This window comes from Synchiropus splendidus, chromosome 1 (assembly GCF_027744825.2).
Source record: "Synchiropus splendidus isolate RoL2022-P1 chromosome 1, RoL_Sspl_1.0, whole genome shotgun sequence".
NCBI classification, from domain to species: domain Eukaryota; kingdom Metazoa; phylum Chordata; class Actinopteri; order Syngnathiformes; family Callionymidae; genus Synchiropus; species Synchiropus splendidus.
The window spans coordinates 43,647,442-43,705,889 of NC_071334.1; the positions used below are offsets into that span (position 1 = coordinate 43,647,442).

The following is a 58,448-nucleotide window of genomic DNA, read 5'->3' on the forward strand; positions in this document are numbered from 1 at the left end:
GGCTCCACCTCCCTCGTTTCCTGACTTTGCCCTCAAATTGAGGGGCTGCAGAGAGGAAAGGTGTCTGAAGTCTAGATAGAGAAGGAAAGGTCATGTGCGACGGTGGAAATATGCCTCTGCCTTGTTATTGATGACGCTTAAGTCACATCAATTTTTTCTCTCTTTTTCTTCCTGAGTCCACTGGTATTTCATCCGGGGCACCACACCACCTGTGTAGACCTGACTGAGCCAGATACACAAGTTCATATGTAGAACTTTCGTTATAGATGATGGAACTGACAGAGACAATGACAATATTCATTGATCATTTCTGACCGGATCTGGACTTAAATGATTGGAATCTTCTCGATTGTCAGTAATCTCTCTCACTGTGTTCAACGTGTTGTGAGAGCAGCGTGGATCAATCCAGACGCTCCGTATTACGCAGCTTGTTTCCACTATTTCCTTGTAAAATAAACAAGACTCTTTAATGTTTAGTTTTGGCTGTGAAACGCCACATTCTGTTACAGTTATGGCTCAGCTCTGTCACCAGTTCACATCTGAGGTGAGGACGACTTGTAGTGCTAAGAAATGACAGAGAAATAAGGAGGTCAAGGCAATAGTGGTAAATAAGTTGTTGCGCGGCTGATGACTACTTTTTTGACGTCCTTCGTCGTGGGTCACAAACCAGCTATTTTGGATTTAACTCAGGGCATCCGGGACAGAACCTGCAGTGTGAAAAGCCCCATAAAGCCTTGTGACATTGGAACAATAAAGTGAAGCGCTCAATGCGCTGTTCGACTGTGTGTATCCTTCCTTTCCTCCGGTGCAGTGGTGCTTCAGATCACTCTCCACCGAGTACAATGGAACAAACAGCAACTAGAAGAGCCGCTACTGTACGTGAATTATTGTCTGGTTTCAGTAAAATCAGCTGTCTGAAACATCCCTTCAAGCTTGAGGTTATAATACAGAGGAGTTTACAAACTGGATTAAGAAAAAGTCAGGCAGAGAATCCTTGTCTCAGAATTATAGGACTCCAGAAGGAGCCAATACAAGAGGCTCTCCCAGGTCACTCCTTCTCTGCATGTGGCCGTCTGAGGAAAGTTTAAAAGCAGGTTCTGGCTCTGATGCTCCTCCCCCCGGCCAAGACTCCTGCGATCTTCTCCTCACACATCACACCAATGCAGATTCTCACCCCAAAAGGACAGTTGTGTCAAGACTGACCTACCCCAAAAAGGAAGGAACGAAACAAACAAATGAAGGAAAAGACCACTGAGCGGCTAAAGATGGGAGCGTGGACCTCCTTCATTCTGGCCATTCATCTGCTTCTCAGTCTGTGCTCACATGTGGAAGGCCAGACTCTAGGTGAGTGATCAGGATTTAATTGACTAATTTAATGCAAATGAAAAAGCAAAGTATGAAACTCATGAATAATTAAATGTCTACTGTTCCTCCTCTAAGCTTTTATTACCTGTCGAAAAGATTGAATGGCTGCACCGCTGGGTATTTTAGCACATGTTTTATGATTTCATTGCATAATGGATGAAGCAGACGCTGAAAGGGAATACCAAGTGAAAAGAACACAGTGGATTACACATGTTGCCTGATACTCCCCGTGGTGCAAATAAAAATGTTAAATCACCTCGTCCACTGCAAACCTAGCCAGGCCGCAGCACTTTTAACTCTCCAGCACAAGAAATGAGAGTTCCTACTTCATCGTCAGATGTGAAGTCGCTTTGGAGGTTTTTTCTTTTTTCATTTCAGAGAAATCTCCATAACTTTTGCCTGAAGGCCACGGCCAGTTCTCACACATGGGAGTGATCAGTGATGATCCAGGCTTTATAGTCGCCTTCACACACACTCACACACACACACACACACACACACGACATGTAAGAAACACTGGTGTTTACAGCTCCCCGCTCAGCCTGCTGCCGAGTGATGAGAAACTTTTCATTCACTTCAATAATCCTCGAGAGCCTTTGTGAATATGAGTCTGAAGGATTGTTTACACAGGTCCTGATGTATGGACTGGTGTGGTAACCCTTTTGTCTGAGAATCATAAGCTCACATTTTCTCACCTTTTCGGACTTAAAAACCTGTCCATTTTCTTATGCAAAGCTACATTTTGGTTGCGCTATACCACTTCCTAGATTTTAGTTTCCCCGGCTGGTTTTTCTGTTTCCACACATAAAGTCAATCGAACATAGGCATGACGTGAAACGGATGAATACATTCATGCTTTGGTTGTCAGTGTCGAGCTGAAGGCAATCGTAGAAAACCCCAGAAACCTCTGGTGTTTTTTTCTGAAAGATTACAGGAGCTCTTTGCTTAATGCATGAATACTTGGAGAATGTAATACCAATGTAATGTGCTCATAAATAAAACTGCAGAATGAGTTTTCAATGTTATCTCTCTACGGTGAAGAAAATATCGAGCTATAGCATGTAGCACATCGCGGTGTGCTAATTTAGCATCGAGCATGAACAAATGTGACGTGATACAACTCAGCATCCAGGCACGAGTGTCTACCTTCCACTGATTCACAATAGAAATTCTTCAAACTTTTTCGGATGAACTATTGGATAAGGGAATAGTTCGGACGCAAATGTGGGAGTTTGAGAGGGAATATATGGGAGGGATGTGTAAAATGAGATGAGCGACTACGCCAACAGACGCCAACCCAACCTCCTGGAGGAACTTTATTTGATGCTTCATTTCATTATCGTTGAAACCAAAAGACATAAACATTGATCGGAAGGTAGATTCCCGAACCCGTCAGTTCTTGAACGTACCAAAGACTGTGTTGTGAATCAACTGACATACGAATGAACTTACTCAGAACTCCACCAATTCTGCACATTTTTTTCTTCTAACCACATGATCTCTATTGGTCATTAAATAATGAAATAGTTGCCCACTGACACTTGTTGTTCACCAGTCTCACACGCATTACCAAAAAGGCTCTAAACTCTAGAGTGCCACAGCAGACGTTACAGTGACCCATGTTTGTGGCAGATTTATGTGCTGGTGTCAGAGGTTAACAAATGCCGTGTAAGTTTATGGCCCTCAGCTAAACTAGTTTTATGAAGCTTGAAATCGGGGGTTAATCGCCAGACGAAATGGGGCACTTTCTCAGGATCTTTGTTGTAAAATGACTTTAACCCCAACGAACAGTCTGTCTAGAAGACTTATGAACAGCTTGGCTTTGAACAAGTGTGTGTGTGTCGAGCCCTTACACATGGGTGGCTCTTTATTTGTTCTCTTAAATGGGCCGCTACGTCTGCAATGAGTCAGAAAAACACTCCATTTCAAGCCTTTCTTGATGATGGAGCGAACATTAGGACACCACACATCACTTATATGAAGTCATTTGGCAGACTTTTTTTTTTTTAAAGGAGGTCCTTGAGTGGAAATTTGCTTTGCTTTTGCTTGAGGGAATGATTGCAAAGCATACAAAGAATGCCGAAATCTTCACTTGTTTATTTGTGATGAATACATGAATGCATCTCGTACAAACCTAAATCATCAACAAACAATTTTAGGTGTTGAAGGTGAATGACAAGGATAATGAAAAATAGAAGATCATTATCTTGAAGTTTGACCTGCGCTGTCGATAAACATGACTCAGCGTTTCCGTTTACCATCAATATTATTTTCAGATAGTATTTATATCTGAAATGCCTGTTATCTCAATTCATCACAGTTTAATTGTGTATGAATATTTGCCACAAGAAGCCACATTTTTCAATCTGAATGAATTAGGTACTGAATCCAATGATGGACCCATACATACAGTTAAACGACAAAATACTGTTTAGCATCAGTGTGACAATAGCACAATAAATCACGATGGTGTCTATATTCAAGTTTTTATATCACCTTATTTAAACTAAAGCTCTTTTAATGTCTTGAAAATATTTGTATAAGAATTTCAATGTTATAAGAATTTCAAGTCCATTCAGAGTAGTGGAAACCCTGGCCATTGTGTAGTGAAAAACCTCCCTGAACCAAAGCAAACAGATGCTTTTGTTTGCTTTGTTGTTTGTTGTTGTTGTTATCATCCTAGCTGCCATGTGTCTTGTGCATCAGTGTGATCAGTGGACCAGGAACTCCTGCACTTACAAAGGTTCCCTGTTGACTGGAGAGCAAACTGTTCCATTAAATTAAATTAAATTAAAATTTTAATGTGTTTTTTGTTGTAATTAAGTAATCGTAACTAACTTGTTAAAGTCCAACCACTAGTTAAAAGATTTCACTTTTATTTTTATCTATCATTTTGACTTTCAGAGTTTGATGCTACTTAATACTTCATTCAGGCCTTAGAGTTATTTGACTTTCTGAACGTATGTCTCCATTTTGATCAACTATGTGTCTGTGTTTAAACTTGTAAAAGTGTATCTTCTTACAGTCAGTTGTCCGCCTCATGTTTTTTCATTTTTCCCTTGCCTGATTTTCTCAATTCCTGTTTTGCTCCCAAACTGTGGTTGCTGCTCAGTAATTGTGGCTTCGAGCGGAATTCATTTTAAATGTAAATAAGCCGAGAATCCGGTGACTATCATCTTCAATATGCAGCTAAAAGCCACACATGTGTTCGCGAATCGGGGTCAGTTCTTGACTTTTGTCAGTGTTTTCCAAGAGTCCAATAAATCAAGCGAGATTAAAAGAGTCCGCACTGCATCATCTGCCTCTTGAGAAAACGTAACAAATGAGTGTTTGCTTCATCCGCCTCTGAGTTACGGCAGGTGAAACGCACCAGCTTCATAAATGCTCAGAGGAGGTCATAGTTTCCAACCCTGGCTGACAACAATGCAATCCTGAGAAACATTTGGGAGTCATTTCACTTCCTCCCGCAACTGAGGACCCACGTGGAGGCTTCGGGTCCTCTCATGTCTTCTCATTAAACCAGACCACAAGTCGGCTTTGTCTCACCATCATTACACATGCTCCATATTTCATCCGCCTCAACACACACATCATGGAGTGTTTACTCTGAGATCCCAGCGCTGCTGAGGGTTGTAAATATTCATACTCAACCATCTATTAATCATCGGTGTTATTGCTTGTCCCCCTTTTCTGCGCTGTTAGAAGTCTATGATCTGCTCACCTCGCCCGACTGCCTGCCAGACCTGCTGCAAGGGGGTCTGGCGGAGCAGGGAGTCAACGAGGCTTTCATCCTGGCCTCCTTCAAGCTGCAGCCCAAGACCGGAACCACTGTGTTTGGCCTTTACAACCCCCGAGACAACAGCAAATACTTTGAGTTCACCGTGATGGGGAAGCTAAACAAAGGTACACACACACACACACACACTCCCGCTCACTGAGAAACACACACTGTGTTGTGCATGAAACACAATGGTCGAAGGACTCCTGGATTAAGGCAGCTACCTCAGCCGCCATTATTTGGCTTCCACACGGCAGCGTTGCTGAGAACGTTCATGCCATGATCACTGCTGACTACAGACTCTTTTCATTTTCAACAATGGTGTCTGATTGCTGCCGATTGTGACATACAAGAGGGAGACCGATCCATTATGATCCACTTCTTTATTTTTCCTCTTACAGAGTCTCACAGCAAAAAATAATACCTCCATTCTTTTTCAAGAGCCAAACAAGTCAATATAATTATTTATTTCTGCTGTCAAATTGCTCTCATTATTATTATTGTTGTTTGTTCTTTACAGGAAAACTCAAAAATGAAACGCGGGAGAAAGTTTTAAAAAATGTGTTGTTACGATATATTGCATAGTTTTTATAATTGGTCTTGTTATCATTTCATTGCAAGCATTCATTTTGGTTTTTATTCAGGTTTCTGCAAGTAGTGCTGCAGCAGACAGATGGGTAGTTTCTTAGTATGTGCTGGACCATTAGAGCTAGTCCTTCGTAGCCTAGACACGACGATAGGAACAGAGCGCAGAGCTCTGCCAAGCTGCTCAATTCCACTCATACAAACAGATGTTTCTTTTTTTGTTGCAGTCAGTTTGATATAACATTGAACGCAATGAGCGCGATCAGACAACAGGTGGCAGTAGTGTTAGGCCCCTTCCTAAAACAGAGCAAAATCTATTCTATCGACTGGTAATCATTGTCATCCTTCATATATTAATAATTAATGCAGTTTTCAAGGTCATCGCACAAACGTTGTCACTTCAGTGGTTTTAAAACTGCAGGACACCTCGTATTCTGTGTCAAAGCTTGGACAGGGAGCTAACGTTATCCCTTCTCTCTTCTTATCTCGGTGCTGCGTTTTCCTGCCGTGATAATGGTCGGTAGCTGTACTGCGCTACCAGCGGACTGACAAGAGGATGAGTTCCGTAACCTTCAACAATCTGGTTTTGGCCGACGGCCAGATCCACAAAGTCTTGTTCCACCTGAAGGGGCTGCAGCAGCAGGGGCCAGGCGGGGTGGAGCTGCATCTGGGCTGCAGGCTGGTGGAGACGGTCAGGGATCTTCCCGCTGCCTTCCAGGGTTTACCGGCAGGATACAACACTGTGGAGCTGAAGACCATGCTGAGCAAAGAGCAGGTGACCGGTATCGCCAAACCTTTAGAGGCGCCGTGATGCAGGTTGACATGCGACGCCTTTGTTTTGGTCCTCAAACATTGTCATTCTATTTTCCGGCGATAGATAATAGCCATTCCGAAATTCTGTTTGAATTGTGGGATAGATAAATGAAGATAAGTCTGTGTTCCAACATTAGCATTTTTGTTTTTTCATCAACACGTCTGCACCTCACTTAAACAGCCTGACTCCATCCTGACAGGAAGGCGTCGATGAGCTCAAGCTGGTGGTGGGAGACTCGTTCGAGAACGTTGCTTCCCTTCAAGGATGCCACTTCCAGCAAAGAGACTCAGTCCAAACTTTGGGTAGGGACTGTTGACGGCTGTCAAGAAAGTTCACGAGGAGGAATTTACACAAGGTGACCTTGTTGCATAAGCGTCTCTTTCTTTCAGGGGTCAACACGAAGCAGCTGTCCAACCAAATGCTGGAGTTAACCAAAGTAATAAACGAGCTGAAAGACGTCCTCATTCAGCAGGTAGCCACTTTGAACAGGCCACATGAGCCCCACTTCCTCAACTTTGACCTCGGCGTACAAACGTTTGATGTCCTCTCACAGGTCAAGGAGACCTCGTTCCTAAGGAACACCATCTCCGAGTGTCAGGCCTGCGGTAAGAGCTGAGGTCAGAGTTCCACATTGTGAATGAACGGCAGTTGAGTTGTTGCTGGGTTCCAACAGGTTTGGGTGGAAGTGAGGTGATGAAGCCCACATGTGGCCCTGGAGTCTGTTTCCGTGACGACATGTGCATTGAGACGGCAGACGGGGTGGAATGTGGACCGTGTCCTGATGGCTACACCGGAGATGGCTTCAACTGTGATGATGTGGACGAGGTTGGTTTGGGTTTGGTGATGTTTCCAAGTTGTTGTTGTTTTGTTTTTTTCACACTCATTTTAATGGCTTTGGATCCAGTTGAGGCTCATGTCTCAACACCAGGTTGTACTCCACTTATCAAAGGATGGAAATTAAAATGAAACAACAATAAATTGATTAATTTAGTGAGAGAAATGCAAACTTCAAAGTGCCGAGCGACACATTTGTTAAGGTGTTGATTATCTTAATCGTAGGGGCCGTCCAAAGCAAAATTAAAAACCTAGTATTATGATTATTGTTATTATTAATGAAATGATGAACAGATATGAAACAGGAAAAAAGAGAGAGTATGACCTGGAAAAAAATGATCAACAGGATAAAAAAAATGACTACAGGCTTTCTGTTGTTCCATCTTATAAAGATTCATATATCTGCAGACGCCAAAATGGAAAAATGATAACAAAAAATCAGGAGAAAAAAAAGTGAAATCTTTTTGATAGGTGTAAGGAATGTAATATTAAGAGTCTAGTATAGTATGTAGTACTGTAAGTATAAAAAGGCTTTGACGTTTTGATAAAATAATGTACTACAATTCCTAATAGCTGTTCAAGAAACACTAGAACAGAATGAGAAAGGCAGTGAAAGAATGGGAAACAACCTTTAAACTTGATACAGTCAGAACATAAAACAACATTCCAACAGTCAGTTTCATAGTTTCACACTGGAAAGAACTGCAAGTGGTCTCCAAGCCACACTTTTGCCCAGAGTTGATCCATTTTACAACCTCGTGACTACGGCTTGTTGTAGTCATTTTAGTTGTGTTGGGAATCTTTCAAATGGTGAGGTTCATCTGAATTACCTGGCCGGTTCATTTTGCACGTGGTCAGTGAACATCCCAAAATGAAAGAGCTGAAAATCTGAAGCCCATGAATGGAATGGATGCTGAAGAGCATTTACATTATTAGATTCCTTTAGCCTAGGTGTCCGACTAGGTGCCAAAGAGTGATGATAGGAAACAATTTCCTGCAGAATATTTCAAACAACCCTGACAAAATAACAGATACCAATGAAACTATTGCCTGCTGCCAAAAATGGCTTCATAATGCATCATACATCATACAGATGCTCATCAGTGGGCCGTGATGACGTCAAGTGTCTAGTTTCTTTTTAATGCAAATCACATTTGGACTCATTTGAAATGTCTCTATTTCTCCAGGAACTCCATGTTCCGAGAAGACACCGGACTGAAAGTGCAATTCAAATTAATGCGAACAGACAGGGAGGAAGATTTAGGGCTTTTTCATGAGTACAAGTCTGAATCTGGATGTGGGATTATCGAGGAGAAACACTGAGTTGAAACCACTTAAAGGCAAAATGGGAATCAGATGCTGGTGGGAGAAGAGAAGGTATAAGTTCAGGTTGAAGTGAGGAGCACGCTCCTCTTAAGTGTGAGCAGGAAGGTATGAGTCTGCGTTTGTGTGTGTGTATGTGGGCTTGACTATCCTACTTTGTGGGGACCGACACTATCCTTGAGAGGTCCGAATGACACTGTGGATACATTTGTCTGGACCAGGTTAAGCCTCAATTTGTGGTTGAAGACTTCAAAAAGGCAACCTTTGAATACCCCTGAAACAACGTGTTGTGTGTAGTAATCCGACAATCAACACCCCCCGACATCTGCATATTTATGTTTCAGAGAGGTTTGAAAACGGAACAAGAATAAAGAGGTGACCTCACAATTATACTTGTTAAGAGACGGAACCATCTCCACATTCCAAATCCAGATCGACAGTGTGCTGTGCAAGCTAATTCTGTTCACTCTCCTGTTGGGACCCAAAATAGCTGGCTGACTATAAATAGGTTTAAGACTGGTTCATAGTCCTAGTTAGGGTGAGCCATTTGTTTTGGATGGATAGGTTTAGGGTGAGAGGTTGGGGAAAGGGTTATGTCAATGACAAACCTCACAATGTCCCCACAAGGATTGAAAAACAAACATGCATGTGTGTGCATGTTAATCCTTACTAATGGGGACTAATTCTTTTTGACAAGAATTGTGAGGACCTTATGCATTTGTGAGGACCATTTGGCCAGACCCCACAAATCCAAGTCTCAATTTGAGGACGGAAATTTCAAAACAACTAGGTCATTATTATTAGGTTTACGTTTGGCCCTGGTTAAGGTCAGCCATTTGTTTTGGGTGGTAGGCTTTAGAGTGAGAGGAGCTGGGGAAAGGGTTATGTCAATGAGTGGTCCCCACAAGGAGATACAAACCTGTGTGTGTTTGTTTGTTTGCCTTTTCGTGTTTAGGGTCACCCCTTTTTCGAAGGACGAGCCGCTTCAAGCAAGCTCTTTTCGCATGAGCAAAAGTGTCGTAGGACCTAAAAGCTGCTGGATAGACGGCCTGAGGAGATCCACATGTATTTTGCAGCTTCATCAGCTCTGTCCTCCTTTCTTCACAGTGCCAGTTTAACCCTTGTTTCCCCGGAGTGAAGTGCGTGAACATGGCGCCTGGGTTCCGCTGTGACGCCTGCCCGCTGGGCTACACTGGCCTGCCTGTCGAAGGTGTTGGCATTGTTTACGCTCAGACAAACAAACAGGTAACTTTCCCCTCAAACTGTTGGGGGTTTAAGTTCCACGCAAACTAGGCATGAGAGGCAACCTTTCATTACCCCTGATCTGAATGAACACCCCCAACATCTGCACATTTAAGTGAGGCTAGAAAACGGAACAAAAATAAAGAGGTTGACATCACAATCATACTTGTTATGAGACGGAACCATCTCCACATTCCAAAACCAGATCGACGATGAACTGTATTCACGACAGCAGTGACGCATCAGAGTGTGCTGTGCGAGTTAATTCTGTTCTGCTCATTTTGGGACCTTTTCTGATAAAACTCTCTCTGGTTGCTCGACTACAATTCAGGTGTGTGACGATGTTGATGAATGCAAAGGGCCGGACAACGGTGGCTGCACCCCAAACTCCATCTGTCACAACTCTATGGTAGGTCCCTCCTCAGGCTCTGTCTTTCCATGGATGAATGTCCAGTCACATGTCAGATCCCCACCTAATCCTCCACAGGGATCCTACCACTGTGGCACTTGTAAAACGGGGTTCACGGGAGACCAGGTGAAGGGCTGCAAGCCGGAGATCAGCTGTGGCAACAGTCTGACCAACCCTTGTGACATCAATGCTCAGTGTAGCATCGAAAGAGACGGATCCATCTCCTGCCAGGTACTTCCCTCTTGCAGTGCTACCTTTAACCAACAGTTGATCATATGAGGGTGAAGCAATGGCAGAATATAATGTGTCTCTGGGTCAGTGTGGAATCGGCTGGGCAGGTAACGGATACCTGTGTGGGAAGGACACTGACATTGACGGCTACCCAGATGAGAAACTCAAATGCAAGGACCATACCTGCAAAAAGGTAAAGTACCGTATTTTCCAGACTATAAGACGTTACTTTTTTCTCGCGGTCTGAACCCTGCGGCTTATACAACAGGACAGCATGTCTACTGCGGAAATTTTTTCAGTCTGTTATGTAAAGTTTGCGTCCTGCAGCACATGCACGTTAAAAGCCGTCAACGTCACAAATTAAACATGATATTTAAAACACCAGCACTTGACGGAGCACAGAGAGTTTTCCGTGCTCATGAAGGTGAAACTGCAGGAAGCAACTGTCACTCACGGACACTCGCCGGTCTGCGCGTGACATTCAGAACGCGAAGCATATTGCCCGAGAAATAACCATTCATTTCACCGAGCCAGATGACCAGTCTTTCTTGGGTGTCGTTTTAAGACGGAATTGACCAAATCCGCTGTTTTGTGTGTGTTAAATGCAGCGTTCTTTGGCCACCTGAACCTGAAACTTTTGCAAACGTCCAGAGTGGGAACTTTCATGAAAGAGGTTGAAGACAGCTGCTTGCACTCTCCCTGTCTCTTGGAGCATCCCCGTTTTTTACACTTCTACACAGCGTCATGGTGGCAACAATGTTGAGCCTGGTCACATCAAAAGGATGACATCACAGTGTTTTATTTACCTTTAAAGAGCTCAAATTGCGTTATTTTCGCCCGGGTGTCCGAAGCTCTGCCAACAGAGACGATCTACTGGAGGGTGAAAAAAACGCATTTTGAACACTTTAAATGTAAATAAGATGTGAGGAGTTCATAATTCAAGTTCAGAACATTGTCGAGATCGTTTTATGAGTCAGTCTCGATGCTGGACCCCATTTTCAAAACTAGAACTAGAGGATAGATAAAAGTGACCCTCATGCATTTTCTGCGGCACAGACTGCAAAAGTGCATCCGCGGCTTATAGACCGAAAAAGATCTATTTTCCTTCTTAAATTTTGTGGGTGTGGCTAATATTTCAGTGCGCTCTTTCGTCCGGAAAATACGGTAGGGCCAAGTTTACCACGTGGGATTGGAAAATATGATTTGTTAGCTGTATCTGTCCCTAGGATAACTGCATCTACGTTCCCAACTCTGGCCAAGAGGACGCCGACAGGGACGGGCAAGGAGACGCTTGTGACGATGACGCCGATGGTGATGGAATACCGAACGAGCAGGTGAGACAAACTAGTCTGCGCATGAACAGAATGCACGAGTTTTACCACGAGCTATTTGGTTTTTAAAATGATCTTTTGCTTTCATTGAAGAAAAAAAAAGGATGCTTCAGGTGTACGTGGATTCAAAACATCCTCCTGATTTTTTTGGTGGTCCAATAATAGAAACACATGATTTTGCTGACAGATTTGCTTAGTATCATTACACACTAGACTCATTACTTTCCAGTTCTTTGCAATGGTCTCTTCACTGAATGGAGTATTTTTTTTTTGCAACAAAGAGCAGTGCCACGTGTTGAGAGGTAAAGATTAGCACACAGGCTCCTCTTGAGCAGTCAGATTAGCTCAGAACGAGTCCTCCACATGCACAGAGAGAATGAATCATCGCGTACAGAGCCAATCGTGTTCCAACAGGCTTCCTGAATGAGTAAATCTCTTCTTTGAAAACACTGGCTTCAATTTGGCACTTTATGCACGGCTCCACGGAAGGAACGTGTCGCCAAAAAGAACCGGTGGCCGCAGCTGGAAACTGGTGCAACTGCTGTTACGGATGTGTTGCACTGACACCTCGAAGTTCTGTGAAGCGAGAATTGGATTCAACGAAATGTTACTGTACCCTCCTCTATATTGCGATTTCCACTCCAAATTATTTATTTGGTCTATTTACATTTGAAATATAAATGATATCACTAATAGTCAAATTCAAATGAGCTCCTCGAAACTTCCTGTGGTGTCCCGGAACTCGCTCACTCAACCCAGTTGAACGTGAGGAAGAATTGTTTCAAATATGAAATAATCTGTCGCATTTCCTGAAAATTGTTCTGAAGTCTATTCATAGCTTATTGAGTTATTTTCCACACAGACAGCTAAGAAACACGAGCTCTTTGGCAGAGATAAAAAGGACGTATTCAAGTTCCCTGAAAGAACCACTTTGCTGAGATAACAGACATTTTTGTGTCAATGTCTTTGCTCTAGAGGTTTCTGTTTGTTTCAAAGAGACAATGAGACGAAAGAGCTTCATTTTACAACTCAGTGTAGTCAAAGAGAAGGTTTTTCACAAAAAAAAAAATCTATCCTCCTTCAAAGATCAATACTTCAAAAGAGTTCGCATTTCTTCTATGAGACACGTGAATTTCGAAAGGCCGCTGGCGAAACATAAAGCCCTGCAATGACTCATAATACAAATCCCTTAATTTAAACTGCAGACGTTGAATTTCCATTTCTGATTGTACATAGTTTGTTTTTGTGTTGGATGTTTCACATATTGTGAAGTCATGTTCAATGTTCATATTCACTAGCCACGTCATTATCATGATTTGTTTTCAAAACAATAAAACAACAAATGAATAGTGTCACTGCAACAGGGGAGGGTGGAAAGGCACTGCTCACGATTGCACTAATGGCTACAGCACTTTATTCTGTTCCACTGCTCACCTTGCATTCTGCTCCCCCAAGTAATGGCAGAAGACTATTTTCTCTCTGTCTGTCGTCTTTAAAACCAGAAGACTAATGCAGAGAATCTTGGTCTTTAAATGGACCCTCATTCTCAGAAGCATCAGGAGCCCTGCGCACTGCGCCATCCTTATCTATTCAGGTCAAATTTGTTGTGGGAATGTGACATTTGCTTTCTCCCCCAGGACAACTGCTGGTTGAAGCCCAACGTGGATCAGAAGAACAGCGACAAGGACACTCATGGTGATGCCTGTGATAACTGCCGGATGGTGGAGAACCCGGACCAGAGGGACACTGACGGTGACGGCAAAGGAGACTTGTGCGATGACGACATGGATGGAGATGGTATAGAGAGCAATTACATCACCCGCACTGACGCTCAAGTTATATAACCAGTGAAGGCTGTTGTCACTGTTTTCTCATTCCCTCACATCTCCTGCACATTCTTACACTCGCCCAGACAACACGTACTCCCCGGGCCGGCCGGGGTTTTAGGGATATTTACTTCGAATTTGATGTTGAAATATCACTTAAAGCGTGTTCGGGGTGTTTGAGCATTTTTGACCCGACTGCAGAAACATTTGGCCTGAAAAAGCCCAAGCTTTGATCATCGAGAAATGTGATTACACCTAAAAAGCCCTGAAGGACGGAGCAGCAGAGTTTTTCCTGTGAAGATGCTGCTTGACCTTTATGCTTGCGTGGAGCTCATGCTGCCTCACTGCGGTCAGAATAGGGAGGAAATACCAAGGGAGAGCGATGCCGCTCCGTGCAGTGCAACAGTGCGCCCTAGATGGGGATTTGCTGTAACTGCAGGGTGGACGCTTTAGTCACAACTGTCCCCCCAAAATGAAATCTGTCCTGTCTGTCCTGACTATCCCTGGATGATGGCTGGTCCTATCAGCTCTGAAATATGTCTGGTTTCCCTTGTAACAATGGAAAAAGTGAAGATGACATGATGCTTATTCAAATACCCACGTGGCTCCAGATGAGAAATGAAAGTGTCACAGGCTTTGTCACAGGAATTTTATTTTATTTTAGTTTATTTTATACTCTTAACTGTGTGCTGGGAGGACTGCAAATTCATTTTTACTGGATGTCATGTAGTATTCATGACAATAAAGCTTTAAAAACAAATTTGGCCATCAAGTGTTTTTGCAGTCAAATTAGGCGATTGAGTTAAACAGATGAATATATGACGTATACATATTGGACATATTGGACATATCGGACTCATGTTAGAAGAAACTGTGCACCTAAACTTTTGGCAGAAGTTGTTCTCAACATTGTCTGTCGATGACCGTCGCAGGCCTGAAGAACTTCCTGGACAACTGCCAGCGCGTTCAGAACCGAGACCAGCTGGACCGAGACGGTGACGGGGTGGGAGATGCTTGCGACAGCTGTCCTGACATCGCCAACCCCAATCAGGTCAGTCACTGCCAGATAATGAGCGAAATATTCATGAGGGATAGTCAGTGGCCGACTGTGAAGCACATAAGAAGTCAAACAATTCCATCATAAAGGAAGTGAGACTACATTTTCCCTCACCCCTTCCTCTTGGTTTCAGTCGGATGTTGACAATGATCTGGTTGGTGACTCCTGCGACACAAACCAAGACAGGTGTGGCGACATGTTTCTGTCTTCCTCGCCATTTAAAACCCATTTCCTCCAGCGGATCTTTGTTGACATTCTCTGCCTGTGATGTCCCCTCTGTAGCGATGGAGACGGTCACCAGGATACCAAGGATAACTGCCCTTACGTGATCAACAGCTCTCAGTTGGACACCGACAAAGACGGGCAGGGTGATGAGTGTGATGAGGATGATGACAACGATGGCATTCCGGACATAATACCACCTGGGCCAGACAACTGTCGTCTGGTGCCGAACCCAGACCAGATTGATGACAACAGTGAGTTTCAGAATATAGACTGAATTCTTAACGGACATTGTTTTAGGTTTGGCACACAGCATTCTATTCTCCTCCCCCACTGACTCCTGGACACAGCAAACTGATGTGATTGTGTTTTACTGTTAACATTGACCTTTGTCAGTAAAATGGCCTGTACATGGCTCCACGGCTCTGGCACCAACTCTAAAGGGCTGGGATTTGTGCTTTGGTCTATTTAGATGACGGAGTTGGAGACGTGTGTGAATCAGACTTTGACCAGGACAAAGTGATCGACAGGATCGACAACTGTCCAGAAAACGCTGAAGTGACACTGACTGACTTCAGAGCTTATCAGACGGTGGTCCTGGACCCTGAGGGTGACGCCCAAATTGACCCTAACTGGGTCGTTCTGAACCAGGTGAGGCGGATATCCACACAGTGGTTAATCCACAGCAAAGACATCAATTTGTCTTCTCTGAACAGGGAATGGAAATAGTTCAGACCATGAACAGCGATCCAGGACTTGCAGTTGGTAAGTCACATTTTATCCACCAAACCCTTACAAAATACTAGTGGTCATATTAGCTGCTACCCCGGACCCTCTCACACAAGGGGATGTTTTAAGTACAGTCCAAGTCACAGGCTCAGCCATGGTTCTATTTACTGAGGAGTCTAACTGGAACACCTTTGAAGGGAAGGGAAGAAAGCTGTGGCTTTCAACTGGTGGGTCGGGACACCAAAAGTGAATTGGGAAACATCTATAATAGTATTTTATTTTAATAAACCTTCATTAAACTGTCATGTTGAGTTGTACGTGAGGTTCAAATTGTCTTGGTTTGGGTCATGCCTTCTTATTTGGGATGTTGGGTCCAGTTGAGAACCAACAAACCTTCTTCCTTTGGCATCATTTTTCTATTTTGGAAGTTCGGGGATTAATTTCTGAAAGAGAAATTATATTGGACTGGTTTAAATTAGTATTGAAACATATATTTGTCACACAGTGGAGGGATTTTGTGCCATCTTCATACATTTCAAGCTCTTGTAGGCCACATAAAAGGAGTTTGACACTGGTTATACATCTGTTTTCCAAGTCTTGATTTGCATTCCAGGTTGACTTCCAAGGCCTGTATCTCCTCAGAACCTCTCATTTATCTATAAAAAATGTCATCATATGTGATGCCGCCATGAAACTGAAGTCCATTACCATCCACTGTTCAGGTTATACAGCTTTCAGTGGTGTTGACTTCGAAGGGACGTTCCACGTAAACACAGTGACCGACGACGACTACGCAGGCTTCATTTTTGGCTACCAGGACTCTTCCTCCTTCTACGTGGTGATGTGGAAGCAGACTGAGCAGACCTACTGGCAGGCAACCCCATTCAGAGCAGTGGCCGAGCCCGGCATCCAGCTAAAGGTAGGCGGCTTGGCGATTAAATGGAGTGGAGAAAACTTGAAGGTTCTTCTGTTTTTCTGTGGCACCACCAGGCTGTGAAGTCCAGGTCTGGTCCTGGTGAGCATTTAAGGAACTCCTTGTGGCACACTGGTGACACCCAGGATCAAGTCCGTCTGCTGTGGAAGGACCCAAGGAATGTTGGGTGGAAGGACAAGGTGTCCTACCGCTGGTACCTCCAGCATCGGCCACAAGTTGGATACATCCGGTACACAGCCAACAGCAATGTTGCTTTCTTTGAGTGGGGTGACTATAAACACTAATATATTCGCATCATCTTTGCAGAGCCCGGTTTTACGAGGGGACAGACCTGGTGGCCGACTCCGGAGTGACTATTGACACGACCATGAGAGGAGGACGACTGGGCGTGTTCTGCTTCTCACAAGAAAATATTATCTGGTCCAACCTAAGATATCGTTGCAACGGTAAGTATCCTTTAATAGCAGCCATGTTTGGTCCTGAGTTCCGGTCTGATTCACTGTGTACTGTACTGAGTCAACTAACAACACTCAACGTAGAATGTTGGGTTCCTGTTAGTGACAACCCAAAAAAAGGCTAGTATCTACATGGACAAAGTAATGTGCCATCATCTTATTGCTTCGAAGTCACCACAGTTTCCGGCCATAATATCCTGTCCAGCTGTGGACAGCTTCCTATCTGTTTTGCGCTCAGTTGCTTTACGACATCTTGACGTTGTTTTTCCAGCAAGTGTCCAGATCAGTTCAGAAACAAAGGCTCTAGCATTACAAAAAAGGACAAACTTTCATGCAAAATTCTGCCTTGCACATACATTTTTCGGTTCTGTTTCTACTTCCCCGTTTTTACTGCCAATGGCATCATTCTAGAAACATCTACATCTAGCTATACAGATAAAATGCTTCTCTCTAGTGTACATCGCTGTTACTACATCCATTATATATGTTTTTTTAGGGGTGGGATTCGATTAAAAAAAAGTCTAGTCAATTAATCTCAATTAATCAGAGTTTAATGGTATCAGAATATTTGCCACAAGAAGCCACATTTTTCAATCTGAATGAATTTGGTATATTACTGAATCAAATGATGGACCCATACATACATTTAAACAACAAAATATTGTTTATTTTGCATCAGTTTGACAGTAGCACAATAAATCAGGATGGCGTCTATATTCAAGTTTTTATATCACCTTATTTAAACTAAAGCTCTTTGAATGTCTCGATAATATTTGTATAAGAATTTCAATGTTATAAGAATTTCAAATACATTCAGAGCAGTGGAAACCCTGGCCATTGTGTAGTGAAAAACCTCCCTGAACCAAAGCAAACAGAAGCTTTTGTTTGCTTTTGTTCAGGGATTCCTCCATGTTTGTTGTTGTTGTTATCATCCTAGCTGCCACGTGTCTTGTGCATCAGTGGGATCAGTGGACCAGGAACTCCTGCACTGACAAAGGTTCCCTGTTGTCTGGAGAGCAAACTGTTCCATTAAATTAAGTTGTAATCGTAATAATGTTGTAATTAATTCATCGTAATTAACTTGTTAAAGTCCCACCACTATTTTTTTTTTGTCATAACTGCATATACAACAAACTACCGAGGCGCATGATTTGAAACAATACAGTACAGACACGGACTGTATTAACAGTGGATTTAACACAATTACAGTCAGCTGCTGTTGCGCAGCTTGGTTCGACGTTCATTTCTTTGCTCCCCAAATACCTGTCTATTCTCAAATGTGTCCCCCTGCTCCCTGCAGACACCATCCCAGAGGACTTCCAGGAGTTCAGCAACCAGCACTCCGTTGATCCTCTGTAGAGACAGGAGGCCTGTGATGGATGCTTCTGTGACAGTGTGTGCTTTGTCAGTTGTGTGGAAACAAGTGTATTTCACCCACATTTTTTTCTACCGTGTGTAAAAAAAATATATCTTTCTCCTTTTTTTTATTGTTACAGATTGAATGAATTTGTACTTAACGTTGAGCAAAACCCTGATTTCTGTTAATTTAAACTTGAATTTGAAAACCATTTACATCATTTTTTACTGACAAAATATGTGTTTCCACTGCTCACTTCCTCTCTTTGGAATACACCCCTGAATGCAACTGAAATTTTGATTTCTCTTTCGGACAACGTGTGAAGAAATAACAGCAATGTCACATGATACAGACACAGTTTAGTTTATGAAGATTTCATTTTGCAATTGTCACAAAATAAAACTGGATCTTGTCTGTGGTGAGATTAAAAACATTTCAGTGTCCACAAGGGTCCCATGACTTGCATGCAGCTTAAATGTGAACCAAGGTTTTAATGGAACATTCTTCCGCTTCATCATGTTAATAATGCATTGACCTTTCTTCCTGAGCAGCCGATTGCCTGAAACAAAGGCCACTGTTGAGTTCCAGCAGGAAATACTTGACCATTCAGAACCTCATTATCCTGGATAAGCTACAGAGACTTTGGTCCCGCCTGGTGGTGGGGTCACTGTTAAAGAGGAGGGTCACCACCATCAGTGACATTAGAGATTGGAGAGTTACACTTACAGGAGTTATTTGTCTATTTAGAGATGGTGAAGGTAAGATCTATTTCTGACTTAAATTTCAATCAGTCATTTTAGTTTTAAGTACAAATATTATAGCGGTGAGTCCTGTGAAGACTTGAAAACGATTGCAGTGTGTAACTACATTTTATGTCACAATAAATAATCTGCTTTCATTTTTATTGGAGCAATAATATTTGCTAATTTAATTTAATTTTTAATGTCTTTACACAAATGTCTAAGAGGATACGTTTCTTCACCTCATTCTTGACATCTTTCAGTTTTCATGAAGTAGTAAAAATCTTTCAATTCTCATGGACTGGTAAAAAGAAATACTCGAGTAATTTAGTAACCCATTACACAAACTACCTTACTTAATACTTTGTCAATGTCAGAAAGGCGTTTCTTGTTACTGCAAGTACAACTTGTTGATCGTTACTTCACGAGCATAACTCAGGACTGCAGTTTCCGAGGTGGAGTCCACGTGAGTTACATGTCATGGTTCCCTGTGTGTGAGTGAATGGAAACAACAATGGCGGCAGGCGACAACAGTCCTAGCGTGGGATTTGTCTTGTGACACGATGCGTATTATTTTTCCCTTCTGATGGTAAAAGGTGATGTGCAGGTGCGTGATCTTCACTATGAAGTAAACAAACTACTCCTCAGACGAGAAGACGGTCCAACAACATGAAATACAATCGAGTAGTGCGGAGTATCACTTGATGCAGCAATGGCGCTCGGTCTCGGGCAGTGTTAGCGGTGAATACAAAACCAATGTGATATCAGCTGTGTTGTCACTCATGATGACAGTGATCAGCAAATGTGTACATTCCTCTTCACCCACCTTCGCTCAGGTCAACAAGACATGGTTTGTTGGTTTAAGAAAACGACATTACCACCATGTTAGCAAGGTTGCTAAGTTAGTCGGGCTCCTGTTTTAAGGAGCGCAACACTTCCATCATTCTTGAAATACAAACAAAACAGACTCTTCAGAGTATTTAATTTTATTCAGAAAGTTGAGGGTTTTATCCAGGAAGCTGTAGTGTCTGAAGTGCTGATTCTGGATCTTTTGTTAAACTAGTCGATAGTCAGCACGATCGCTGGATAGAGCTGCCTGTTAGCTCCGATTTCTTCCTCTACTGACTGTAAGCAGAACGACTTGGGAGCTCACAGTGCCACGGCTCGTCGTGCTGGTGACGTTCCTACGTCACCAGTTGCCGCAGTTTTGCTATTTCAGAGTTAACCTTACAAGGAACGAATGATTTTTTTCAAGGTGCCTGCAATGAATATGCCTATGAAATGCTTCAACATACTGCATGCTATATTTGAATCATTCACTCGCACTACTACGCTGTCATTGCACTCAGGTCACTGGAAACACATTAATTGATAACAGGATTCAGAGTAAAAAGAAGACTAAATCCCTAATATCTAGTTACGTTGTAAGAAACAAGCCACCTAAAGTAACTGAGTTACTTTTGAAAGAAGTAACTAGTAACTCTCACTACGTTACCCAACACTGCTCCTCACACAGCCACAATATTCTGCTGACTGACATCCGTCAAATTGAGTCGTTTCATTCCCAAAGACGAGTTTCCACGAAACATTTTCAGTCAGATCAGCCAAACCCTAAACTTTGAACTGAAGATTCTGCCCCTTTCGACTTCCTGATGAGATCATGAGTTGCTCATGGCACTGATCAGACCCTTACGCAACAGCCTCTGTTGACTGCGTACATAAAGTCTCTGTTTACCGATTGACAAGCAGCAGAAGTTCCAGCAGAGTTCGGTGACTCAGGATGTTGATTAAAACAGCATGAAACATTGCGAGGATCTATTTTTGATAATTTTGTGTCAGCAGGGCTCAATCACTTTGGCTTGACATTTGATCTGCAATCCGTAAGTAAACGCTCCTTCATGCATAATTCATGTCACAGATGCAGTGTCCTTCTGCCAAAACACACGCCTCATGTAAAAGTAGTTTCCTGCGCAAGATGTCGCCTGAGATTTGCCCCAGATACAGTATTTAATCCAAGGACATGAAACGTTTTTGATAATCTGTGCCGTCAGGATGGAGAATGAGAGACCTTCAAAAGAAAAAGCTGGATTCTTCAGAGCCGTCGCCTTCTTCACAGGGGACATGCAGGCTTGTGGAGCTTGGGTTAACAGTACGTATAGGTGTACTGCTGTTCACTGAAAAAAAACTGAAAACTCTTCTGACTTGTACGACAGGGCAGTCTCTGGTTATACAGCTGCTGGACTGGATCCTCCGTGGTGTCGCCCAGGTGATGTTTGTCAACAACCCCTTCAGTGGACTCCTCATCGCTGTGGGGCTCTTCCTGCAGAACCCTTGGTGGGCTCTGAATGGACTTGTTGGAACTTTGGTCGCTACTGTGTCTGCGCTCCTGTTTGGATACAAAAGGTCACCTGCCGTTGAAGTCTTACACTTGTTGACTGACTGGGGTTCTCAGTGTTCTGCTCACCCATCAGGGATGCCATGTCTGCTGGTCTGCAAGGCTACAATGGAACACTCGTGGGAATGTTGATGGCCGTTTTCTCAGCTAAAGAAGCCTGGTACTGGTGGCTCCTCCTGCCAAATACGTTCATGTCCATGCTGTGGTAGGTGTTTGAGTAGCTTGCAACTTTGAGTGACATTTGAGTGACATTTCACCTGCTGTGTGAGTAGCGTTCCCTGCGTACGCACTTGACTTCTTCCCTCCACACCTCTCCACAGTCCTCTGGTGTCTGGTGCCTTTTCCTCTGTGACCAGTAAATGGGATCTTCCAGTCTTCACGCTGCCCTTCAATGTGTTGCTTTGCCTATACATGGCAGCCACTGGAGCCAGCCACCCTTTCTTCCCAGAGGTGCAGTGATCAGATAAGATTTCCCGGTGGGAAATTCCACACATGATCCTGCATTTTTGCGGTTTCCATTATTATCCTCTTTAGGTCGCAATACAGCCAGAGCGCCACATGCAGCCCTCGAATGTCTCCATCATGAGCCTTGATTTCCACAAGGTAGGAAATGAACCAACAATTATTTTACCACTAACAAACGTATGCTCTCTGTCAGCTCGCCATAGCCGTTCCGGTGGGAGTAGGTCAGGTGTACGGCTGTGGCAGTCCCTGGACAGGAGGTCTGATCCTGCTGGCCTTACTGGTCTGCTCACCTGTCATCTGTCTTCATGCTGTCATTGGCTCAGCTGCCGGGATTCTGTCTGGTAATGTCTCTTTCACTGAGGAACGTAGAAATCCTCTCAGCCATCCTGGAAATATGGATGGCTGCCTGTCTCGCTACTGCCACCTACTGTCCAAATCAGCTCTTTGCTCCTAAATAATATTCTAAATCCAAAAAAAGTTATCTACTTAAAAATGTTGTTGAAAAAAACAACATTATTGTTGTAAATGATCCAGTGGCGGACGGTCACTACAGTCACTCTTGAAACTGTTTTATGATGAAACTTAGTAGTGGAGTTTGTCTCCAACATCATTATTTATTTATGTTTCAATATAATAGTTAACCAAGTGCAGAGATGAGAAATTCAGTGTTTCACATCTCTGGTAGAAGCCGCTGGTGTCTGACAGACTGCTCTGCCAGCTTTATTTAGGGGTTAAATTGAGCCGTCTGTCTGCTGTATCTCATGTCTCTGAACAGTTGACTTGAACTATGGACCAGTCTGGACACATTTCCTAGATGCTATTGTAGAAATATCAGAAATCATGTGAATAAATGATCATTTAGTCATATTCTATTCTCCAAATCAGTCCTTTGTCTTGTGTGATGAAAAACCTTTTCACAATTCTCTCTCCTAAAATGGTTGTTTTCCATTGCCTTGTTGAAGATTTCACTAATACTTTGACCGCTTTAGAATTTGTTGATGGTCCCTAACTGATGCCGGGTCGTAGCATTAGCGCTGCCTGTGAGAGTGTGTCCACGATCAGTGAACCTTAATGGGGACGTGGAAGAGGACGCTGCCACCAATATCGGAGCGGAGCTCCGTCCAATATCCAACTATTTTCACCACGGTATTTCGCAGAGGCGCCAGTGCAGCGGGAGACCTGCATGTGTTGAGGACCTATGAGGACCACTCCATCTAATACGATAAACAGGGATCCAAAGACTCAGAGTCGACCAGTGTCATAATCAAAGGTTCCCTGGATTAAAAATGAGTTTAAAACTCTCCACAACTGTCACACGCTGGTGTCGGCTGTCAAACGCAGCAGAGCTGGAGAGTGTGGCGTCGTCACAGTCTCATCATATTCATGTGTGCGGGTCCAATGCAGCGAGTGAGCCGCGTGTTTATCGAATTTATCGTGAGATGCAGAATTGTCATCGTGGAGATTGTGTTTGGCGGTATATCGTATACGTTAAGTTATCACCCATCTCTAATGATATCAAATACATGCTTCAGTTCCCACACTGTGATGACGTCTAGTTGTGTGTTGCAGGTCTCGCTCTGGCTGCCCCCCATGGGGACATCTACTCGGGACTGTGGGGGTACAACAGTGTTCTTTCCTGCATTGCCATCGGTGGAGTCTTCTATGTCCTCACATGGCAAACACATCTGCTGGCACTAATATGTGGTACGATCGTTTTTTTATTCCATTTCCACAGAACCGGATTTTAAGATTTCTTCCTTGCAGCCTTCTTCTGTGCTTATATGGCCTCCGCCATCTCCAATATGATGTCAGTGGTAAGTACATTTCTTTGGTGAATTCAATCAACGTCTCCTTGAAAGTGGATGATGTACCCCGCCGCATGTCATGGTGTCCTCTCCGATAACAGTTTGGATTACCAGCCTGCACGTGGCCTTTCTGCCTGTCCACTCTCATCTTCCTCCTCATTTCCTCCGAGACGGCAGCCGTCTGCAGGCTGCCGTTGTCAGTCGTCTCCTTCCCCGAAAAGAATCAACGCTACAGGAGACAACAATTACAGGCCTCAGAGGAAGAGAAGCAGCAGTCAAGTCATGTTCCGGATGATGAACAATGTCCGGTGCGGAGCTGCTGGGATTAGGGAGGACTGCAGGAAGGAGGAGGTTTCGCTCTGTGTCTGATGGCCTGAAATAAGGAAATGACTCAGCCAGGTATAATGAGGAATTTATCTCTTACATAACGCTACGTTATGTAAACATATTGAATTATTTTTAACGCCTCTTATGCGGATATTCTACAGCAGATGGCAGTGTGTTCCCAAAAATCATCTGTCTGAAGCCACCAACACATTAAACTCCACTCCAAACTAATAAGATATTCATGCTTGTTTGCTTCAAGATCAGTGGTTCACTGTTTTGCATATGAGTTATATAGGTGTTTGAGTGTGATGTATATTTTCAGGTCGCAGGAAGCATCTGAAATGTTTTATTTGTATTTAAATAAAATATGTTTTTTCTGGCAGGTTGCATGAATCAGGTCAATCCACATGAAGTCAAATCACATGAACGGTTGATAGAATAAGGACAAGGCCACTGGACTGAAGTGAGGGTAACGTGGGTACAGACATCCATCCACTTTCTATTTCTGTTTCTGCTGTGAACACATGGGTCACTGGTCACTTCTAGGTGTTCACAACCCCCCTCTCCCTAAGAGAACTGTCCACAAAGAATCATCCGACTCCACACAGTTCATGTGTGTCTAGAAGTATTCGAAATGTCTGCCTCATCTTTTAAATATTACAGTTGCTTAAGATATATTTTTCCATGACTGCACATCAAACCTCATGCTGCTTTTTGAATCATGTTTTCCTCCCAGCAGAGGCAGATATTTTGAGCCAAGAGCAGAATTGTTAATATGCAGGAGCACGTCTCAGAGAAGTAATCTCAAACAAACTCTCTGCCAGACATCCTCTCTCTCAGCCTGCTGTCTCTGTTTTTCTTGTCTTAATCCAGATCACCCTGTGCATCTCCATCCAGTTTCATCTTTTCAACTCATACATTCATCTTCCCTCAACGATGGAGACCGCACTTGTGATATAGTCACAAGATATAGTATCTATACATATAGATAGACAGATAGATAGATAGATAGATAGATAGATAGATAGATAGATAGATAGATAGATAGATAGATAGATAGATAGATAGATAGATAGATAGATAGATAGATAGATAGATAGATAGATAGATAGATAGATAGATAGATCAGTCTGAGAAGCCTGTCTGTCACGTCTGTACACGGGTGTGTACCATCTGTACGTCTGGGTGTTCTGTACCCATGTCCAAAGCAATAGACAAGAAGGTGGCACACATAAGTCACACTCCCAGACATGTGGGAGTTGCAGCCCATGGGGGAGGGAAAGGTGCGAGACTAGGCGCGAGGGAAAAATGTCAAAAAACAGAAGGCATGTAATCACTGAAATGCGGGTTGTGATGTTCAAATGGGATTTTCTCTTTTATGGATCCTGTATTTGCCTCCTGAAACACTGCAACACTGTACTGTATGAAGAGGCCTTCATATTTGTTGTAGAACAGTCTCCTATCATCTATAATGTGAAATACTTAGTCAAGTCTAACAATCCCTGACTGGACTAGATATTGTACAGAGTTTGATTATTGTTATTATTATTAGTGGGAGTGGTGATTTTGGGGCAGAACTGATGAAAAAGGGAGAGCAACCTGTTTTCCTATACAATTTACGAAGGGGGAAAAACATGGGAGACATGAGGTTTTCTCGTCACCTGTCTCATGCAGGGAACAAGGGCTGGTTCCAGAGCACCACTAGGGGTCTGTCTGTGCAGAACGTATCCCAACTACTATAATGTATTGTAGCTGGAATGGAGGAAGAAAAGAAGAAGAAAATATTAGACTAGATTTGACAACAAAGACACAAAAAATACCCCAGACAATACAGACACACAAGAAACATCAAAAGGTCATAATGGATAATATGAGTAGTATAAAGCATTTTGGGGCTTGGCAAAATTTAGGTAGTTTTACAACCTTAAAAGACATCCACTTACTGATCATATTATTGTGTCCATAAACCTTCATCAGAGTTATGTCATGCTGTAACAGCCCACACATCCATCCACTCTCACATACAGGTCCTTCATACTGTCTGAAAACCATTTTTGTGTAAGTGTCACTCAAAAGCCACCCTCTGGGTATGTATATATGTATGTATTTTTTTGGGGAGAATTTTGGCTGAACACAGTACTGATTCACCCATTTTAGTAGGACAGTGCAGACAGATGATGTAAGATGATATTTGTGTCACAGCAGTGATTCACCTCTCCTGCAGCAGAACCAGGCTGACTGACACTTCATTTCAAATCTACAAACAAAGTGTTTTCACCTTTAAAATGTCATCTCTCTTGACTTTAAAAAAAGCACTTGATGAAATTTAGCATTAATGGAGTCAACAGCAGGTTGCCTCTTGGCCCTTGCTTTGTGTCAGCTCTTGAAAACACAAAGAGCCACAGTTTACAGAAGAGCAAAAGTCAAAAGTTTTCTTGTTATGAAAGCCATAAACCATATATATATATATATATATATATATATATATATATATATATATATATATATATATATATATAAAATAAACAGGGACATTCAAACACATGCTGGAGTGGAACCTACAACTTTACTGTTGTGATGGCGCAGCACAAGGAAAAGAGAAAAAAAAAGTTGGAATAGTTGGACAGATTTCATTAGATTTTAGGGTCAAATTAAGAAAAACTAGCAAAACAACAAGTTCCACTCCAGCATTAGACGATCCTTTGGCCTGGCCATGAGGTGTTTGAATGTCCCTGTCTACTCGTGTGGAGAGACTCAAACTACATGAAGTTGAACTACTCATCTTAACTGCAACTTGTTGCCGCTGACTGGTACTTTTACTACTGAGAGGTGGGTGATGTTGCAGTTTAGCAAAATGAGCGGAGAGTGAAATTTTGGTTTCGGCAGTTTTTTGCATCAGATGCAAGTCGCAAACATAGTGGTCTTACGTACGCTCAACCATCATCCTCGAACTGAGGGTGATGCAAAGTCATGATGCCACATGATAAAGTTGAACACAGCAATAAGTAAAATGGAAACAAGAGGAAAACATTCCCACATGACATATAAGACACTGGCGCAAACTCTAAACACAACAGCACAAGCACAATAACAGCTAGAGTTCTCCTTGCTCAAAAGCATTCTGGTAAATTCCCATTCCACATGATACAATAATATGGTCATATCTGATGTTTTTGTCTGTGAAGCACTCAAGCTGCCGATTAAAACTTAGGTCTGAAACATAACTTACAAAAAAAAGACCTGTTCACACAGTTGAGTATGACTCATCAAATGTGTTCCTTTAACCAACAGTACAGAAGTATCAGATCAGAACACACACTTACACTGTTATGCAATGAGCTGCGCTCCTCCAGTAGTGGTCCCCTCAACTACAGCATCCTCACGGGAGACGTGAGAGAAATTCCTCCACGCTTACATGACATATATTGGTGCAAAGGAAGAAATTAGCCACACCGCTGCGCTCGGCATTGACTTCGCAGCCTTGCAAGCCTCACATGGCCGTAAGTGAACGTACCAATGTTAGATCGGATATCGAAGCATCTGCAGATGTGACTTAGCTGGGATTTATTTGTTTTTTTTTTAGTTTGATTTTGTTTCTCATACAAAGTGATGTGATGATGAACTGAATGTTAGTGATAGCAGTGGCTTAAAGCTTTTTCTGGCAGCAGTTTTACTAACTAGTCAACAGACTTTATGAAATCAGGTCACGGACCGTGGGTAATTATAGCATGGCCATTTTAAAGAGACTGTTTGCTCTAATGGATGAAGATAATTATGAGCCATTTTGAGCCAAAAAAAAAAATGCTTTTGTCCCTGGTAATAATTGCACTCCCACGAAGACACCAAGTGGCTAATGTATCAGAGCAACAATGGCACAACACATCATGTGTCAGCTGTCCGCCCGCAGCTCTGCTAACAATAGCACCGCCGGCTCGGTGCAGTGCTTTTAATAGAATTATTTGCACAGACTGACAAGCAACTTTCTATGGGCTCTTATGAAAGTGTGAAAGAAGAGCGCCACAGTCAGACTGCGGCCGTGGGCTGTGAAAGAGGCTGATCTGATTCACTCCAGCTCAATCTGTGAATGCGAGCGCTGCTATAGGGAACATGACGCTCTTCCATCTGCACCTCCATTCCAAATTTGGCCGCTGTTTCCTGCACGGCGAAAAGAGAATCCCCAGGAATTCCACACACCATTGGTTGTATGGTGCATGACAGAGAGGAAGCGTTGCCATCTATGTACAAGATGTGTGTGACACAGATTTTCAGGCCCTTGGCTGTTACATGAGCTTCATCGCTGAATGATGATTGTTGTGGCCTTTTCAAATTTCACAGGCGGGTGGTCTATAATCTTTAAATGGCTGAACGACCCGAAGCTTCTTTTAGCTTTAATGGCACCATGATGTGTTCTTCTGTCAGGATTCAGGTCACTAGCGGGCTCTGATGAGAGGTGGCGGGGTCAGGATTACAGACTTTGTCATCGCTCTGGGCCCCTACTTCTATTTTCACACGTCAATGTTCTGAATGTTCTTTTTTCATCTCCATCTGCCATATCATCATCTGAGCGTGTGTTCTATTCCTCTCTACTGTCTTTGAAAACACATTTATTCTCTTTTTATTTTTCCTTTTACTGGACACTGTTATTCTTGTCGCCTTACAGTTGACTCATCAAGTTTTCCTGGAAATTAAATCGGCGTGTATTTGCCAATATTTTGATGGGAGGAAGATGAGAGCAAATCACGCTGGTTGCATAATGAGCGGCCTGCTTCATCTGTGGCCACAGGCTGTCAGTTGTATTATTAATAGCTGCACAACACTCGAGGAACTAAACAACAAACAATCATCTGGACTTCTTTTGCGTTGAATTGCTTGTCAACCCTCAACCGGGTGAGGTTCCTGGTCAGTCATTGAGGGGCCTATAGTCGGTATCAGAAATGCCTTTTCGTTTTCAACTCTCTTTTGGATGGTCATGAGCTGTGGGACAGAAAGAATGACATTCCAGATACAAGCGGCTGAAATTAGTTCTCTCCGACGGGTGGCAAGCATCTCCTTTAGAGATAGGGTAAGAAGTTCGGAGTGGAGCCGCTGCTTCTCCGCGTTGAGAGGAGCCAGTTGAGGTGGCATCTCATGAGGATGGAGGAGGACCAGGTGGAAGGATTATATCTCTGCACTGGCCTGGGAGCCTGTCAAGATCCCCCAATTGGAGCCGGCGGATGTTGCCCGGGAGAAGGGTATTCGGCGCGACCATCTGAAGGTGCTGCCCCTGCGACCAGGCTACGGCTAAGCGGATGAGGATGGATGTATTTGGACTATCAGAATGAGAAAGAAGGCACTCACTAGAGTTACTTCTTCAGTTCAGTAATGAACCTGTGACAGTTCGTTCTGCCCCAGTTTGTTTTTGTTTGTTTTTTTCTGCTCTGTTACTTGGCAGAATTCATCTCATGGTCTTGATATTATGTCTTGCTATTCTGTATTCTACAAAAAAAATATGAAATATAAAATATGTCAACAATAATAATCATAATAATAATAATCCCAATTAAAACATTCCTGTGGCATTGTGAAGATGTCCTCTTTCAAAAGGCAAACCGGAAAAAAAAAGGAAACCGGAAGCCTCATACCGAAATTTCATTGCCATAATACAGTGATATGTTTTTGTGCAATGACAATGAAGAAAGTCTAAGTCTAAGTCTAGTCAAAAGGAAAGCGTTTCTTTTTTCTCAAAAGGAAAGACCAAATGTGCAGAGAGATCAACAGTAGCAGAAGCCCATTTCACATTGGTGTATTATTGCATTATTTAGATAAGATATCACATTCGTGGCTACACAGGGATGGAGGGAAGACAAAAATATATCTGGTGCATCTGACTTTGCATCACCACAGTACCTCAACTCTGCTGTCAATATAGTACATGCTGTCCTCCCAGTTATCATCACCCACGCCTGTCAGAGTCACCTGAAGCATTCAAAAGACCTGCTGACCTTTGACTCCAGAACTCCATCATGCCCAAACCAGATTTTCACATATCAACACAAGTAACATCGGACATATGACCGGGATCGGTTCCGACCAACCGGTCATAAATCAAGTAGCTGGTCAAATGCACAACTTTGAGTTGTCTTTAAACCTGACCACACACCTTCACGACAGAGTGTGCCTTGGAGGTTCGGCAACGCGGAAGAGCAAACACTCGAATGACACTCGTAGATGATCCAAGTTTGCATCATTGTTTTAAAGTTGGTGAAAAACTAACTCCAAAATGTGAAGACAGAAAGAATCATTGTTGTAAAGAACGTTAAAGATTTATCTGGAACTCCGCCAAGCCAGAATGATATCACGCAAAAGAGGTCAATAAGGAACTGTGTCCCAATCTTAACACAGCACACGCCTGATAAAGATGAGCAGATTGGTTACTAATAATCTGTGGTTGAAATCTGTATGGAATCTGCTTTCTAGAAGACTCTGAAGAAGATACCAGAACAGCAATTGTTTCACTAAAAGAAATAACGTCAGTGACTTAAGATTTGATTAGATTGTCCTTTATTGCTTTTGTATTTCAGTAAATCAGCTACTATGTGAATGTGTTGTTGTTCGTCCGTGTCTCTAAAGACGATTGTTCAAAGCTTGGCAACTCAGATGTCCTCACACCACTTGAATGCTACAGTGTTCCTAGAAATCTCACTGGAGACCAACTTATGTCAGGATTGAGCTTCAAATATAGGTCAATAACATTTGATGAAATTCATGTTACGTGTGAAAATGAGCTGCTTGGTGAAAGTAGAACCCAATCTCTCAGTGACTCACTTCTCCAGTCTGCTGCGACACACAGATTTGATCCCAGCATGAAGACGGTCTTTCACCTGGTTATACAACGGAAGCACATCACCTCATAGAGGTAGCACAGAGACGCCTCATGTTAGATGCCAGATCACAACCATGACACTTCTGCTGCCATCCTGTGTCAAGGCCATTCAATTTGATAACAAGCGATTTGACTGGATAAAAATGGCTTGTGGTTTTTATTTATTTGAAATACTCAGTCAGTAAAAATGAGTTCAGTCATCCCTCTACTTAACGAAAACATAACCACTGCTGTCTACTGAGTGAGACTAAATACTGACACAATGAATGTATATCAACATAGTGGAAAGATGGAGGGAAAGTGTGTCAAATGTAAAAGTGCTGCATTGCTTATTTGTCATTCCAGATGATTCACGTTACGACATTAGAAAGTTTCTTTTCTGGGTTGTCAGTCACTGGTGACCTACTTTAAAGAGCAGCAACTTCACACTCAGCAGGAAGCTTGGATCGCGGGTGGTGTGAGCATCCACAGCTTTTTGATTGACTGAGTGGAAGAGAAAAGATGTTCTTGTCCCCATGTCCCCGTTTCTCTCCAGTGAACAAATCAACACATTTATGTAAGAACAGACCCACACACTTGTGCAGCTTAACACTTCACGGATTGGCCGACAGATGCAGATATGGGTGTGAAGATTTATTGGACGTTCGATTCATGCGAACATCACACAGCTGTTCCGCTTTGCAAAAAATGGAGGACGAATGAATATGAAATCAAAATTGACACTGTGGTGCAACATGTTTTGTCAGCTACGGCTTAACCCAGACCCATGCCTTCAGGTAAACATGGATGGCAACCATGGACAAAATACACGCAACTACAGCAACAGATTATGTAATATACAAAATGATCGTAAACAACTGCTATATCTGTGTTGAGCATAGCATCTTCTATTAAGTCCAGTGGTCCAATATAAAATAGTTTGTTCCTGGTGATTTACATGTCTATTGTATTTCATATTTCTCAGTAGTAGACAGTTGACACAACCTGAATAAAACAGTGTTTTTTCACTGTAATGAATGACTTCATTGGAGACCAACTGCCTCTCAGGAAAAATGCCTAATGCTATGAGCTGCTTGGTGCCGGTGTGCACTCTCTGTGCACATCTATGCGCTGTACTACTACATCACTGGCTTATTTAGTCTTTGTCTCCCTCTCTCTGTCATACTACACAACCAGGGTAATGTGCTTAATAGCTCCGCTAAGCTAGCATGTGATATATGACCGGACTGGGAGATGTGCGGCAGTGTGAGCTATGTGTGTTCCTCGCATATTGTTATCCTCGCATGTGTTCCAGAGATCCTGAGATCTGCCGAAAGATGCGTGTTAACAATAATGACAGCTCCATGATGGAGACAACGGACAACCGTCGCTCTAAAGGGCTGTTTCTGCTAAACCATTTGCTCGATCGGCACGATCACTGTGTCTAGAGAACAGTTTGAAACAGCTCCTCGCTACCTGTCAGCTTTGCCTCTTCTTCTTCTACTGACAGCAGAACCGGAAGCTCACAGCGCCACCTCTCGTCACAGAGGTGAACTGCTCATAGATTGATTTTCTCTGCACTGCAGAAGAACATGCGGCAATTGGACTCAATAAGCCACTGGCTTAGTTGGGCTGCTCTCTGCATCTAACTAGGATAAGCAGTCCAGGAGAGAGGCATTACAATGTTTGAACTGGCTTTGTGAAGAAAAAGAATGAATAGATTGTTGTTGCTGTACTTATTTATGAAAATTACGATTTCAAACACTCTCTCCTCAAAGGATATATATATATATATATATATATATATATATATATATATATATATATATATATATATATATATATATATATATATATATATATATATATATATATATAAATTTCGTTTCCCAATTTAATTCTTATTTTGTTTTCATCTTCCTTTTTTGTGCCATCTCTGCCATCTCTCCTGCCACTGAGAAGTGGTTCATGCTGACGGATCACCACTAGATCGACTGCAGAGTTAACTAAGGACAAGACCGCCGTGTCCTCGACTGACCGTCAGACAGGCAGGAGGAGGGACGGACAGCTACATACCGGCCACACAGACAGGCATCAGTCTGAACATTTCATGATGTCTGCCACAGTCTGAGAGCCGTGTCGTGACTGTCTGCAAGGCTCAGCCTCCAAGATCTCCGGAAACGAGTCTTGAGATGGAGAAGGAGGCAGGAACATCCGAGCTCCTGTCTGGAGGGGACCAATCGGAAGCAGGACTCCGGCATCCCTGCCGAGCGTGACGCGGGAGGTGGGGCCGGGGAAAGTCACGGTGCGTGGGTGTTATGAGCGTAGTAAGACGCTGCCGAGCAGCTATAAAAGCGGAGCGCAGAAGAGACGGGAAGCATCAGCACCGCCGGAGCCGGACCGAGAACAGTAGCATCCTTCATCCTCATCACCAAACAAATCCTCAGCAAACATGGTTCTGATCTGGACCCAGTTCGGAGTGAAGCACAAAAATGTCAATGTCAAGTGCAAAGTGCGAGTGATGCACAGAGGAGACAGCTCCGGATCATCTTCCTCAGCGGTGAGTTGGACTTGCTTTTCTTCTAATGAGTGTGGAACTTCAGCGAGCCTTTCTGTTGCTGAGGGTGACTGTCGGCCAATCACAGCTGGGGATCTGGGTCGTTGGGCTCAATAGTCTTCTCCCCCACGTTGCGTGGCGCATTGGCGCGTGGATGCATGACAAGCGATCAGGTGGTGTGAGGGGTCTCCCTACATCCGCGAGTGAGAGCAGCTGCGCCTGACCTTGGTTCGCGCTAGCACAAACTCTGTGGCATGACGTGTCAGCCAGGTTGCCATATGTTCTATTTAAAAAAAAGCGAGACTCGTGATGATGCGAGTGTGACGTCTCTCTTCATCTGTAAACCAACTGCTCCATCATAAAAAAGAGCTCATTCAGATAATCTAATGGAATTAGCATTGTAAAGTTTTTCTGTAGCCCCTCTGATAGGTGGATCGCACAGACAGTTTGTTTTGGGTTTGTATGTGTGGAGCCTTGGTTCCGATACACCCTGTCAGCATAGTGTTAACAATGATTTTGAAAATGATTTTGAATGTGATGGGCAACACGTTTTCAAGTACGGGATGACTTTACTTCATGATCACTCGTCATTCTAGCCCAGAGCAGGGTAGAGAAAATGTGACGTCTGAATGAGTGTTTTGAAGTTGAGATCATCATAGTCTAAAAGTCTGTGATGTGTTCTTCACAGGAGAGCGTCAAATCTGAGCCGGGCACACCCTGTCTGACCGCCAAACCCACCGGCAAGGACTTCTACAAAGTCCTCGGCGTGGCCCAAGACTCCAACGAAGACGAAATTAAGAAGGCCTACAGGAAGTTGGCGCTCAAGTTCCACCCGGACAAGAACAGCGACGCAGATGCGGAGGACAAGTTCAAAGAAATCGCAGAGGCTTACGAGGTCCTGAATGATCCCAAGAAGAGGAGCATCTATGACCAGTTTGGAGAAGAAGGTGAGCTTATTTGTGTGGTTGGCGCAAAATGAAACAAGCGAGTCAAGAAAGTAACCAATGTTCTTGTTGCTCTCAGGTCTTAAAAACGGGATGTCTGGCAAAGTTTTCCGCAATAATTTCCAGAGTGATCCCCAATCCTCCTTCTTCCATGGCTCCGACCACTTCGACATCTTCTTCGGCAATGACTTTGATGGTGACGAAGACCTCTTCAACCCCTTCAGGCAGTTCCCCTTCAGCCACGTGGGCGGCTTCACCAGCTACGACTGCGGGCTGCGGCGTGGCAGGCGGCGCCTGCAGAGCAAGGCCGTGCTGCACGACCTCCTGGTCACTCTGGAGGAGGTCATGCATGGCTGCACCAAGCACGTGAAGATCTCCCGCCGCCGCCTCAACGCCGATGGTCGCAGCCTACGATCTGAGGACAAGGTCCTGAATGTGGTGGTGAAGAAAGGGTGGAAGGCCGGGACAAAGATCACCTTCCCGAGAGAAGGAGACGAGTCGCCCGACAACACTCCTGCAGACATCACCTTCGTCCTCAAGGACCAGGAGCACCCGCAGTACAAGAGAAGCGGCTCCAACATCGTCTACACTGCCCAGATTACTCTTAAAGAGGTGAGTTTCAGGGGCAGATGGAATCACACGGAACACCCCACAAACACACCATGGCGTTTTACCGAAGCATATCCGTTAATTCCATCTGAACGATGCCTTTAACGCAACGGCAAGTTCGATCAAACAAAAACCTACACTGACAACCCAGCACTTCCTCTTCACGTAACAATCATCAAACATGCCACAGAGGAAATCAATAACACTAGAGTCTGTTTTGGGATTTCAAAAGACAAAGATCCGCTCGCACCACACCAGCACTGCCAGTGCCTCAGTTACCTCACCAGCCCATGCAGAGCCAAGTCTATATTTAGCCTCGGCGCTGACTGCCCCCACGAACTGCTCTTCAAGCTCCTTCTCAGCCACTATGTGCGCTGCAGACTCCTCTGCTGTTTTTTTGGCCGGCATTCATCCCTGCCAACCCACGCACAGATTAGCAGTGTAGCAGTGGCAGGGAATGGCATTTCAAAGCGGCCCTCCATCTTCCCCTCGTTCTCCCGTCACTCACTGAAGTAGTCCACTCCTACACACGGACCTCGCACCAGATTATAACATCTGTCGCGCTTGGGTTGCATAACGGCAACAGCCTTTTCACAGAGACTGATGCTCCACATTCATCAGTTATGCAATTTCACACTTTGCTCCATTGAGAAAGTCATGACAGACAATATAGGGGAACTGACAGGCTGTGTTTCTTTCAGGCTCTCTGTGGCTGCACTGTCAACGTCCCAACGCTGGACAACCGCATGATGCCTTTGCCGTGCAGCGACGTCATCAAGCCCGGGGCCATTCGGCGACTGAGGGGCGAGGGCTTGCCTCTGCCCAAGAGCCCGTCGAAGCGCGGCGACCTGGTGGTGGAGTTCCAGGTGGTCTTCCCGGACCGTATCCCACCACAGTCGAGAGAAATCATCAAGCACAGCCTGGGTCAGTGCTAGGCCACTTGCTCCGAGCGTCTGCTGGATTCACTGACCAAGCCTTGTCCACGGTGCTAATACCACAACCAATCACAACCTCAAATTGTGTTTGGAAGCTGACAAGCTTGAGCTGTGAGCATCACGCACAACAACTCTGGTGCCACACACACAGCAATGATTTTAACTGTTATACCTGCAAACACCAACAGCAGAATACCAGTGTGCTATTCAAGTCTGTATAGACTTTCCTTAAACATGAACCGTGGGAAACTTGATCAAAGTCATATGGTACTCATATGACTGACTTTTGCATTGATTTCTTACAGTAGCCACATGCACTTGTGTACAAAGATCTACTTTGTGTGCAAAACGCTAAAATGTTGTCTCTAAGAGAGATCTTTGGTTTAAATGTTCTATTGAATTATTTGAAATCTCTGTAAATATACTCTGCATTTATTGAGCCTTTCATGTATATTTCAGATATATTTGCAAGCATGGGAAATAAAGAAAATGGTTCTTGAAATGACGTTTTTTTTTGTCCTTTCCTTTGCTCGCCATGGTTGCCAAAGAAGCTAGCAGCCTCTCAGCCCCATCACATGCTCACCAACATCTCCCTTCAGGGATTGTCACGGCAAGTCAGCCACCTCTCTTCATCCCCCCATTCTCTTCACCCTCTTCTATCCCGTGTCCATGCACCTCATTTTTCTACCTTTACCTGGTATCTCCATCTACAGCATTCTTCCTCCAAACATCAGGCCTCTGTATCTCACAACCTCGACCTTTGAAACTTCCGTTTCACTCATGGGGCCACTCTTTTGTCAGTCACCCCTGGCCACACACTCTTCTTCACCTCCTGCTGATCTTTGTTTCAAAGACTAATCCCAAACCCAAATACCTCAGATGTAGCAGGGAAGAGAGACAATTCGGAGTAATAATCAACAGGAAGTAGTTTAATTTAATGCATCATTCCTCTTACCAGTGGAGGGAGAGAACCATTAAGATTTGATGAGATCTATTAAATGTGTGGCTGGTTAGCTCAGTGGGTAGAGCAGGGGGTCAGGGGTTCGAATCCCACTCCTAACAGAATGGGCATAATGGGAGTGACCCAACTGCAAACATCACTGAGACCAATGAGCTGATGTACAGTACAGCTAGAGTGATCCTTGAGATGCTTGGACACCAGAAGGGCACTGTGAAGGTGAACAAAGGGCAGCGCCCACCATGAAGGATGGGGCTGGAGACTAAAATCAAGGTGACAAGGAGAGAGGTCAGCCAATTGTCAGAACTCCAGAAAGGTGCAACCAGGAAAGAAATACCCCAGAGGTACAGGCAGGTGCCCATACCTGAGGCCTTGGAAACTGCTAAACAAAGACTCCAAGCTTTGGCCACCCGACTGAAGAGATATACAAGAGAGACTGAAGCCCGGCAAATAAACCGGCTGTTCTCCACTGAACCAGCCAAAGTGTACTCTCAGTGGCAAGGTAAGAACACAAGAGCTAACCACCAAGGCTGCAGACTGAACAGTACTGGAACAGCATATGGGAGAAAGAGGCATCACATAACACTGATGCACAGTGGCTAAAAGGTCTCCCTGAATCTCCCTGAACAAGGTGGCATTACCATTACAGTGGCAGACATCCAAGAGAAAGTCTCAGGTATGAAGAACTGGACAGCACCAGGTCTGCACATGACTGAGGGCCGTGCAGTCCTGATTCAGAAAGATCCTCAGAAGGGAACAAGCCCATCCAACGATCGGCCGGTCACCTGCAATGATGCCCCGCCTGGTCCTGCACTGCCTGGATTGATTGCAAGAAAGCCTATGACTCAGTGCCACACTCATGGATCCTGGAATGTCTGAGACTGGACAAGATTAACAAGACTGAGGTGGCTGACATGAACAAATGCTACCAATGGCTAGAGAGGGCTGGACTGAATGACAGCACAGAGGCACTCATCATGGCGGTACAGGAACAGGCCTTGAGCACCAGAGCAATAGAGGCTCAGATCTACCACACCAGGCAAGATCCCAGGTGCAGGCTATGCAAAGAGGGCCCTGAAACAGTCCAGCACCTCACAGCAGAGTGTAAGATGCTGGTAGGAAAAGCATACATGGAACGCCATAACCAAGTAGCCAGTATAGTGTACAGAAACATCTGTGCAGAGGTGAAGGCAACAGTAGTGCCTGTAGTGATCGGAGCACAAGTGGCTCCAACAGATCCCTGGAGAAAAATCACTTCACATCACTTCTCACCCCAGAAGAGTGCAGTCCTAGGAACAGCTAAGACCCGCAGGACCCTCAAGCTCCCAGGACTCACCCACCCCACCTGGGAAAGGGGGGTGGGAAAGGGGGATATATATATATATATATATATATATATAGTAGTGTGTCATCAATTCAGTGACACACTACTACCACCATAACTTCTAGCGGCCCTATATATATATATATATATATATATATATATATAAATATATATATATATATATATATATATATATATATATATATATATATATATATATATATATATATATAGGGCCGCTAGAAGTTATGGTGGTAGTAGTGTGTCACTGAATTGATTGACAGCTGCAAATTCGATAGTTACTACAACTATGGAGAAGTTCTTGAAAAGAAAAAAAATGATAAAGAAAGTGATGGCGCCCCCAACAGTAAAAACTGTTCATGAAAGTGCCTGTTGAAGTAGTTTTTATATTTAATTACAGCACTTTATGGCAATACTTTCTTAACACTTAACTTGTTGAGAGTTTATGTCACAAATAAATATTTGTACAATTATATTATATTATATATTATATCATATTACTTTTTTTTTTCAACATTTTGCATCAAGTGATTTCCCCCCTTTTATTCTTTAGTAAATGTGATGAGCATGACTTGCACCTGGTTCTGCTGCAGGTGGGACTTTTCGATGACAAATATCTTTGCGCTGATCACATGCGGCTTGTGAGGCGTTTATGGTCGAGTCTCTGCTGCCCCCCGGCGGCCGCGAGTCGCTCCGCAGGCTGCCGGTAATTGGAAACACCTGTTAATCCGTGGTCGGCATTGTGGTTCGTCTTTCACAGACAAGTTCGCTTTCACACCATCCGCTCCGATTCACGATGAGGAAGGCGACAGTGAGACTTGGGACCTCCATCTGCAGACGGTTTCTACGTTTGAGGACTTGATTGGAAGATGAGTCGGCACCTGCGCGCGCAGATCTAATCAGCGCCGTGTCTCCCGGACCGGACTTTACCTCAGGAACCTTCATGTGGTCTGAGATGAAATGTCGCAGGCAGGTCAGAGCTCAGCTGCAGATGTGGCTGGAGGGTACCCGGTGAGCAACCTGACCCTGGTGGTCCTGCTTCTCATCCCCTGCGTGGTGGTCCTGCTGCTGCTCAACTGCTTCTTCCTGGCCTACAAGCTGCTCCTCGGGAGAAGGAGGCGGCAGCACACAGGAGACATCGAGGAGCTGCTGCTGCAGTCCACGCTGCGCAGAGCCAGGATGGGCTCCATGGTCTCCCCACAGCTGGAGGGTAGGCGGGCGTACATGTCTCTGTCTGAACCCGTCCTCTCCCAACCCGTCACCTCTTCCAGAGCTTCATCCAGGGCCGAGCTGGACCACAGAGTTCGGCTCCTGAGGCCGGATGGAGCGACGGGCTCCGACTCTTTGAAGTTGCCCAGCAGCATCCGGGCCGCCTCACCCGTGATCGGACTCCACATTGGGTCACGATCCTGCAGCACCAACAAGACGGACTGGTGCAGAAGCGCACCGGTCCTAACGCAGTCCAGCGACTCCGAGGCTGAAACCGGAGTCAACCTGGTTCCGCCCAACTCTCCCATGGTGAGTCAATCGGAACCAGCCCTGATCCAAACAGTAGCAACCGACCTGGACGGAGCAAGAGATGCCGTGTATAACGGCAGAACCAATGAAGTTAATGAACCACTCGTGAAGTAATCCATGCTGTCTTCGGAGTATCAGATACACAGCTTTTATGAAGGCGCCGGTGGATAAAAGTCTTTTCATTCATCGGATTTTTTATTACGTTTGTACGGTTTAAGGTCGAGTGCTGCGAGTAATTGGTAATTTTAACAAATTAAATGACTCTTGCAAATTAAAGCAGGAATTATGCGCAATGTTTTCTGAATTTCTTACACCATTGTAGCTGATAATTTAATGCAATTGACCCATATTTCTGATGCAAGAATGTTAGTTTGGTGTTGAGTAAAATGTGACGTATAGTTGTGTCATATGTTTCTATTTGTTATTAAATGAATAATATTGAATACGTGGAAATGTATGAACTGTTTCAGTCGCAAAGCAGGATTATTGATGTCGTGTTTTCTGAGGCAACGGCTCTCATAACGTTGACCTTCACGCGCGTGTTGCAGTGCATTGTGGGACTGCTTTGATGTGAAGAACACATCAAGTCCATCCATTTCAGACTCATATCTGGAGCAAGATAAAGTGTCCTACAGCTCCTCGGGTTTACAGAGAAAAAGCTTAATCAGGTTTAAAAAACATGGGAACCAATTTAAGACATTCATGGCATCAGATTCACATGACGTGTCTGTACCTTCTTGTTTTGCAGCAGGAGTTCACAGGTCTCCGACGCAGCTGTGCGTACGATATTCTAACAGATGTGGATCCAGCAGCTGCAGTTCACCTACTGGACCAGGTAGATTTGGAGTACTCGGAGATGCCATCAGAGATGTCCTGTGTGGACACTCCTCCTGCGGGCTCTGGACTGGACAGCGACTTTGGAGCGAGTGCAGGTATGTGTCAAGAGGAAGCACTCGATCTTGAATAAACCAGAAAATATATTTGTTGAGTGACCTTTCTTCCAGGTGTGTCTCTGCGGATACTGTCGGCAGACAGTGACGGTTTGTCCAACGGTGTGCTGTCGTCAGTGCTGGAGTGGGATTATTACGACCCCTGCTACGTCAAACAAAACAATCTACCCAAGCACAAACACCACAGACTAGCGATGCACACCAAACAGTACTGGGTGTAGGAGAAAAAAAAAAATCTAGCTTTTAAGTGTTTTATTTATTTTATTTAATATTATTTTAATATTGTAGTTGTTAATGTATATTTTCCATGTCACTTGTGCCACTTGTTTTCACTTCATCTGTCGCATCACTGATTTGTCACGTTCTGTTCAATCCTCACTTCAGCGATCACGGCACCGTCTCACTGAAATTGCTTGTACTCACGCCACCAAGTCAGACACGTTTTCTTTCACTCACCTTGATGAATAAACACTTGTTGAAAGAAGTTCACCGTAGTTGATTAAATCAAGGGAGGTGAAGAAGAGAGTGCAGGTAGGGTGGAATGTAGCAACTACAATGAAAAGGAAGTGTCATAGTTGAGACCTGCCATGATGAAGGGTTTAGAGCAGGTACAGCAAGCCGTGCCATGAACGGGCCGATATGGGTGCAGGCTTTCTTTACCAACTAAGCAAGCAGCACAATGGCAGTCGACCGGCATTGAGAGGTAAAGCCAGCAGCCACACCTGCGATTTGGATCTGTCCGCTGAGGAGTCAGAGACAAATGGCAGGAAGCAGAGCAAGAAGTGATAAAGATGACATTCAGGTTTTCAGTGACAAGGTGATTAGGCCACATCAAGAATAGAAGATTCAATTTCGAAATAAGTGCTGAATTTTAAAGAAACTCAGGGTTTCCGCCAGGAATGTTTTGAAACTGTGCCCAGATACATATGCGATAGAGAAACAATGAAGCAGAAAGATTTTGACTTTTACTGAATAGGTGACAATAAAAAATGCTTGTAAATCTGTCTCCTTAATAGTGATGGCTAAATGAGGCATCGTGAAGCGTTTCGACGCAATGACGCACTGTTCTGATACTGTGTCACTGAATACTGACACCTGCTGGACATTAAAAATCTCTGCAGGCAAACTGCTTTGACTGAGCGGACACTGACTTGGTGACCTACTGTGCACCATATTATTTAAGTCTTCGCATTCATATTATATTATTCCATTTCTTTAAATAATGTGAACATGAATCCTAATGTGAAAAATATGAAAATGATGTGAATGAGGATGCTTGTGGACTCATTGTTTTTCCAATGTTTTTACATTTTCTAAATTAAATTCTACCTTCAAATTAATGTGAATTCGAATGGAGCAAGACAAGTTGAAAATCTGAGACAAACTGGGTGAAGACTGAAATAAATACATGATTCTCCGACAGGAGATCAAAACGGTCCCACGCAGCAGACAACTTGCGTTTCCCTTGGAGCTGCCACAAAGACATTCACAAGGAACAGTGAGATTAGATTGTTTCAGGAGTTGCTTCCTGATGACAGATGCGCTTCCTTATAAACACAGTCTGGCGCGTTTTTGCAGAGTCGACACAGTCACGTGACTGTCGCAGGAATTGATCCGTGAGTTGTGGGACTCATTGTCTCCTATCAGTAGCGGTTCATCTCTTCCTATGGCTAGCTATAATGCGCCACTCGAGTTCCACAAGCAACTGGTTTAGTGATGAGGTTTATTCCTGGATCTTTCCGTTAAATGCCAGAGACCATCATCATCATATCCACCTCTCTAATGTGTTAGGTGTAATCTGCTTCCTTCGATGTTTCCACTTTGTTTTAATATTTTTGATCTTTAAAAAGATTTGACATTTTTTCTGATGCCTTGACTGCACTCATTCAAGCCGTGGTAGCAGCGCACCACCATCGTGCACATGTAGGTAAAACTCTGGGACTATGTTTACTTGGACTGACTAAAAGTTGTGACAACTTTCTTGATACTAACAATTTTCAAAAGACAATTCCAGAGTTTCTTAAGATAAGATTCATAAAAGGAACTGGCAAAACAGTGGAGTTGCAACACATTGCAGCTTTAATCAAATGACATTTCTATTTCAAATGTTTCATTGCAACCGTTTTTCCAAATCAGTTGTGAACTCTGTTCAGCAGAGTGGGACAGCATGTATAGACTGTGAACATCATTGGCAGTTCTGCTGCACGAGAAACTTGAGGCGGACTCCAACAAAATCTCAAAGGCCCACGTCGTTGGAATAGTTTATTCTTTTTTTAACAGGTATCTGTACATTAAAGATCAAGTGCCACTTGAATTGTTTGAAGTTCATAGGGGATGTAACTGACAGCGTACGATGCAAACATGAAAAACTCTAAATGCACCAATTACTCAAAGCTAGAGAGGAAATTCAACACAATTTGCTTGAGCTTAGCGTCGGACGCCTCAGAAATTTTACCGTCAGCCCTGCAAAGACAAGAAAAAAAAGAAACAATTGTAAGTGCTAATGAAAGGTAAGAGTAAACTGAGCAAAGAGGAAGTTGGACTGACTTGATAGCAGCCAGCAGGTCCTGGTGCTGGCTCAGAATGTGCTGCAGGAAAGCCTTCTCGAATTTGGTGATCTTGCTTGGCTCCATTTTGTCCAGGTGTCCTCTAACACCAGCATAGATGACCGTTACCTGTTCCTCGATGGCCATTGGAGCTGGTGGCAGAAGAGTATCAATATTAGAAGGGATCTATCAACAGAGCACATGACACCCATGACACTCACAGTACTGTCCCTGTTTCAGAAGTTCTGTCAGACGAACACCACGGTTCAGCAGCTGCTGAGTGGCAGCATCCAAGTCAGAACCGAACTGGGCGAAGGCAGCCACCTCACGGTACTGAGCGAGCTCCAGCTTCATGGTACCGGCCACCTGAGTGTGAATGAAGGTGAGGATATGAGGGGCGGGGGAGTGCTGCGACCAAATGAAGCTCCAGAAGAGCACACCCACCTGCTTCATGGCCCTGGTCTGGGCAGCAGATCCGACACGGGACACAGACAGACCGACATTGATGGCAGGACGGATTCCCTTGTAGAAGAGCTCGGTCTCCAAGAAGATCTAGAGGACAACGGCAATTTACTAAACTGGAAAATATCAATATGATGGAAACATGCTGACAAATGAGACAGGAAATATTCTCCATGCAAATCCAACATTAGGATCCAAAATGTGTACTGTGTAAACAAACTTCTCTGTGGTCAAAGGTCAGCTACCTGTCCGTCTGTGATGGAGATGACGTTGGTTGGAATGTAAGCAGACACATCACCAGCCTGTGTCTCGATGACAGGAAGGGCCGTGAGGGAGCCGCCACCGAAGTTGTCGTTCATCTTGGCTGCCCTCTCCAGCAGACGGGAATGGAGGTAGAAGACATCTCCTGGGTAAGCCTCACGACCGGGGGGTCGACGCAGCAGCAGGGACATCTGGCGGTAGGCCACAGCCTACAGAGACACGTGGACCGTTTCACAGCACTGACCATGTTGAGTTCAACCTACAGAGAATTCAGAGTGAGCTAACATCTCACCTGCTTGGACAGATCATCGTAGATGATCAGGGCATGCTTCCCGTTGTCTCTGAAGTACTCTCCCATGGAGCAGCCGGAGTAGGGAGCCAGGTACTGCAGAGGAGCAGCATCGGAGGCGGTGGCAGAAACCACAATGGTGTACTTCATGGCGTCGGCGTCGGTCAACCGCTTCACCAGCTGAGCCACAGTGGATCTCTTCTGGCCGATGGCAACATAGATACAGTACAGCTTCTTCTTCTCATCGGTCCCCTCATTGAAGCGCTTCTGGTTGATGATGGTGTCGATGGCAATGGCGGTTTTGCTGCAAAAACAAAAAGAAATGTGACTGTAACATTGTGCTCCAATCGAGAACGGCATGCATTCAAGCGTGGCAATAACAATGGTCTCACCCAGTCTGCCTGTCTCCGATGATAAGTTCACGTTGGCCACGACCGATAGGAACCAAACTGTCCACAGCTTTGATGCCAGTCTGCATGGGCTCCCTCACAGAGATGCGAGGGATGATACCAGGGGCCTTCAGACCCACACGACGACGGGTCTTAGAGCCAAGTGGACCCTTTAAAAGAGAAATATTCCAGTATAAGAACAATGATTCCTTGCATTTTAACACAGAACTGTGAGAGCCTTTTTGTTATCGGAATATTAACATACATGATAAAAAGTGTTGATAACAGACCGTTTCCACAATAAATAGCAAAAATAAATAAGAATTACTTCAGTGTTTTCCCAGTTTGAATTTAATTCTAAATAAATGCTAAATACCTTCCCATCGATGGCATTTCCCAGAGCATCAACCACACGTCCCAGCAGTTCTTCACCCACAGGCACGTCTACGATAGCTCCGGTTCTCTTCACAATATCACCCTCCTTGATCAGCTTGTCGTTACCAAACACGACAACACCAACATTGTCGGGCTCCAAGTTCAGAGACATACCCTGGGACACAAATAGGCAGGGTGAAAGGTCACGTTTTACAATGTGTATTAAATCAAAACAGGAACCCTAGATCCCTCCTTAGCTAGAACAGAATGAGTGAATACATTTGTGCCACCTCCAACCATGTGATTTGTAACTTCCTTGAGCTCACCTTGAGCCCAGATGAGAACTCCACCATCTCCTCGGCCTGCACATTCCTCAGACCGTACACTCGAGCAATGCCATCACCGATGGACAGCACGCGGCCAGTCTCTTCCAGGTCAGCACTAGTGTCTGCTCCCAGGATCTTCTCTTCCAGGATGGAGGACACCTCAGCTGTGCCTGCCATTTACCAAAAATGTGTCACGCAAATTCATATACAAAATGACAACAGAATAATTACCCGTTTTCTGCATCCATGGTCTGGTGGTGTGCAGATTCTTGACTCCTACACAGGCTGCGGCAGCATTTTTCACCTTTAAAACAGTAAGTGGAATAAAAGATGAAAATATTTTAACTGTGTTCTTTCTACATTTGAACAGTATCTCGACATGAAGACAGGTGTGCCAGAGTACGCAACAATGCATTTTAAATTAGCAACAATTTCCTATTTCATATGGTTTACGCAATTATTCTAGTTCAATTGTAGCATCCTTAACAGTGTCCCTACACCTTACTTAGCACTTTCCAAAAAAATAGTTAAGACTTTGTCAACTTTTTTCTCTGTAGTCAATTCTCCAATGTAATAGTATCCATTAACTAAGACCAATATTTATAAACATGTGCCTTTCCTTTGAGATACCTACAGTGATCGACCGCAATATACACAACATTGCAAGCTTAAAAGCTCCAAGACAAAATTAATTCGCCAATAGATGCATGTATTGCCAATGATGAGCTTGAGGATTACATTTAATAGTTTAAACTGGATGAGTGCATCCCAGTTATAACCTTTATCTGGTCAAAGCAATGCAAAAGTGCGAATGACAGGATAAGCGAGCATGCGCAGTTCGGCAAACATGACCTTCAATTCTATATTTCAATCGTCCCCGCAGCATTTTTCTGAAACTGCGAACAACCATGACACTAAAATAATCACACGTGGTATACAAGCAATCGGTACCCACGCAGAAAGAGCTATTTAACTGCTGCAACCGCGTATTGGAGATGAGGAAGTAGCGGTGTGGAAGGCCCGGTGTCCTCCAGAGCTAAAAGACGTCCGTATGCAATGACGCCGCCACGACTTCTCGAGCACTAAAACACCGTGTGTCTAAAGCTGGGTGAGCTAACATCAATTAAACAGATGTTATGTGCACTTACGAACACCGCACGACGGGGAAGAGTGCGGGCCAGAGCCGCTGCAACGCGTACTGACAGCATATTTAGCCGGCGAGGTCTGTCCTGCTCCCGGAGTGAAGCGAGAAGGCTGCTGGAGGCGGCGGCGACGGCGAGAAAGGTCACGCTGAACCGGAAGTACTTTCTGAAGCGATTCGGAGTTATTGTTCATGATACATACAAAAATATAAATGCATGAAGGCTAGTATGTTGACGAGTTAGCATATTATAGATTAGGTTTAAATCTATTATTAATTTATTTAGAATATAGTACTTGTGCATAGGCCTCGGGCTGCCATTTCAGCGATAGTGTTGCATCAACTCGCTATTTGTTGCGGATTTTGAGAGCAACGCCGTTTTTTAGTAAAACGCGACAGCTCGTTTTGCTCAAATATATACGTTTTAAGAGCAGAATGAGAGTAAGCAGTCGTTCGAAACATCCGCAGTGTCATTTTCAGTCGAATGGGGTCGCTGTGGCTTTTTCAAAAACCGGAAGTGGCGCTGCTATATTCGTGAACGACATTTTAAAATAAACACAGCTAACTGCTAACCGTTAAAGGGGCTGGCAACGCTGTGAGTGCACTGCGCCAAAATACGGATTTGTTGAAAGGTGTTGTAGATATCGGCAGCCACTGTGCAGTCTTTGTGCATCGAATGACTGAGGGCGGACAAATTGCCGAAGATGTTGAACGATTTAACGCTGACGAAAGAAGAGGAAAACTAACGCAGCGGTAAGTTGCAACCAACGCAGTGGGCTAACGTAGCACTGGAAATAACGTTAGCTGCAGGCGTTATACTGTTTGCTAGCCACATCACTCGCCAGATATTGCTTCCATTTTAGGACTTTCGATGGCAGCTGTCGTGCAGTCTGAATATTTTTCCATGACTCGGCCTCCTTGCCAAGTCCTGGAAGGTTATGACCGAGCGTTGCTACCCGCTGTATCCCGTATCGGCTGGCCCCTGCTTTCTCCGATCTCAACTCCTCTAGTGTTGCATTGAAGGGCTCCTCTAGTAGCTCGTCATTTATTTTCCGGTAGATGCTCTGTAATGCCTCATCTTGAACCCCCTGTTTCTGAGCTGCGCACCAGCTCTAACTACTGTAGCTGTCTTGATATGTATGTAACGAAAAACCACTCAATTACTATTAGTGCATTAATGACTTGCGTTATTATCTGGTTCTGATTATCGTTTTTTGTTAGCTAAATGAAACGATATTGTCACATATTCCTATCTGAAACCTGGATTAACTTTCCTGGTGACTGGTTGGCTACGTGACTTAAATTCCAGATTCTGTTTACTCACATATGTTCAGCTTGTAGCAGATGATTTCATAGTTAGTGATGCATGATGTCTAATATTGTCATACTGAGGCTCAACATTTCACTTTCTAAAATATGGTTCTTCTTATTCCTGATAGGTGAGTCCCAGTCGGGGTTCTTTGGTCCACGTGTGCTTGGACCACTGGGCTTTGAGCTCAACTAGCATGAAGATGGCTGATTCTGAAAAGTCAGAGGAATTCATTGATGCAGAGGGCCCTCAACAGTGCCTTGAAGCAGCACAAACAGCTGCAACTTCTACTCAGGATGAACAACTTAAGACTGAAACAACAAGTACCAGCTCACCACCTAGGGGAAAAGAGGCTGACAGCCCATTGCATACAGAGGGCGAACAGAGCATTCTATCAATGCCCTGTTTGATGAATGAGCTTCGCAGAGACTCACAAGAGTCACAACAGGCATCCACTGAAAGTGAGAAACCTGCCTCTCGCCAAGTCTATGAGAGTGACTCTTCAAACCCTTGTATGCTCTCGCCGTCATCCAGTGGGCACCTTGCTGATTCAGACACAGTCTCTTCAGGAGAAGATGGTGCCCCTCCACCTGCTGAAGTGGAGGAAGGAGAAAATACAGAAGTCTCTAATAATCTAGAAAAGGCAGGGGCCAAGCAAACATCTTCGACAGCATCAGGAGGAAGAAAATCTCGACGGTCGCGTTCGGAAAGTGAAACACCACCCAATGCAATGGCTGCAAAGAAAAACCGCTGCCAGGCCCATGTGGTTGAAGCTGCGGGAGGGCAGGATAAACAGACTAACGGAAAACTGTCAAAGGTAAAAGGGCACCGGAGTCAGAAACACAAAGAGCGCATGCGCTTGCTCAGGCAAAAACGAGAAGCAGCTGCAAGAAAGAAATACAACTTGCTGCAGGACAGCAGTACAAGTGACAGCGAGCTCACGTGTGACTCCAGCACCAGCTCCTCTGAGGACGAAGATGATGACACTTCTGGAGGCAGCAAGACAATCAAGACGGATATTCCAGGTAAAAAACAGTTTTCACAATGCATACATAAAATTCAATGATATGAGCGCAAGTTCAGTCCAAATTCAGTTGAAATACAAGCAGGTTTGAGGAAAAAAATACAAGAAAAAGATTTTTTGCTATTGGTCATGCTTATTATTTTATTCTCTTACAAGTGCATAACATCAGTACTATCTGGAACTTGTCCTTCCCGTCATGCCTACATCAGATTATTCTCTCTCATTGCTTGTCTGCGTTCATTGTGTCAGTAGATTACATATTTTCTTGACACACTGTCACTAGCTTTGGTTTTTCTAGTCAGATACCCAAATGCATGCACTTGATTTTTTCTTTTTCATTCATGAGTCTAACCTGTGTATATCATCACTTTCCAAGATCATTCTGGTGATTTTATCAGCGCTGGTGTTTGGTAGAATGTGGTGTTTCGCGACACTCAATTTCATTGTTGCTTACTTACACATTTCATTGGTCCTATCGTGCCTGTGTGCTGGCTAGAAAATGTACTGTAATATGCAGCTCATTTGCAGCTTTATTGCTTTTATTCTTAATGCGTTTGGAGTTTTATGGTCGTACGCTAAATTACTGTTTAGAATAGAAAACGTGTTGGATTGTGTGTCTTGTCGATGAGTCTTTGCCTCTGGTGCATTATTCTTAATATAGCTCAAGATGAGGCTGGATGTCATTATTTCGAAATCATCTTGCAGTAGTTACTATTTTGCGAAACCGACATGGCTGTGTACTGTGACACATGGTCAGCCAGAATCTTTCAATAACCTTTGCGTATCAATTAGTTCAAAACTAAGTCCCTTAAATTTAGATGATTTAAATTATTCATGTGGATTTTTCATCCACCGTGTGAGCTGTGCAATTATTCTAAAATCAAACCAAATGCTCAGCCCCGACTTAATGTGGTTGAGGAGCTATCTATTTTGTTTAGTGGGCTGACTAAAGAGAAATGTTTTCTCGGCTCCCAATCTTTTCTCTTCTTCATCCGTGTCAACAAGTCTTAAGTTAGGTAATTCTGATTTGTGTCTATGCACAATGAATGCAGTCCTGGTTAACATTAGGAAAACATTTTTTTCGTATTAGGAACTGTGGGTGCTTGTGGTGTTTTGTTTTTTTTGAGAGCCTTTCTGCAGTGTTCTAATTTCAATAAAAGGCTATTTGTTGATTTAGTTCAGGCAGGTTATGGCAGTCTTAATGTATGATTTCCAAGTGTTGCTGGCTGTTACCCTTGGTTAAGCAATGGTTGCATTTTCAGTGTTAAAGGCTTTTGTTTTTCTTTTTTTTCTGTTCATGCAATTTCAATCTAGGACTAAAATGCTATTACCAGACATTCAGGTGTTGTCTTGTATGATCTTGCCCCCATTTTACATTCACCACAGAGGTGTGAGTGCTACAGCTGCATGATTTAGTCCATCAGCATGAACGAGTCGAACTGCACGTAACCAAAAATAAAATGTGTTCTTTCTTTTTGATACAAAACTCCACGTCCGAAGCATGAACATGCTACTGTATTGTCTTACGGCTTGGCCTCAATGTCTTTAAAGCTGGCTTCAGACGTGCTTCGGAGAGATCCAGAGTGGGCGCCCAGATTCATGGGCTGCTGGACACCGGTTCGTGGGACAGGAACGGCATCGGCAGTGTTCTGGAGGAGGCCATGACTCGCATTGCTGTGATGCAGCGCCAGACCGAGGAGCGATTTCGGGTCTGGATGGAAAAGCTTGCGCACCTTGATTCAGACGACTCATCCAAGCGCTCAAGCGATGCCCCAGAGGGGCCGCAACACCAGTCCCAGGGTCAGCGACCGTCCCCTCCGAGCTCGTTTTTGCCATCTTCAGAGTCCGCCGAGACAATGGCCGCTTACATGTTGGCCAGAGAAAACAACAGTCTTGCCACAAGGCCAATAAACAACAACAACAATAACATTCTGTCCGACGTGGTCCCTCAGAATGGAAATCTTAGCCCACCAGACCCTAGTCTCTTGAATGTTTAAATGTCCCACTCTCATCTTCCGTAATGTAGTTTGTGCAAAACGTTTTGACGCTAAATGGAGTTAGTTAAGAACCACTGCAGCTGGACTTGAGAAGATTCATCTCTGCACACCATGAACTCAAGCATCTGGCGACTCTGAAACACTGTGAGATTTGACATTGACGCAGAAACTGGACTGAACTCAATACATCGAAACCCATGTTTTATGAATGGTCACAGCTGTAAGCGTTCACAGAAACCCAACCGGGGATTCACAGTTCCCTTCAGAATGTGCATTACAGCAGCTGGACAGTCATCAGTGCCGTGCGAGATGAAGTGCTGCTACGTTTGAGCATGTGCCTTTTCATTCCGAATTCACACTGGAGTTGATGGAACAGTACGTGTTTTCAAGACCCACATTACAATATTGTACTCTGAACTGTTTTTGCACTTGGTTTCTAAGTAGTTCCAGATTTCCGAGTATCAAAGGAGCTGTTGTTTTTGGTGGCAGAGCTTTACTAACAACAGAATCAACTTCAGGCGATCTACATAAGAAATCGCTCGTCTAAGGTCAACCAAGTTTAGAAAACTTTACTTTTCACGTTGGCCTTTCCGTTAGATTGTGTGCAGAGGCTGCGGTTGGTGCAGCAATGAGAAATTAGATTTTGAGTTATGTGTCTTTTTATAAGGCTTAGTCTCTGTTTTGGAAGTTGGCCACAGCAACAAAACCATCTAAATTTAACTCTTCTCTCCTTATAGTATTTTTTTTAACTATTATTTGCACTGGTCCACCGACTTGGCCTATTTCTTCTCAAAGCACCGCTTGAATGGCAGTCTGATTTTATTAAAATCCAGGGTCTAATGTTGGTCTCTACATATCTACATAAAAATTATGTCAACTTATGTCATGTTAACTTTGTTTTTAATTTCATTTGGTGCATGGACGGTGTTCAGTGAAGAAATATATTGGTCCCAGAAACAAAATTAAACAGTTTAAATGTTTTGCGTTCTGCCGTTTAAAGTTTAATCGGAGGAAGTCACAGGCCAGATTGGTGCATGCTGTATACTTAGATCTGTATCTCTTGTTGTTAAGCATTTCTTTTATTTTATTAGTGTATTTTAATCACGCTACCTCTATAGATCACTAGATCTGTCAATGATGTTTTAATTGTCGTTGCAGTTGAGTTTGTCTTTTAGTATTTTTTTTTTGGTAAAGATATAGTGGTTTAAGTAAAGAATCGAATCAGAGTGGCATCATCCCGATTTTGGAATTTGTGGAAAGCCTTTTTTTTTTGTTTGTTTGTTTGTTTTTTTAAATGTCTGCTAGAAGAGTGGTTAATGTCCAAACAAGTCCAGTTACATATTTTGGAAATGAGCGTAAAGTATCTTGACTGTCCCGGAGCACCTCAGTGGTGGTGATGTTTACTGACCGATCTGTGTGATCAAGTGGCCTTCTCCAACCCTGCTAACACGATCGATAGTCATAAAAGCTGTGATGAGGGAGTCTGTCCAAATCATATTCAGAGTTAGATAGCTACTGTGTTTTTGTGCATATTAAGCCTTAAGGCTGTGAGTTTTGCAGAACCGAGCGCTAAGAGCATTGCTTCTCACCTGTTTGCATGTAATCAGTATTTAGGTGTTTTTATCTGCGGCATGTTTGCAAGACGCTTTGCTTACGCTGAGAAATGGTGACTGATTTGTTTTTGTTTTGAACTGTATGTATATTGGTGTGTTTTGTTTGGCATCACACTCATATTTTGCCAGTTCTCCCCAAGAATGAATCCCAAAACTGCTGTAGAGTATCTGACACCACTTTTTGTTCTCTAACTCGAAAGAAGCCTTCACTTGTGCCAATTGTGGACAGTCTATGTAAACATAGACCAAAGAGTATCCTGGTTTACACTTCTATCTTTGTAACCCCAAGTTAGGAGTTAGTTATTGACCTTTTTTCCTCCCTCATATCCTCCGGAGTTTGATCTATCCGTTAGACTCACCTGTCAGAGTATCCAGGTGACCTCTCTCTCTCTCTCTCACACACACACCTGCACAGCAGTGTGTTTCTTCCAGGGACTTGTCCTACAGGGTACCATGAAGTACATGCTTCTCACTTTTTCAGAGTTTCAACTTCTGTCATCCCAACACATTTCTTTAGAAGTGTTTTGTAACAACTGTATCCCAGTGTAGTTTTTATGTGAATGGCTGTTACTTTAAGAGCAATAAATGATGCTGAAAAAGTTGTCTGCTAGTCTACTTTATTGTGGACACAACAATGATTTTTTTGGGGTGTTTAATTTGTCTAAAATGTAACCATCATCTAAACTACCGCTAACTACATTCCTCAGTACCTTCAATGAGTTTCCACTGTCACACAACCTGTTAATGAGAATACAGTGGGAATTGAATGAAGCTGTTGTGTGTCCTGTGGTGTCAGTTGATGAAGGGCATGACAAACAAATCTGCCAATCGAGGAATAACTGGCCTCAAGCTTTCTGAACAAACCATCTCTTAGTCTATTGGCAAACTCTTTTTAAGAGCCACCAGTTGGCAGTTCAGCTCTGTAGATGTTTCTGTTTACTGATAAGCGGTTCCTTTCTTTATGCTTCTTCCTGAAACGTGTTGCTGCCATTTCAAATCAGCTGTGGTCGCTCGACTTCAGACATAATTTGAATAATACAGTGTTTTTGTTTGTTTTCTGCAGACGGGCCTCCAGTAGTGGGTCACTATGATATATCAGACACTGATTCTAACCCGGAGAGTATGAGTGTGGAGACAGTCCAGCCCTCGGTGATAAAGCATGAGCGTAACACACACACAGGCCACTCGGGCTGTATAAGAGCTCTGAGCTCGATCGCAGGTCAGTTGAAAACAAACGTGTATCGAAAACGTTTCTCTTCTCCTCCGTCGGTAACCGGTGTGACCGCCGTCTCCACCGGCACCTTGAGTCCACTCCCTTTTGCCTGATGGTTCACGCTTGTGCTCCGACTAATGTGATCTCACTTTTCCAACTTCTCTGTGTTCATGTGGTTTAGGTGTGAATGGAGTCCAGACACACTGGTCTTTGTCCCTGATAGCTTGTCCTCCCGTCCTACGCTCCTCAGCTCATATACACCGTTGCACTCCTGAGTCCCCTTGTCCTCTTTAAACCATGAACAAGATTCCAGTTCAAGACAACTATAGAATGACAACCTCAGACTACGAAATACACTCGAGCTAAGTTGGACAACAAGTCCGAGACATTTGCATTTTCATTTGGAAACCGTTTTGTGCCCTCTAATTTTGTTGCTTCACTAACCATCACATGAACACGGCTCTTTGTTTTTCCTGCTCTGTGTCATTTCCGAAGCCATGTATGTCTTCACGGGGACTTTTCTTGGCGCTCCGCTGGTTTTGTCCACTCTTTATTGTTGGCGCAAAGTTTGGGTTTTTGTCACAGCAGTGATGCACCCCTCACTCATCGAGTCTGACAAGTGTTCTTCCGTGTTTGTTTCAGGGCAGGTGGAGGCAAAGCACAAGGACACCAGTCAGCACAAGGGCCCCATTAACATTGCCTCCTCTGACAGCGAGGTGGAAATAGTCGGCGTGCAGGAGAAAGCACGGTAAAGACAGCCTTCCCAGTGGGAGACCTTTTCTCCCTGATTGTATGAATATGGTGTTGAGCATGATTCTCTCCTTTTGTAAATCAAAGATTTATTTTCTTGCTCCTCTTCCGCCAGATGTGCCCATCCATGCGGAGGTGTCATAAAGAGTGTGTCCACTTGGAAGGATCCCTCAGCGGAGCAGTTAAACAGCACAAATCCGGCACAGCTCTGGACTTCTGTTTCGCCTCAGCACAACTGGGCATCCCCCCCGGAGGTGGTGGACCTCACCTTGGACGAGGATGCTGGACAGAAATACCTTCTTTAAACCGCACACTGAAGACTCACTGTCGTAACCGTCCTTGCCTCTGTGTGTTGACTGAATTCCTTCCTGAAGTCGTGAACAAACTCTTCCTCCGCCGCAGCGCTGTTTTTAAATCGTTTCATCTGTAACAAATTCTGCTACACAGAAGGTTATTTTCAGTTTGTTTAAGCCCTTTATGGTTACATTTTTTGTACCACCTTGTACCTGACAGGTGAGCCTTATCAGGCTGGTTATCAGAAGCAAAGTTTTAAAAATGAATAGGTTAAAATGTTGAAGCGTATTGATGCATGATTATTGCAAAACTGCATGTAAAAGTTCCTGCTGCACCATTCCTAGACATCACATCAGAGCTCTGAATGCTGAATCACAGTTCAATCCCTACGAGGTCCCGGTTGGAAAGTCAGTTGTCCTGGGAACGTCCAGGTGTTTTAGAGAGAAGAGTGGCTCAGTGGAAATCACAACGCCGATTGGTGCGACGTGTCCCTACACAAATGTCATCGACTTTCAAAGTGCAAATTCGTATAACAACTGATTTACTGTGACCTTTAAGTCATTCTTATTTAGACACGTCTAATTTTCTCCTTGGGTTCAATTGCGGCTTTAACCCATTCCAGTTCCCCCAGTGTTGTCACTGTTCCAAATGTCAGCCAGACAAAATGATGTTTGTCTGCTGCCACAGATTCTGAAGGGTCAAATTTGTCTTCTTGATTTCACTTCTGAATCGAGTTACCCCCCCACCCCCTGTGCCACTGACCCAAGTCAATGGTTAAGCGCTTCTATGCAAAGATGCAAACCTCATGTGAGCTCAGTGGGAGTTAATGGGAGCTGATTTCTGGTCTGGTAAACCCCTCTGCAATAACCATGCATTTTATCTGGAAGCGCAACGCAATATAAACTAATATACTGTATAAATAGCATCCAACGTCTCCTACGGTTTCTACTTTGCTTGAGTGTACAATCACTTGTTTCCAAGCCATTCTTTTCAGGTGGTTTTTGAAGTGGCACTTAAATGACAGAATATTGATTTAGTAATGTCTTTTCTTGATAGCAATATCCTTTTGTTTAATACCTCACACCCCCTCCAACCACTCCCGGAAGTGGTTTAGTGTTGTGTGCATGCAGGCTGTCTATTCAATTTGCTGCTAAAGAGCAGGTCAGCGTGACTAGCTGTTCCACGACAAACGTATTACATTTGCGGTAGGGGCGAAGCGGCAGCTGGTAGACTTGCTCATGGATCCGCGGCTGTTTGAACTTTGTGATGTCTCACCACTGGTTTCACCTGTAGTTCAGGTAAATAGCTTCACTGCAGCTTGTGCTCCGGTGCTCCGACAGTTCAGCTTCTGTTACTGCAATATTACGGTATTTTGTTGTTAAACAAGTGAACTACTGATCCTGAGGAGAGGAGCTCATCAGTATGTGCTTTTTGACAGCCCGGTTTATCTGTGCATTTTCAGTATGAGTGTTCAAGCTAATATAGTTGACGGTGAATGTATGATCCTGCAGTGCTGTTTTCTGTGTGTCTTTTTTTCCTGAATGAATGCAAAGTCCAACGCTCTTGGGACCCCGTCATGTATCTTCAACAGAAAACTGCAAAGCAAAGGGGGGCTGGACGCCTTGAAATGTGCACTATTTTCTTTTAGGATTGTACAAAGCTTATTCTTTTACATAACAAAGCTGTGGAATTAACTATTACTATATTTTATGAGTAGATGTGAAGTCAGCTTACTTATTAGAAAATGTTGGTGCCTGTGTGATGGGCATTTTCAGAAGAGTTCTATCCTCAGTGGTTTTCTTTTTTCCACAGTTGCGTCTTGCACACTGTCTGGTGTCTTTTGCGGTCATTTTACTTTTTGCGTCTGGGAAAGGGAAATCTTTAAAAAATGCTTAAACCAAAGTCTATAATATTTCTTTCATTGTCACCTATCTTTTATTCTGAAATATTTTATCTTGCCGTTTTAAAATTACCTGTACATTTTTCAAGTGGCCAGTTCTTTATGCATTTATAACGCACCGACTTATGTCTGACATGGAAAACATTGCTTATTCTGACTCATTGTAATACATGGGAAACTGCTGTTCGGTTGTAGTTACACCTCATGTTCGGTTCCCCACTCTTTTGCCTTCTTTTATTCGTTCTTTTAAACGCTTCCGTCAGTGTTTTAATTTAATGACAGGTTTGTCCTCTCTGTGGGCCCCTTCTTGAAATAAAGTCTGTTGAACAAAAATATTTTGAAAGTAAATAAATAGAGCGTTATTTAATGACACTTTTGTCTTGTCATTTCCTCCGTCTGTGCGGTTTTGTGATCATCTGCGTTTATTCAAAACAAGGATCGATTAACGTATGGATAACACAAATCGTTCACTCTCTGGTGGAGGACCTGAAGGCGAAGCCCAGTTCTTGTTACCTGTTGGCAAGCCAGTTTCCTAACATACTGCCACCTGCTGTCCACTTGCGCTCATTGTTGTCAATAATATTTCACATATTTAAATAAGGACTTTAATTATTTAGATAAAATCAATGTAAACAGGTTTGGTGGAGGTCTGTTTTTGGTCTTAGTTTTTGCGATCTTGGTTTTCTATGCGGAATGTCCATAGCGAAAAAGCTCCATTGTCCTGTAGAAACTCATGTGTAGACGCCATTTGAGGCAGCTTGAATGTCTTCAGCCGTCATCATGATGTTTCCTGGATGCCTCGCTGAGGTGTTTTAAGGATGTGACCTTTTGGCCGATGCAGACCACGGTACACAGCTGAACACACATCCAACCTGAATCCAACATGGGGCATAATTTTTAACGGTGGGTATTAAAGCATACTGGGCTGCGTTCAGACTCATGCTTAATGCAAGTGGTGCCTTGGGGTCTCCTAAAGACAACGGGGACACACTTTAAACATCTCCACGTGAGGCAGACTATTGTTGTAGGCAGTTTCTTTTGTTGGCTTAAACTGAGCAGAGATTGTTTCACACCTCTGTGGATTATTGTGTTTTTTTATTCTCATTCATTTGGTTAGTGTTTCGCCTTTGTTGTTAGTGAGAGGGGAGGATGTTATGCAGATGCTGCCATTGTCAATCTTTCAGATGTTGCTGAGAGAAAATACATCTTAGTTGGTGTGATAAATTAAATGTATTTATGTTTTTATGTATTTATCTTTCTCTTTAATTGGTGTAAAACGAGTAACTAATGTGATATTGATGACTTGCAAATGACTGAGAGGTTGCATGTTTTGTTCCAGGAGACTTATCAGTTTGTGATGAGAAGACCTCAGGAGATGGATCTCCAACACTCATCATTATCACTAGCATTACCATTAACAGCGTCCTCAGACATGAAGATGTAGCTTAGCTGGAAATCCCACTGCTGTCTTGGCTCTTGTCTAGACAGCCGCCTCACTTTGAACAAAGCAGCCTCATGCCAGGTCAAATGTCATGCAACGGCACCTGCCACTAGGGGGACATATGGAGTTCATTTGTTGAGGACAATGAGGGAGTGGAGCAATGCAGTCTGCAGGGTGCCTTCTCCTGAAACCAAAGCCCTTTAGCCACGTTCTTTTCTCCCTCCGTCAGCCAGGGTT

The 58,448-nt window shown here is 43.7% G+C and overlaps 6 protein-coding genes across 12 annotated transcripts; 5 read left to right on the plus strand and 1 right to left on the minus strand.

Annotated features, from left to right (window-relative positions):
• The first annotated feature begins 1,134 nt into the window (after positions 1-1,134).
• On the plus strand, positions 1,135-18,925 carry thbs4b (thrombospondin 4b). The gene is made up of 22 exons (XM_053864540.1): positions 1,135-1,344; positions 5,068-5,268; positions 6,253-6,503; positions 6,742-6,844; positions 6,932-7,014; positions 7,096-7,147; positions 7,216-7,367; positions 9,807-9,944; positions 10,273-10,350; positions 10,429-10,581; positions 10,670-10,774; positions 11,808-11,915; positions 13,550-13,709; positions 14,671-14,789; positions 14,929-14,981; positions 15,078-15,271; positions 15,490-15,668; positions 15,734-15,782; positions 16,469-16,665; positions 16,737-16,909; positions 16,987-17,126; positions 18,436-18,925. Exons 1-22 carry the CDS (start codon positions 1,236-1,238, stop codon positions 18,492-18,494), a joined length of 2,856 nt encoding a protein of 951 aa, XP_053720515.1. The 5' UTR covers positions 1,135-1,235; the 3' UTR covers positions 18,495-18,925.
• Positions 18,926-19,136: 211 nt separating this feature from the next.
• LOC128766215 (urea transporter 2-like) lies at positions 19,137-24,593 on the plus strand. 4 transcript variants are annotated; one of them, XM_053877685.1, is made up of 10 exons: positions 19,137-19,250; positions 21,075-21,112; positions 21,284-21,381; positions 21,446-21,635; positions 21,704-21,832; positions 21,948-22,077; positions 22,162-22,433; positions 23,662-23,796; positions 23,857-23,906; positions 23,999-24,593. In XM_053877685.1, the coding sequence occupies exons 3-10, from the start codon at positions 21,285-21,287 to the stop codon at positions 24,190-24,192; spliced, it is 1,197 nt and encodes a 398-aa protein (XP_053733660.1). In that variant the 5' UTR covers positions 19,137-19,250; positions 21,075-21,112; position 21,284; the 3' UTR covers positions 24,193-24,593. The 4 variants fall into 4 exon arrangements, with proteins under 4 accessions (XP_053733660.1, XP_053733669.1, XP_053733678.1 ...); XM_053877703.1 differs by lacking the exon at positions 19,137-19,250 and having other exon boundaries at positions 20,949-21,112; positions 22,162-22,230; positions 22,286-22,433; XM_053877694.1 differs by lacking the exon at positions 21,075-21,112 and having other exon boundaries at positions 19,204-19,250.
• Positions 24,594-33,387: 8,794 nt separating this feature from the next.
• LOC128768208 (dnaJ homolog subfamily B member 5-like) lies at positions 33,388-36,583 on the plus strand. The gene is made up of 4 exons (XM_053880929.1): positions 33,388-33,625; positions 34,311-34,569; positions 34,646-35,178; positions 35,877-36,583. The coding sequence occupies exons 1-4, from the start codon at positions 33,518-33,520 to the stop codon at positions 36,108-36,110; spliced, it is 1,134 nt and encodes a 377-aa protein (XP_053736904.1). The 5' UTR covers positions 33,388-33,517; the 3' UTR covers positions 36,111-36,583.
• Positions 36,584-39,373: 2,790 nt separating this feature from the next.
• hwa (huluwa) lies at positions 39,374-41,277 on the plus strand. The gene is made up of 3 exons (XM_053853765.1): positions 39,374-39,931; positions 40,680-40,863; positions 40,936-41,277. The coding sequence occupies exons 1-3, from the start codon at positions 39,374-39,376 to the stop codon at positions 41,100-41,102; spliced, it is 909 nt and encodes a 302-aa protein (XP_053709740.1). The 3' UTR covers positions 41,103-41,277.
• Positions 41,278-43,129: 1,852 nt separating this feature from the next.
• atp5fa1 (ATP synthase F1 subunit alpha) lies at positions 43,130-46,833 on the minus strand. The gene is made up of 11 exons (XM_053878039.1): positions 46,678-46,833; positions 45,761-45,833; positions 45,530-45,699; positions 45,205-45,378; positions 44,832-44,998; positions 44,443-44,743; positions 44,135-44,359; positions 43,872-43,979; positions 43,649-43,793; positions 43,429-43,579; positions 43,130-43,344 (listed from the first exon to the last, which is right to left on the minus strand). The coding sequence occupies exons 1-11, from the start codon at positions 46,735-46,737 to the stop codon at positions 43,266-43,268; spliced, it is 1,653 nt and encodes a 550-aa protein (XP_053734014.1). The 5' UTR covers positions 46,738-46,833; the 3' UTR covers positions 43,130-43,265.
• Positions 46,834-47,202: 369 nt separating this feature from the next.
• Positions 47,203-57,149, plus strand: ark2n (arkadia (RNF111) N-terminal like PKA signaling regulator 2N). Of its 4 annotated transcripts, XM_053853514.1 has the most exons (5): positions 47,203-47,423; positions 48,110-49,004; positions 53,677-53,832; positions 54,469-54,574; positions 54,692-57,149. In XM_053853514.1, exons 2-5 carry the CDS (start codon positions 48,176-48,178, stop codon positions 54,879-54,881), a joined length of 1,281 nt encoding a protein of 426 aa, XP_053709489.1. In that variant the 5' UTR covers positions 47,203-47,423; positions 48,110-48,175; the 3' UTR covers positions 54,882-57,149. The 4 variants fall into 4 exon arrangements, with proteins under 4 accessions (XP_053709489.1, XP_053709491.1, XP_053709492.1 ...); XM_053853516.1 differs by lacking the exon at positions 53,677-53,832 and having other exon boundaries at positions 54,692-57,148; XM_053853517.1 differs by lacking the exons at positions 54,469-54,574; positions 54,692-57,149 and adding an exon at positions 54,077-54,442.
• Positions 57,150-58,448: the final 1,299 nt, after the last annotated feature.

Coding starts and splice junctions, on each gene's coding strand:
- thbs4b (XM_053864540.1), top strand. CDS start 1,236: ATGAAGGAAAAGACCACTGAGCGGCTAAAGATGGGAGCGTGGACCTCC. Junction 7,368..9,806: donor ACTGTGATGATGTGGACGAG/GTTGGTTTGGGT, acceptor CTTTCTTCACAG/TGCCAGTTTAACCCTTGTTT. Junction 15,783..16,468: donor CGATCCAGGACTTGCAGTTG/GTAAGTCACATT, acceptor TCCACTGTTCAG/GTTATACAGCTTTCAGTGGT.
- LOC128766215 (XM_053877685.1), top strand. CDS start 21,285: ATGGAGAATGAGAGACCTTCAAAAGAAAAAGCTGGATTCTTCAGAGCC. Junction 21,833..21,947: donor ACGTTCATGTCCATGCTGTG/GTAGGTGTTTGA, acceptor ACCTCTCCACAG/TCCTCTGGTGTCTGGTGCCT. Junction 23,797..23,856: donor TCTGCTGGCACTAATATGTG/GTACGATCGTTT, acceptor TCTTCCTTGCAG/CCTTCTTCTGTGCTTATATG.
- LOC128768208 (XM_053880929.1), top strand. CDS start 33,518: ATGGTTCTGATCTGGACCCAGTTCGGAGTGAAGCACAAAAATGTCAAT. Junction 33,626..34,310: donor CCGGATCATCTTCCTCAGCG/GTGAGTTGGACT, acceptor TGTTCTTCACAG/GAGAGCGTCAAATCTGAGCC. Junction 34,570..34,645: donor TGACCAGTTTGGAGAAGAAG/GTGAGCTTATTT, acceptor TGTTGCTCTCAG/GTCTTAAAAACGGGATGTCT.
- hwa (XM_053853765.1), top strand. CDS start 39,374: ATGTCGCAGGCAGGTCAGAGCTCAGCTGCAGATGTGGCTGGAGGGTAC. Junction 39,932..40,679: donor TTCCGCCCAACTCTCCCATG/GTGAGTCAATCG, acceptor CTTGTTTTGCAG/CAGGAGTTCACAGGTCTCCG. Junction 40,864..40,935: donor CGACTTTGGAGCGAGTGCAG/GTATGTGTCAAG, acceptor CCTTTCTTCCAG/GTGTGTCTCTGCGGATACTG.
- atp5fa1 (XM_053878039.1), bottom strand. CDS start 46,737: ATGCTGTCAGTACGCGTTGCAGCGGCTCTGGCCCGCACTCTTCCCCGT. Junction 45,379..45,529: donor AGTTCTCATCTGGGCTCAAG/GTGAGCTCAAGG, acceptor TTTGTGTCCCAG/GGTATGTCTCTGAACTTGGA. Junction 44,999..45,204: donor GAAATGCCATCGATGGGAAG/GTATTTAGCATT, acceptor TCTCTTTTAAAG/GGTCCACTTGGCTCTAAGAC.
- ark2n (XM_053853514.1), top strand. CDS start 48,176: ATGAAGATGGCTGATTCTGAAAAGTCAGAGGAATTCATTGATGCAGAG. Junction 49,005..53,676: donor AATCAAGACGGATATTCCAG/GTAAAAAACAGT, acceptor TGTTTTCTGCAG/ACGGGCCTCCAGTAGTGGGT. Junction 53,833..54,468: donor AGCTCTGAGCTCGATCGCAG/GTCAGTTGAAAA, acceptor TGTTTGTTTCAG/GGCAGGTGGAGGCAAAGCAC.